We start from the raw sequence: 72089 nt of genomic DNA, 5'->3' as shown, positions 1-72089 counted from the left end.
GCAGGCCAGTGTACCAGTTGCTGTCTAGCTGCTACAGAATGCCAGGTTCCAATGGAAATGGGAGGAGGTGATGTACAGGGTTAGAAGGGAGAGAGAAAGTAAAGGAAGAAAGATAAAAGAAAAAAAAAAATGGTGACAGGGCAGGAGCCAGCAGGTGAGGGCATGGCAGATTTGGGAGACCAACTGCCAGTGGCTCACTAGCCATGGTGGTGCTGTGAAGGCCCGTGGGAAGGGGTAGAGGTGGCATATGTGGCTACATGGGAGGGAGAAAAGAGAAGGAAGAATCAAAAACAAAGAAAAAAATGTGCAGTGGGAGTTGGTGGGTGGGGACTGGGTAGATTCCATGTAGTGGTGACTCTCCAGCCAAGGTGGCACGGCATGGCCTGGTGGAAAGGGGTAGAAGTGGGGTACAAGGCTAGGTGGGAAGGAGAAAGAAAAGGAAGAAAGAAAAAGAAAATGGCACAGTGGGGGCCAGCAGGTGGGGCAGGTCAGACCCAGGGCGGTGGTGGAACAGTGGCACTCTAGCCAAGGAGGTATAGCATGGCCCAATGGGAAGGGGTGAAGGTAGTGTATGGGGCTATGTGGAAGGGAGAAAGAAAAAGAAGAAAGGGAAAAAAATGGCGCAGCAGGAGCAGGCAAGTTGGGACAGGACAGACCCAGGCTGGCGGTGGGTCCCTGACTGTCTAGCTAAGGCAGCATGCATGGCCCAGTGGGACGGGGAAGAGGAAGGGGTGTGGCATATGGGGCAGAAGGGTGAATACCGGAAAAGTGTGTTTCTCTGGTTACTGGGTGCTCTGTCTACTGCTGGGAGCTCTGTGGAGTTGCCTTCCTGTATTCCCTGTCTGGCATCATTGCTGCCTGTGCCCCAAGATGGCGATGCTGTGCTGTGTTAGTTGGCAAAGGACTTCTACTCTGTATCTCTCCTCTACCTCTGTTTTTTTTTTCAGTTTCTTCTTCCATTCAGTGTTTGATTTAGTTCTTTATCCCTTAATTTGGTGCTTAGGGTTCCGGAATTGACATTGGCATCTGTTTTGTTTAGTTTTGCGGGTCTTTGCTGCAGAGGGACAGTATAGTGCATCTGCCTACGGTGCCATGTTGGCACCCCCTTGTATATTTTAAATCTTTATTTTGCTAATATGCATTTCAAAACACTGTATGACCTTGTCCATTTTTTTCATCTGACATGTCTTGTAAGTATCTTCTAAGGTACAGGTTTCCCTCCATGCTTTTATTTTCCTTAGCAATTTGTTGAAGAGCTTAGGTCTTTGATTCTTAATTTCCAACAGTCTGGATTTTGTTGATTTCAGACTCTTGAGATAATTCAACATTTCTGCTGACTTCTGTATTGTATGCAGATGGCAGCAGGATCCAGAGGTTTGATCAGACATATTCGATCCCCATTTGGTAAGATTATAGATGATGTTGTGTTCATTCAACAAAAGGCATAAGTATGTTTCCCTTTCTGATATCAGCAGCTGTTAATGCTTTTTTCTCAAATTTGTCTTTGGTAATTTGAATTCTTCCTTTATCTCTGAGACTTCTTTATGAAGAATCTGTCTGATAGAGAGAGAGGGAGAGACATATAATATTGTATGTGTAATTTCATATTTTTGGTGGTAAATCTCCAGCCAAAATTCCCGAAAGAAAAATTATAGAGTCAAAGACTAATGTACATATAATTTTGTTAGATTTTGCCCAATACTGTTCCATGGGGCTTGAACTATTTTGCCTAGAGAGGGAGAGAGAGGAAGAAAGAGAGAATTTATATTCTAATCCAACCTAATGGGGTTCTTCTTGCCTTCCCCATTCCATATCCATATTTCTTTTCTTCGATGATGAAAATTCTGAGTCCTGACAATATATTTATTCATTTGCTTAATCCTATGATCCACACAAAATTGTTTCAACATTGCAATATTTATACTGCTATAAAAAACAAATCTAATAGGGTCACTATGAGTTGGAATCAATGGCAATGGGTTTGGTTTTTTGGTTTGGTTTAATGCTAAGGTTTAGCAATTATCTTGCAGTACTTATGTTTTTTATATGGATGGTATGTAGTCAAAATATTATGTTCAAAACTTGGTTAGTTGGTTCTTTTTTTTAACTTCAGTTTGGTTGTGCTATTTGAAATATGTTTGCATTCTGTTTTAGGGTCTTTCAAAAACTTATCGTCACTGGCTTAATTTTTATTTTTGAATATGTAAAAGATTAACATCGCTAAAAAGTCAAAATTATGCATAAGGATATTTTAGAGTAATGCCACTTTTTCCTATACCCTTTCCATTGCATTCCCTCCCACTTCTCATAGAATATATGTCATCAGTTTCTGGTGTATCTTTTCTGGGCTTCTTTTTGAAAAAATGAGCCAATTATATTAATCTTTTCTTTCTTACACAAAAGTAGAGTACTGTGCATACTTTTTCACTTCATATTTTTTACTTATGAGATCATTTCAATTCAATTCATAGTTTTTAAGGTTTTTTTAAACAGCTGCATCATGCATATGTTTCATAGCTTACTCAACCTGTATCTCCAATACTTTCACATATATATTGTTTCCAATATTTTTCAATCACAATTATATTGTTTATGTAATTTCATATTTTTGGTGGTATATCTCCAAGGAAATCTTCTAAAAGAAGAATTATAGAGCCAAGCACTAATGCATATGTAGTTTTGCTAGATTTTACCAAATACTCTTCTATGGGCGCTGAACTATTTTGCATTCCCATCAGAGACTAGAGTCTCTCTAAGGGTATATTGTGAAGCTTTTGAATTTTTGCTAATTTGATATGTGACAAATGTTATTGTGATTTTCATTTGCATTGTCCTTATTATAAGTGAGGTAGAGCAATTTTTTATGTTTAAGGAAAATTTTTATATCTATTTTGGAAATTGGTTGTTTTTGGCCATTAAAAAAACTACCTTCTTTCTAGTCTTCCTTTCTCAATTTTAAGTGTTCTTTATATATTTGTATTATTAGTCCTTTATGTGTGACATATGTTGCAAATATTTGCGCTTAATTTATCTTTGTATTTTGAATTTTCATCTTTTTTTTTGTTGGGGATTGCAAGTTTTTTTTATGATTTGGGTAGTCAAATTAATCATTTAAAAAAAAAATGTATCTGAATTTAGTGTCATAGAAGCCTTTCCCTTAGAACCAGAGTTTTTAGGAATTCACCCATATTTTTTCTATTGTTTATATATTTTGATGTCTCACATTATATCTGGGATCTATTTACCATTTATTCCTATGTACGGTGTGAGAAATGGAGTGTATGCACTTATTTAGGAATTTTACATTGAAATTCATGAGTAATATCTGTCTGTAGTCTTTTTGTGGTATCTTTATTAGGCTTAGATACAATGTTGCACTCGTTTCATAAAAAATAATTTGAAAGTATTCCTTCATTTCAATACTTTGAAACAACTTTTGTTGCATCCTTGTTGGTTGCTTTTGAGTGGGCTCTGACTCATGGCAACCTTAGGGATAATAGACTGAAATATTTCTGGTTCTGCACCACGCCATCCTCACAATTGTTGGTATGTTTGAGCCCATTGTCACAGCTATTGTTGCATTAAAAAAAAAAAAAAAGCCATACCTGTTGCTGTTGAGCTGATTCTGACACATAGTGACCCTATAGGACAGAGTAGCACTGCCCCACACGCTTTCCAAGAAGCGCCTGATGGATTCGAAATGCTGACCTTTTGGTTAACAGCCTTAATTATGCCTTAACTACGCCACTAGGGTTTCCAACTACCTAATTTCTAAAGATTTGGTAGCATTCCCCTGTGCGACCATCTGCCTCTGTGTGTGTGTGCTAATTCCCTGATAACTTTCTCTTTTTTTCCTATGGAAAGTGGTCTATTTAAGTTTTGTATCTCTGTTGGAGTCAATTGTACTAAATTGTATTTTCCTGGAAATTTATCCATTTTATTTAGCTTTTCAAATTTATTTGCATAGGTATATACAACATTGTTTTTAATATGTTGATTATAGTTTCTTATTTTTCATTTCTTATTAAATTTTTTGCTTTGTCTTTATTCATGATCAAATTAGCTATTCATTTGTCTACTTCATAGATTCTTTTTTAAAGAACAAGATTTTTGGTTTACTGATTCAGCCTTCTGATTTCAACTCCCTTGTTTCATTAATGGCTACTCTTACCTAGTTTGTTTTCTTCCTGGTACTTTCTTTTAAGTTACTTTTTTCTTTTCGTTTTAACTTTTTGAGTTGGCAATTTAAATCATCTTTAATTCTTTTATTTTTATCAATACATATGTTTGAGGATATGAATTTTCCTCTGATCACTGCTTTAACTATAGCTTATATATTCTGCTGTGTACAGTTTTAATATTTTTCTGAAAATCTTGGTTTTTTTGTTTGTATTTCCCTTTTACCTTAGTGTTATTTAACAGCAGGTTTTTATGTTCCCAGATGGAAGGGTCTTTTGTTTTTCAGTTTCCTTTTTAATTTCTAGTTTTACTGCATTGTTATTAGATAGTGCTTTTTGTAAATTTTCCACTTTGTGAAATGCACTGAGTTTTCTTTGAGAACTAATATATGATCAAATTTGTGAACATTCATTGAATATGCACTAGAGAAGAAAGGTATGTTCTCTGTTATCAGAGTAGTATTAGGGAAATAACCATATTCCAACTATTTTAGCACTTAGTAACAGACATACTCTTTTGGTAGACACTATGACCTCCAGAACTCTTGATTCTTTCCTTGGAACCTCTTATGGCTCCCTACTTCTCTTTGCACCCATAAGCTTGCAGTGGTGGTGGAAGTTCCAAATATAGTAACTCTGTTGGAATTTGTTGTTTATTTCTGTACACAGAGGTATTTAAAATTGTTAGTATTCTCTGTCTCCTAGTAATGCCAGAGCATGGTTATTTGTGGTTTTATTTGTGCTCCTTTTTAATCATGCAGATTTAGATTCAAGTGGCTGCCATTACTCTAGGACCTGTCAGAACTTGAATGTTAGAGAGTTTTGTTTATGACGTTTAATTCCTTAGTTTGACAGGAGTTAATTTTGGTATACAAGTGTATGGTAAAATGCAATTTCATTTTTTTCCATATGCATAACTATTTTTACTATTTCCATTTATTGAGGAGTTACTTCTTTTTCTGCGTGCCATTTTGAAATTTGTTGTAGTTTCACATATGCAATAGTTGGTTTCAGGGCTCTCTATACTATTTCATTAGTCTCTATACTGTCCTTGTTCCCACTGTCTTAATTTCCATAGCTTTATAGTAAGTCCAATTGAAAGACAGGGCAAATTATCTTATACTTTTGCAGAAGCGTTCTGGCTGTTCTTGAGATTTTATTCTTCTATGTACATTCTGTAATTATCTTGGAGCCCTGGTTGTACATAGTTTTAGTGCTACATCTCCTAACCAAAAGGTTGGAAGTTCGAATCCACCAGCTGCTCCTTGGAAACCATCCGGGGCAGTTCTGCTCTGCCTTATAGGTTCGCTATGAGTCAGAATCGACTCGACAGCAACGGGTTTGGTTTTGGTGTTTTATAATCATCTATGTTCCGTGAAAGACCTTGTGATTTTGATTGGATTGCACCAATCTATAAATAACATTGAAGGAAACTGATGTCTTTACAATATCCATGAACTCAGTTTATCTCTATATTTATTTAGGTCTTCTTTGATAGCTTTAAAATATTTGTATCTTACCCTATAGAAATATGTAATATACCTTGTTTAAGTTTTCATTACTTGATATTTTCATTTATATAGTCAGTTGTGTTTTCTTTTATATCAGCTTTCTCATTTTTTACTTTTGCTACCTGATAATGCAACTGTATTTTGCATGTTAGTCTTATATCCAACCACTTTTGCTAACTTCTTCTATTATTTCTAATAATTTACATATAAAACATTTTGGATTTCTTTATAAACAATCATATCATTTACCAGTGTTAATGATTTTATTTACTCCTTACAAATCCCTATATCTCTGGAATTGATTGCATTATCTACTGTTATGGATTGGAGTATGTCCCCCCAAAATATGTGTTGTAAATTCTAACCTCTATGCCTCTGGTTATAATCCCATTTGGAAATGGGTTGTCTTTGTTATGTTAATGAGGCAGGGTTAGTGCAGGGTGTATCTTGAGTCTATCTCTTTTGAGATATAAAAGAGATTAAACAAATGAGGAGAGGAGAGATGGGGTAAGATAAATGCTGTGGTGGTTAAGACTGTGTCACAACTTGGCTGAGCCATGATTTTCAATGATTTGGCAGTTATGTAATGATGTAATTTGGAAGTTATGTAATAATGTAGTCATCCTCCATGATGTGATATAATCCCACCAGCCAATCAGTTGTAAGGGGTGTTTCTTTGGGGGTGTGGGCTGCATTCAATATATGTATGGACGTCCTGGCAGAGCTTGTTTCCTTGCTCTGGATCCTGCATCTGGCTTGACATCATCTGACCTCTGGCTCTTGGGACCTGAGCCAGCTATCTGCTGCATTGCCTGCCAGTCTTGGGGTTTGTCAGCTCCCACAGCCTGTGAGCCAGCAGCCTGCTGTCGTACCTGCCAGTCTTGGATTTGTTGGGCTCTGCAGCTCATGAGCCAGCGGCCTGCTGTCTAACCTGTCAATCTTGGGTTCATCAGCTTCTGCAGTTACATGAATCAGGAGAAACCTTCAGCCTGATATATGACTCACAGTCTTGGGGCTTGCCAGCATCTACCACCATATGAGCCATTTCCTTGAGATAAATCTCTCTTTTCTCTATATATACACGCTTCATCTGTGCCCCTCCAATCCCTTTCTCCCAGAAGCCTTGAAGGTTTGAACTGAGATCTATGATCCATTTGGAGTTAATTTTTGTGTGTGAAGAATGGTGGTTGATTTTTTATCAGCAATAATGGAGGCCAACAGGCAATAGATTGAAAACTTTAAAGTTCTGAAAGAAAAACTGTCATCTACAATTCTAGGTCTAGCAATAATATATTTCAAAAATGAAGGTGACACAAAGACATTTCAGACATAAAAGAATTTCATTGCCAGCAGATCTACTCTAAGAAATAATAAAGGAAGTTCCTTAGGCTAAAGGAAAATGATATGAATTGGAAACTCAAGTCTGAAAGAAGGAATGAAAAGCACCATCCATGGTAAATATGTGGGTGGTCATAGAAGAATATGTATTTTTTCTTTTAATCTCTTTAAAAGATATAACATTGTTTAAAGCAAAAATAATACTTTATTATGGGGTTTATAATGTAGGTACATATAATATATGTGACAAAATATCACAAAGTATGGGATTTAAGGGGAATTATACTGATGTAGTACACTATTAATTTTGAGTAGATTATGGTAGATATTGCAATCTTAAAACAACCACTAAAAAGTTTTATACTGATGTAGTACACTATTAATTTTGAGTAGATTATGGTAGATATTGCAATCTTAAAACAACCACTAAAAAGTTTTATACTGATGTAGTACACTATTAATTTTGAGTAGATTATGGTAGATATTGCAATCTTAAAACAACCACTAAAAAGTCAAAGAGGTATAGCTAATTAAATAGAATAACCAAAATGGAATAATAAACATTTTTATTAATCCAAAAGAAGGGAGGAAAGGAAGAATAAAATTACAGAAATAAGGTGGAATAAATACAATATGAGTAGCAAAATGGTAGACTTATCCCAAAACATATAAATAATTACAATAAATATAAAAGTTAATTATTCCAAGCAAAAAGCAGAGATTTTCAGATTGTATAAAAAACACGGCTGAACTTACTTTCTTTTTCAAAAGACATACTTTAAATACAAAGAAACAGTTGAAAGTAAAAGGATGGAAAAAGATATAATATACATGCTGCTTCCATGGATGTTGATTGTTGACACAAGTAGAATGAAATCATTGACACCTTCAGTTTATTCTTCATTTATCATTCTGTTGTTTACTGGTCCAGTTGTGAGAATTTTCATTTGCTTGATGTTCTTTTTTTTTTTTTTTTTTTTGATGTTCAGGTGTAATCATAGTGAAGGCTGTGATCTTTGATCTTCATCAGTAACTGCTTCAAACTGTCTCCATTTTCAGCAAGCAAGACTGTGTCATTCACATATCACAAATTGTGAATGAGCCTTCCTCCAAGCCTGATACTACATTCTTCTTCATATATTCAGCTTCTCAGATTATTTGTTTAGTATACAGATTGAATAAGCAAGGTGAAAGGATACAGCCCTGCCCCTGGGTGGTGTAGAGAGGCTGTTAACTGAAAGATTGGAGATTCGAGTTCACCCAGAGGCTCCTTTGAAGAAAGGCTTGGCAAGCTACTTCTGAAAGACTAGCCATTGAAAAAACTCCAGGGAGCACAGTCCTACCCTGACATACATCGAGTTGCCGTAAGTCGGAATGAACTTGACAAGAACTGGTAAAACTGAGGTACATTCTATTAAATAATTGTAATCTTCAGAAAAATTAATTTCATAAAAGATAAATTTCATTAATTGTTCTATATTAAAGAAAATCAAGGAGGCATGACAAGTAGAGGCAAAACACAATCCCAGACTGAGTTCTATACAGAAAAACAAACAAACAAACCCCAAACCCAACAATCAATAGAGACATTATAGGGATAATGGGTGAAACTGAAATGTGAATTGTGGATTTGATAATATTATATCACCGGCAATCTTCTAATTTTGACTGTGCCATGATTATGTAAGAGAATGCCATTTTCCTTAAAAAAATACTCATTATAATGTTTATGGGTAAGCGGGCAGAATGCTTCCAAGTTAACTCTCTGATGGTTCCACGTATCTGTATATCTCATTCTGTATCTCTATACGCATATCTATAAAGAGAAAAGAAAATGAACAGGTGGTTAATCTGGGTTTGTGGAGGTCCTTGTATTTTGCTTGCGATTTTTCTGATAGTTTTTATATTAAAAGGTTACAAAAATCAATATCTGTGTTAGCGAGGGTTCTCCAGAGAAACAGAACCCGTAAGCTATCTATCATCTTTTATCTTTCTACACACACACACACACACACGCACACACATACATATATACATATATATTGTGAACTGACTCATGTGATTGTGGGGGCTAGGAAGTCCAAAATCCATTGATCAGGTGACAAGCTGGAAACTCCCAACAGTCTTGCCTTTCAAATCAGCAGGTCAGGTGGGCAGGCTGGAAACTGACAGTATGTCAATGTTAATGTCTTGAGGCAGTGTTCTTCTCCTTTGGGAAATCTGTTTTTTCTCTTAAGGTCTTTAATTGATTGAATGAGGCTCACACACATTGTGGGCAATACTTAAGGTCAACTGGAGCTCTACTTTACCAAGCATGATGTCTTTCTCCAGGGACTGGTCTCTTCTAATAACATGTCCAAAGTGTGTGAGATGAAGTCTTGTCATCCTTATTTCTAAGGAGCATTCTGGCTGTATTTCTTCCAAGATAGATTTGTTTGTTCTTCTGGCAGTCCATGGTATATTCAATATTCTTCACCAACACCATAATTCAAAGGTATCAATTCTTCTTCGGTCTTCTTTATTTAATGTCCTACTTTTGTATGCATTTGAGGCAATTGAAAACACCATGGCTTGGGTCAGGTGCATCTTAATCCTTAAAGTGACATCTTTGCTTTTTAACACTTGAAAGAGGTCGTTTGCAGCAGATTTGCCCAATGCAATGTATCATTTAATTTCTTGATTGCTTCTTTCACATGTATATATCTTCATAGCAACATATAGAGAAGTATTTGACCAAACAATTGGGCATCATAGCCTAGCCAAGTTGACACATACAATTAACCATCACGATATCCTTACTAGAAGCTATTTCTGTTGGACAGATTGAATAATATTAATGAACACAGTGATTTGTATCTTAGCTTTGCTGGAATATATGTTCAGCATTATGAGACTGCTGAAAACTCCTTTCTGAATTAAGAATTGACAAATGCCTTGAGAAAAATATTGCTACAAGGAATCTAACTTTCTTCTCTGAATCTCCCTTCACTTGAAGATCTTGGCTTCTCATGTCCTTGTTGCCTCGGCAACCCTAAACTCTGATTGTTGTCTTCTTAGCCAGATGAGATGGCCAGTAATTGAGAAATGCCCCCTGGGAAAAAATGGTATGCAGGATGTTTTTCTCCTCCCAATGAGCTTTTCTTCCTACAGCATGTTGGTTCCTCAATTCCTAGCTGTTTCTTATGTTTTCGAATATATCTCAGTTTCTTTCTCTGTCTCTCTCTTTTCTGATCTTTTGGTCTGTATTAGATACCTTGCCCTTGTCCAAATTACCTTGATCATCTCAGAACCATTGATAACATAAAAATCGGTAGGTAACGTTATAGGCTCTCACACTTTATATAATGGTATTAAAAAAAAAAATTTAGTATACTTATTAGAAAACTCTCTACATAAAATATGTGTATTTTGTTTTTTGTTTTTGTTAATGGCCTATTTTTAGAATGCTTCTGTGATCCAACAGAATGTGAAAATTATCAAACAATATCATTAATACTACCTGCAGATAAAATTTTGCTGATAATTCAAAAACGGCTGCAGCACTAAATCAGTAGGGAACCGTCAGAAATTCAAGCCAGATTCAGAAGAGGACATGAAACGAGAGTTATCATGGCTGATGTTATATGAATCTTGGCTACTGGCAGAGAATACCGGAAAGATGTTCACCTGTGTTTTATTGACTATGTAAAGGCATTCAACCGTGTGAATCATAACAAATTATGGATAACATTGTGAAGCATGGAAATTCCAGAACATTTAATTGTGCTCATGCAGAAACTGTACATAGACCAAGAGGCAGTCATTTGAACAGAACAAGGGGATACTGCGTGGTTTAAAATCAGAAAAGGTGTGTGTCAGGGTTGTGTCTTTTCCGCATACTTATTCAGTCTGTATGCTGAGCAAATAATCTGAGAAGCTGGACCATATAAAGAAGAACGGGGACTCAGGACTGGAGGAAGACTCCTTAACAACCTGTGATACACAGATAATACAACCTTGCTTGTTCAAAGCGAAGAAGACTTGAAGCACTTACTGATGAAGATCAAAGACTACAGCCTTCAGTATAGATTACATCTCAACATAAAGAAAACAAAAATCCTCACAGCCAGACCAATAAGCAATCGTCACAATAAATGGAGAAAATATTGAAGTTTCCAAGGGTTTCATTTTACTTGAATCCACAATCAAAGCCTGTGGAAGCAGCAGTCAAGAAACCAAACGACGTATTGCATTGGGCAAATCTGCTTCAAAAGACCTCTGTAACATGTTAAAAATCAAAGATGTCACTTTGAGGACAAATGTGCACCTGATGCAAGCCTTGGTATCTTCCGTTGCCTCAAATGCATGCCAAAGCTGGATAACAAATAAGGAAGAACAAAAAAGAATTGATGCCTTCGAATTATGGTATTGGTGAAGCATATTAAATATACAATGGACTGCCAGAAGAATGAACAAACCTGTCCTGGAAGAAATCCAGCCAGAATGCTCTTTAGAAGGGAGGATGGTGAGACTTTGTCTCATGTACTTTGGACATGTTATCAGGAGGGGCCAGTCCCTGAAGAAGGACATAATGCTTGGTAAAGTAGAAAAAAAAAAAAAAGTAGAGGGTCAGTGAAAAAGAGGAAGACCTCAACAAGATGTATTGACATGGTGGTTGCAACAGCCAGTTCAAATATCGCAATGATTGTGAAGATGGAGCAGGACCAGGCAGCATTTTGTTCTGCTGTACACAGGGTTGCTATGAGTTGGACTGACTTGATGGCACCTAACGACGACAACATTTTAGGAGCAGTTTTAGGTTTACAATAATATTGCACAGAAAGTACAGAAAATTCCCATATACCTCTCTTCTGCCTTAATGCTGTTTCTTCTATTACTAATGTCTTATATTTATGTAATACATTTGTTAGAGTTGATGAATCAATATTAATATATTATTATAAACTGTAGTCATTACTTTATGGTAGGGTTCACTCTTTGTGTTTTACATCCCATGGGTATATAATGCCATGTGTCCACCATTATAGTACCATCCAGAATAGTTTCACTGCCCTACACATGCCCTGTGTTCGATCCATTCATCTTTTTCTTCAGCCCCCTATACCTGTGGCAATAACTGATCTTTTTGCTCTCTCTATAGTTTTGGCTCTGTAAGAATGTCATATAGTTGTAGGTAGCATTTTCAGAGTGGCTTCTTTCGCTTAGAAATATGCATTTAAATTTCCTCCATATCTTGATAGCTCATTTTTTTTTTTATCGCTGAATAATGCTACAATGTATGAATGTATTACTATTAGTTTATAAATTCACCTATTGAAGGATATCTTGGTTCCTTCCAATTTTGGCAATTATGAATAAATCAGCTACGAACAATCACGTGCAGGTTTTTGTGAACATAGGTTTCCAATCTTGATTTGTTCTCATAGCTGCTTAGTACTGCATTGTGTATAACTTAGGACAAGTAGTTCCTATTGATGGTCATTTGAGTATTTTTCAGTCTTTTACTAGTAAAAACAATGCTTTATTGAGTAGCCTTGTGCACTGGTAATTTTGTATTTTTGCCAATGTATCTTTGGGATAGTAATGGAACAAGTGGATTGGTAAAAGTTAATACCAAAAAAAAAAAAAAAATACTATTGCTGTCAAGTCAATTCTGACTCACAGCGACCCTATAGGACAGATTAGAACTGCCCCATAGAGTTTCCAAGGAGTGTCTGGTGGATTCAAACTGCTGTAGCTCTTAACCACTATGCCACCAGGGTTTACAAAAGTTAATAGCATGTGAAAATTTGCTAGACATTGCCAAGAGGTTGTGCCATTTTTATTCCTATCAAGAATGCATGAGAGTGTCTCTTTTTCTAGTTTCACCAGCAGATTGTATTTTTAAATTTTGAGAATTTTGCTATTCTGTCAAAAATGATATTTCAGTAAGTTTTACTTTGCATATATCTTAACATGAAAGAGCTTGAACATCTTTTAATGTATTTAAGGCTCATTTGCCTTATGAACTTTTCTATGAACTATAAGTTCATATCTTGTGCCCATTTTTTTCATCAGGTTGTTATTTTTTGTCTAAATTTTTAGAAACTCTTTATATCAGGGCTATTAAACTTTGTAATGTGAGGTGTAATATTTTCTCCTAGCATCTCCTATATCTTCTTTTCTGCAGATTTTGCCATGCATTTAAAAAATTAATTTTATATTATCAGTTTTTACCATATTTATGGACTATAAAGACATTAACTCTTGCTTTCTTTTACTATTTGTATAGTTTTTTTTTTTTTTTTTTTAAGGTTTAGAGCTTTAAATTATTTTATAAAATTTCCTGGCATGTGATGTGAAGAATATATCCAATATATTTTTCCCATATCACTATGCAGTTACTCCACTGTCATATTAATATGTCCTGCCTTTTTGAGTTAAACATAATTTTAATTCCTTATCAAGTGACACTTTGACAAATTGCAATCTTTTTACTTAGAATATTTAATGTTATTTTTTGACTGTCAGTTATTTGCAATGAAGAGAGATTTATCAGAATTACTGGTCAAGCTCTTTTTCAACCTCTATTTCCCTCTACTCCTATCCCAAATTTTTAGCATACTCTCTAGAATGGTAGAGCCCCTAAGACAGTATCACAGATCAGCAGGAAAATGAGGGACATGTTAATATGATAGTAGAGTAACTGGATAGCAATATGGGAAAAAAGATACTGAATCTGTTCTTCACATCATATGGCAGAACAGTTCCTAATGAGTGCATGAGTATGTGCTTGAACATAAACATACATGTGCTCACTTATATCTACAATATTCCAAATGATTATCTGTTAATGATTGTGATGTATCATATTACCCGAGTATGTATGTTGAGGTAAAAAAAAAAAAAAGATTGAGTACTTTTGGCTTTATATTAATATATAGGATTTAAATTATAGCAATAATGATAATACCTATATATTGAGTGCTGAATATATGTCACAAAATATGCTATGTGATTTATATATGTCTCATTATTCCTCATAATAATCACATACAGTAAATATTATTATCTCCTTTCTACAGCTGTGGAAACTGAAGCTTATGAAAGTTAAATAATGTGCTCACAGTCATGACTAACTCAAAAAAAACCACTGCCATCTAGTCGATTCTGACTCATACAGACCATATAGGACAGGGTAGAACTGCCCCATAGAGTTTCCAAGGAGCCCCTGGTGGATTCGAACTGCCAACCTTTTGGTTAACAACTGTAGCACTGATCCACTATGCCACTAGGGTTTCCAGTCATGACTAAAAAAAGGTAAGGAGTAAATAGAGTTGAACCTGACTTTCTCTGATTTCAAAGCTCATGCTCTGAAAGATGACATGGATGGATCCAAATGATATACTTCATGACAGCATGTTGAGATACCTGAATCCTTCTAAATACTTTTCACTGCTTATGAGCAGTTGCTATCACAGAATGTCAGTTGCCTACAAGGCACATTTCACATGCCAGACTCCCTCTTCCCATCACTGTTCATAAAGCACTCCTTAATTATGGATTGTTATATTGATAGGAGGTGAGCTATAAATTGTTAAAATGGGAGGCTTTTTTTTAACCTCTTAAAAATTGACTTACACGTATCCTTATTACTAAACGTATTTTTGGGCTAGGCATTAAGTGGTTGCTTCCTTGATTTTTTTTGTTTTTCCTTGATGTTTTTATGCAAAATGAGTCAAATAAAGTTTTAAAACCATTTATAAGCCAGGCTGGATTTTGTCTTTTGCTCTTTTACCCTCAAGACCACCCAAGAAGGCACAAATACTCTTGTTTTTCTGTGAATTAGGTGAGATAATATTTTGAAAGCATGGTATTTACTTTGCATCTGTATCCAAAAATATGAAGTACAAGGTTATTTGATGATAAATTGAGGCAGTGTATTTGAAAATTGTGTGACATTTGCTACGTGGTAAAGGAAAGGAATATACAATTGTCATGAGCTTTACTAAGTACTTTACCAACTTTACATTATGTTATTATCTCAGACTAGTCTCACAAATATGGAAGATCTAAGATTTTATCCTACAATTCATAGTCCGTTTTCTCAGCCGTCTCATTGCAGCTCTCATGTCTTTGTTCCGCAGTGTATATATTATTGGATTCAAGAGAGGAGTGACTACAGAGTAAAACACAGCAAGGAATTTATCTAATGCCTCGATAGGGAATGGCCAGGCATAAATAAAGATACATGGTCCAAAAAACAAAAGAACTACTGTGATGTGAGCAGTCAAAGTGGACAGAGCCTTGGATGACCTGTCTGAAGGGTGGTGCTGGATAGTTACTAGAATGATAGTGTAGGAGATGATTAGGAGAACAAAAGAACACACAGTGAGCACGCCACTGTTAGCAATGACCATGATATCCAACCTGTAGGTGTCTGTGCAGGCGAGTTTTATGACCCTGGGAAGGTCACAATAGAAGCTGTCCACCTCATTGGGGCCACAAAAGGGTAAGTTCACTGCAAAGGCCAACTGACTCACTGAGTGGAGGAAACCAATTCCCCAAGCAGCAGCAACAATGCCCACACATACATTGCCACACATAACTGTGGTGTAGTGCAGGGGTTTACAGATTGCTACGTATCTGTCAAAAGCCATGGCTATAAGGATCACCAGCTCACCCCCACCAAAGAAGTGAAGGAAAAATATCTGACCAAGGCAGCCCTTGAAAGAGATGACTTTACGCTTACTGAAAAAGTCAGCAGTCATCTTGGGGGCTGTGACTGAAGACAGACATAGATCAATGAGTGAGAGGTTGGCCAGCAGGAAGTACATGGGAGAGTGAAGGTGGGAGTCAAAAGCCACAGTTATGACAATGAGAAGGTTTCCTAACACAATTCCTACATAGAATACAAAGAAGAATACAAATAGGGAAATCTGGAGTTCCTGAGAATTGGAGAGTCCCAGAAAAATAAACTCAGTCACCATGGAGTGATTTGTTTCACTTATTGATTCATTCCAGAAAGTAGCCTCTGCAGTTACCTTGGAGAAGAGGATAAGGAGGAAGTCAGAATTATTGTATGCAGCTTCAAAATCTCATAACATTCTTTTGTATGTATCTCTACCATTTTGTATCACTTTTATGACTTTCTATGGTTTATTGCATAAAAGCTTTCAAAATCACAAAATCTAACTCACCATTTTAACCTTCACTACTGCGCTGTTGAAAACCCTGGTAGCACAGTGGTTAAGAGCTATGGCTACTAACCAAAAGGTCAGCAGTTTGAATCCATCAGGCACTCCTTGGAAACCCTGTGGGGCAGTTCTGCTCTGTCCTATAGGGTTGTTATGAGTCAGAATTGACTTGATGGCAAAGGTTTGGTTTTGATTTTACTGCCCTGTTTGTGCATTAGAGTCCAGTTATCCCAGCCTTCTTAGTGTCAACACTTATGCTGGATTTATTCCTAACAAAATAGCTCTGTTCATGCGGTGCTGTCTGCCATATTAACCATATAAATAACATCAGCCTACATTTATCTCCTTTTTTAATGAATTCCAAAACAATTTATTCTGTAGCACATAACTCTTAAATATATACAAGTATAATCTTGTGTAGGTCCTTCTTACCAAATAGAGAGTAGGTTCTCTAAGGACCAGATGTCAGTAAAACAAAAGCAATTTATGGATGTGTTTTTGAAAAAGTATTCTTAGTAACCTAGTAGTCCATCACAAAAATTTTTGCGTATGGCTGTTGGAAACCCTTTCTCTATCAAACTAAAATGAATCCTTATTTATAATTCTGCTATGTAAGACAATATAGTGCATGAGTTTTGTGTGTAGTCTGTGGACCTTGCATGCTTTAGTCATCCTGTTTAAGGCTTATTTTATCATTTTGTAAATGTGGTTAATAATTATACCCACCTCTTATGATTTTTATGAATTTCAAACAAGATAATGTGTTTGTTACAGAGTATTTTATATTTAGTAAGTGTTCAATAACCCAAACCAATAGATTTAGCTAATTATTAGTAGTAAGATTTATCACCTTCTGATTCATAGATTGTAGTACCCCAATAATCATTAAAAAAAAATTTATTTGCATGCTAGAAATAGCACTCAAAACATGTGATTGAATTTCAGTTCCCTGTATCCCTTTGTTTTCTTGTATTTAAAATGCATGTATTAGATCAGAATTTCCACTACTCTGACACTCTATGGAGGGTGAGAAAGGGTCACACCTCCAAAATAATTGTCATAGTCTTTCAAAAGCTTGGGTAGAAACCCTTCTAAGACACTTCTCTAGAGATTAAGCGTTAGGGAAATTTTAAGTTTATGTGATTCTAAAAGAGAACCTAGGAGTGATAAGGCCTTCTAGAGGATGGAATTTATAATTACCATTGGGTGATATTAAAATGTTTAGGGAAAAAAGATTATGCCAAAATAAAATGAAAGATGAAAAATAGAACAACGAAAAAATAAAATAGCAGAAAAATACAATTCAAAATGTGAGAAAAAGGATAAGATTTGGGAAATTCAAATGTGAAATGAGGAAAATGTAATAAAGGGTTCTTGGGAGAAAGTGTTAGAGGTTTAACAGGAGAGAAATTGGCAAGGGATTCTAGAATGCCTACTAAGGGATTTGTGTTTTATGAAGACTTGAACGATTAAAAAACCATGAGCAATTATTCAATAAATTAACTCTGGCCTCAATTTGACTTGGAAAAGGAGGAGACTGGAAATAAAGTTAAGCCTAACAAGAATTAATAAGCTGTAGGCTGTGGTTGTATGAGTAGGAAAGGGATAAGAGAAGATTTGTGAGGGTCCATCAAGTAAAGCATTGTAATGGTTCAGATGTGAATTTGTGTGCTAGGTGGCCTGGGTTCAAGTCATGGGTATAGATACTTCAGCTGATGGCCTTGGGCAAGTTACTTAACTTCTTTTAGTCTTACTGCCACATCCAATTAAAAAAAAAGGGTAGTAATAGCACTAGTTTATAGGAAAGATGGGAAGATTGAATGTTACTGTGCATATAAAGTTTGAGCACATACAAAGTGGTTAATATATAATAGCAATTATTAAGGCAGTAATAACAGAAAACCAGTTGCCATTGAGTTGAGTCTCCTCTAGGTGGAATCGAACCTCCAACTTGTTGCTTAGCAGCCGAGTACATTAGCAGTTTGCACTGCCCAGGCACCTCAGAGAAAGCCCCGCGGATCTACTTCTGAAAAATCAGTCATTGAGAACCCTGTGGAGCATAGTTCTACTCTGACACACATGGGGTCGCGATGAGTCGGGATAGACTCGATGCTCATGGGTAACTTTTTTTTTAATAACAGTGAATTTGTCAACAGAATATGAGAGATGAATAAAAGTGATTCTAATGTTTTTATTCGGAGTGATTAGGAGCATTGGGATGGATGGCTTTAACTCTGATAGTGATTATAACAAGCAACGCTATAGCAACATGCAATAAAGAGATCACTTTTAGGAGCAGGGATAAATTTGAAAGGAGGTAGAGAATGATGATGGTAATTGTCTAGACATATAGAAGTATTGTTGGGGCATCCTTGTAGGTTGCTGTCTGTTAGGCGAGGACCTGAAATGTGGCTTTTGGGCATGAGTTGAGAAAGCCAATTTCAATTGTGTATTGAGGCAAGAAAATAAGAGTAACTCTTCGAAGAAGTTTGGCAGCAAAATTGAAAATAGAGTGATACCCTTAAGGGGAAGCATGGCCATGAGAATAGAACAGCATAGGAATTAATGGATAAGTAAATGTAAAAGAAAGATGTAGACATTTTTGGATATAATTCCAGGTGAAACATGAATAGAGGTTTACTCTTGCCAAATTTCTTGGAAGAATAGTATTATTTGTTTTCTCTACTTCATAATCACATTGATTCCATGTCCCTTGGAAATTATAGTTTTCTTCTCATTATCCTGAGTCTTATTACTGAGCTCAATTTAGGGATTTCAAGTTTCTTCTCAAGTATAAAGAGAAGTGTAATAATAAATGATGAACACTGGTTTTACTTCTCTTCTGCTTAGCACGGTAATAAATATAATCATACTAATCATTGATTATAAAGAGGATGAGATTCCTATTGCGAGATGATGTTTGGCATGACTGATTCATTGAGCTGTTTCTTTAGAATCAAAGTATGCAATTTAGATTTGGCCTTCAAGATTTCCTGGTGTGATACCATTTCATGTCACTGAGAGAGAAGGACACACTTGACTGTTAGATCTTCACAGGAAATATACCAAGGATGATTGTTGATCCAAGGGTCTGACCTGCACCAAAAAGACTGTCTGACATGGTAGAAAGTAAGAATTTAGGAATGATTTTCTTGAGCAAAAGGAATTTCTTGCTCGATTATGACATTTCATCTCCTGAGCATATGCTGCTAAGGATAGATGAAGAACATGAGATCCTGGACTACAGGGGACCCTTCACCACCATAATCCTTTCAAAGCTCATCTCTGACTTCAAATAATGATTCAAAAAGTTTTAAAAGACTTTTACTGATTCTAAGTTAAGCATAACATTTAGGCTTATTGAAGGAGTTCTACAGAATCTTATTCATTGGTTGTAGTAACCATGAATAAGAAAATCCTTCTCCATGCTTGAAATCCAACCATTAGAATGTTTTATGTTTGCCTTAAACATTTTGTTTTCACCTTTCTTTAAAAATAAAACAAATTAAGTATAAGTCTCACCAAGATAGAAGTTAGGAGACTTGGGTTGTAACATAAATTCACTATGCCATGTTGAGCATGTCATTTAAAATCCTTGGGCTTTAGTGTACCTGTTTTTAAAATGAATTTATTAGATAAAAATATTCCCAAATCCCTGCAGCTCTGACACAATGATTTGCACTTTTATGTGAAAGGAATGTCCCAAATCAGGTTTATTATGGTAGCATAAAGGAGGGAAAGAGGTAAGAAAGAGAATCCTGGTTTAGGGGGAAATGATGCCCAAATGGAGAGGAACCAGTAGTTACCCCAGGAGACTCAGGAGAAGGATCCAACAATTGTTGCTAGTATGACACCTATAGCAAGGGCTATCCTTGGTAACATTATTCATACTAAATTGTCCAAGTATTGAAGTCGCCTTCACGGGGTCTTTCCATTTTTCCTGAAGATAAAACTGCAATTGAATTCTGCAGAATGGATTCCTACTCATAGAAGCATCTCCTTGTCAGTTAAATGCTACAATTTCTTTAGTTCTCCTAGTATATTTCAGTTACATCATTAAACTTACCTCCTTCATAACTGGAATAGAGTATAGCAATTTTCAGAGTAAAGAGGAGTGCAGATATTCTTGTATTTGCACTGTCTCTCCATTCATAATAAATCCAAGGGAAAAATCGGTACTAACCAGCTTCCTTAGTAGACCATTTGGTTAATTAAAAGGCTTTCATGAAAGTGACCAAATGCAGGTGAGGAGATCTGGGAATAGCCAGCCTGAGCTTTGAGTATTGAGACTAACTCTTACAGTCTCAGTAGTTTTCCCGTGGCCATTAAATGAAACACACAGCAACCTCTTAAGGGCTATTGCCTTCATTTTTTTGTCCCACTTAGATATTTTTTCTTTTTTAAAAATTATTTTTATTGTGCTTTAAGTGAAAGTTTACAAATCAAGTCAGTCTCTCACATATAAACTTATATACACCTTATTACATACTCCAATTTACTCTCCCCCTAATGAGTCAGCCCACTCCCTCCTTCCAGTCTTTCCTTTCATGACCCTTTTGCCAGTTTCTAACCCTCTCAACCTTCCCATCTCCTCCCCAGACAGGAGATGCCAACACAGTCTCAAGTGTCCACCTGATACAAGTAGCTCACTCCTCATCAGCATCTCTCTCCAACCCATTGTCCAGTCCCTTCCATGCCTGATGAGTTGTCTTCGGGAATGGTTCCTATCCTAGGCCAACAGAAGGTTGGGGACCATGACCACCGGAATTCCTCTAGTCTCAGTCAGACCATTAAGTCTGGTCTTTTTATGAGAATTTGGGGTCTGCATCCCACTGTTCTCCTGCTCCCTTAGGGGTTCTCTGTCGTGCTCCCTGTCAGGGCAGTCATTGGTTGTGGCCAGGCACCATCTAGTTCTTCTGGTCTCAGGATGTTGTAAGTCTCTAGTTTGTGAGGCCCCTTCTGTCTCTTGGGCTTATAATTATCTTGTGACCTTGGTGTTCTTCATTCTCCTTTGATCCAGGTGGGTTGAGACCAATTGATGCATCTTAGATGGCTGCTTGTTAGCATTTAAGACCCCAGATGCCACACTTCAAAGTGGGATGCAGAATGTTTTCTTAATAGAATTTATTTTGCCAATTGACTTAAAAAAAAAAAAAATTAGAAGTCCCCTTAAACCATAGTACCAAACCCCCGCCCTTGCTCTACTGACCTTGAAAGCATTCATTTTATCCCGGAAACTTCTTTGCTTTTGGTCCAGTCCAGTTGAGCTGACCTTGCCTGTATTGAGTATTGTCCTTCCCTTCACCTAAAGTAGTTCTTATCTAATCAGTAAATAACCCTCTCCCACTCTCCATCCCTCCCCGCCTCATAACCACAAAAGAATGTGTTCTCAGCTTATACTCTTTCTCAAGATCTTATAATAGTGGTCCTATACAATATTTGTCCTTTTGCATCTGACTAATTTCACTCAGCATAATGCCTTCCAGGTTCCTTCATGTTGTGAAATGTTTCACAGATTCCTCACTGTTCTTTATCGATGCGTAGTATTCCATTGTGTGAATATACCATAATTTATTTATCCATTCATCCGTTGATGGACACCTTGGTTGCTTCCAGCTTTTTGCTATCGTAAACAGTGCTGCAATAACCATGGTTGTGCATATATCTGTTCGTGTAAAGGCTCTTATTTCTCTAGGGTATATTCCGAGGAGTGGGATTTCTCAGTTGTATGGTAGTTCTATTTCTAACTTTTTAAGAAAACGCCAGATAGATTTCCAAAGTTGTTGTACCATTTTACACTCCCACCAGCAGTGTATAAGAGTTCCAATCTCTCCACAGCCTCTCCAACATTTATTATTTTGTGTTTTTTGAATTAATGCCAGCCTTGTTGGAGTGAGATGGAATCTCATCATAGTTTTAATGTGCATATCTCTAATGGCTCGAGAGCACTTTCTCATGTATCTGTTAGCTGCCCGAATATCTTCTTTAGTGAAGTGCGTGTTCATATCCTTTGCCCAATTTTTAATTGGGTTATTTGTCTTTTTGTGCTTCAGTTTTAACAGAATCATATAGATTTTAGAGATCAGGCGCTGGTTAGAGTTGTCATAGCTGAAAATTTTTTCCCAATATGTAGGTGGTCTTTTTACTCTTTCGGTGAAGTCTTTAGATGAGCATAGGTGTTTGATTTTTAGGAGCTCCCAGTTATCTAATTTCTCGTCATCATTTTTAATAATGTTTTGTGTTCTGTTTATGCCTTGTATTAGGGCTCCTAACATTGCCTCTATTTTTTCTTCCATGATCTTTATCGTTTTAGTCTTTATGTTTAGGTCTTTGATCCACTTGGAGTTAGTTTTTGTGCATGGTGTGAGGTATGGGTCCTGTTTCAGTTTTTTTGCAAATGGATATCCAGTTATGCCAGCACCATTTGTTAAAAAGACTATCTTTTCCCCAATTAACTGACACTGGGCCTTTGTCAAATATCAGCTGTTCATATGTAGATGGATTTATATCTGGGTTCTCAATTCTGTTCCATTGGTCTATGTGCGTGTTGTTGTACCAGTACCAGGCTGTTTTGACTACTTTGGCTGTATAATATGTTCTAAAATCAGGTAGAGTGAGGCCTCCCACTTTCTTCTTCTTTTTTGGTAATGCTTTACTTATCTGGGTCTTCTTTCCCTTCCCTATGAAGTTGGTGATTTGTTTCTCCATCATATTAAAAAATGTCTTTGGAATTTGGATCGGAAGTGCATTGTATGTATAGATGGCTTTTGGTAGAATAGACATTTTTACTATGTGAAGTCTTCCTATCCATGAGCAAGGTATGTTTTTCCACTTATGTAGGTCCCTTTTAGTTTCTTGCAGTAGTACTTTGTAGTTTTCTTTGTATAGGTCTTTTACATTTTTGATAAGATTTATTCCTAAGTATTTTATCTTCTTGGAGGCTACTGTGAATGGTATTGATTTGGTTATTTCCTCTTCGATGTTCTTTTTGTTGATGTAGAGGAATCCAAGTGATTTTTGTATGTTTATCTTGCAACCAGAAACTCTGCCGAACACTTCTATTAGTTTCAGTAGTCTTCTGGAGGATTCCTTAGAATTTTCTGTGTATAAGATCATGTCATCTGCAAATAGAAATAATTTGACTTCTTCCTTGCCAATCCAGATGCGCTTTATTTCTTTGTCTAGCCTTATTGCTCTGGCTAGGACCTCTAGCACAATGTTGAATAAGAGCGGTGATAAAGGGCATCCTTGTCTGGTGCCTGTTCTCAAGGGAAATGCTTTCAGGCTCTCTCCATTTAGAGTGATGTTGTCTATTGGCTTTGTATAGATGCCCTTTATTATGTTGAGGAATTTTCCTTCAATTCCTATTTTGCTGAGAGTTTTTATCATAAATGGGTGTTGGACTCTGTCAAATGCCTTTTCTGCATCAATTGATGAGATCATATGGTTTTTTTTCTTTTGTTTTATTTATATGGTGGATTACATTAATGGTTTTTCTAATATTAAACCAGTGTTGCATACCTGGTATAAAGCCCACTTGTTCGTGGTGGATTATTTTTTGATATGTTCTTGAATTCTTTTGGCTAGAATTTTGTTGAGGATTTTTTCATCTATGTTCATGAGGGATATAGGTCTGTAATTTTCTTTTTTTGTAATGTCTTCACCTGGTTTTGGTAGCAGGGATATGGTGCCTTCACAGAATGAGTTAGGTAGTATTCCGTCATTTTCTATGCTTTGAAATACCTTTAGTAGTAGTGGTGTTAACTCTTCCCTGAAAGTTTGGTAGAACTCTGCAGTAAAGCCATCTGGGCCAGGGCTTTTTTTTTTTTTTGTAGGGAGTTTTTTGATTACCTTTTCAATCTCTTTGTTTGTTATGGGTCTATTTCGTTGTTCTACTTCTGATTGTGTTAGTTTAGGTAGGTAGTGTTTTTCTAGGAATTCATCCATTTCTTCTAGGTTTGCAAATTTGCTAGAGTACAATTTTTCATAATAATCTGATATGATTCTTTTAATTTCAGTTGGGTCTGTTTTGATGTGGCCCATCTCATTTCTTATTTGGGTTATTTGTTTCCTTTCCTATATTTCTTTAGTCCGTCTGGCCAGTGGTTTATCAATTTTGTTAATGTTTTCAAAAAACCAGCTTTTGGCTTTGTTAATTCTTTCAATTGTTTTTCTGTTCTCTAATTCATTTAGTTCAGCTCTTATTTTTATTATTTATTTTCTTCTGATGCCTGATGGATTCTTTTGCTGCTTGCTTTCTATTTGTTCAAGTGGAAGGGACCTTTCTCTGATTTTGGCTCTTTCTTCTTTATGTATGTGTGCATTTATCGATATAAATTGGCCTCTGAGCACTGCTTTTGCGGAGTCCCAGAGGTTTTGATAGGAAGTGTTTTCATTCTCATTGCAGTCTATGAAATTCTTTATTCCTTCCTTAATGTCTTCTATAACCCAGTCCTTTTTGAGCAGGGTATTGTTCAGTTTCCAAGTATTTGATTTCTTTTCCCTGATTTTTCTGTTATTGATTTCCACTTTTATGGCCTTGTGGTCTGAGAAGATGGTTTGTAATATTTCGATGTTTTAGATTCTGCAAAGGTTTGTTTTATGTCCTAATATGTGGTCTATTCTAGAGACTGTTCCATGTGCACTAGAAAAAAAGTGTACTTTGCAGCTGTTGGGTGGAGTGTTCTTTATAAGTCTATGAGGTCAAGTTGGTTGATTGTAGCAATTAGGTCTTCCGTGTCTCTATTGAGCTTCTTACTGGAAGTCCTGTCCTTCTCCGAAAGTGGTGTGTTGAAGTCTCCTACTATAATTATGGAAGTGTCTGTCTCACTTTTCAGCTCTGTTAAAGTTTGTTTTATGTATCTTGCAGCCCTGTCATTGGGTGCATAAATATTTAATATGGCTATATCTTCCTGGTCAATTGTCCCTTTAATCATTATGTAGTGTCCTTCTTTATCCTTTGTGGTGAATTTAACTTTAAAGTCTATATTGTCAGAAATTAATATTGCTACTCCTGCTCTTTTTTGCTTATTGTTTGCTTGATATATTTTTTTCCATCCTTTGAGTTTTAGTTTGTTTGTGTGTCTAAGTCTAAGGTGTGTCTCTTGTAGGGAGCATATAGACGGATCATGTTTCTTTATCCAGTCTGAGACTCTCTGTCTCTTTATTGGTGCTTTAGTCCATTTGCATTCCGCATAATTGTAGATGAGTATGTGTTTTTAGTGCTGTCGTTTTGATGCCTTTTTGTGTGTGTTGTTGACAGTTTCATTTTTCCACTTACTTTTTTGTGCTGAGATTTTTTTTTGTAAACTGTGTGTTCCTCATTTTCATAATAGTTGAGTTTATGTTTGTTGAGTTGTTATGTTTTTCTTGGTTTTTCTTTTGAGTTATGGAATTGTTAGACCTCTTTGTGGTTACCTTAATATTTACCACTATTTTTCTAAGTAAAAATCTAACTCGTATCATCCCTTATCGCCTTGTTTTCCTCTCCATATGGCAGTTCTATGCCACCTGTATTTAGTCCCTGTTTTTGATTATTGTGACCTTTTACATAATGACTTTTACATAATGATTTCCTTTTTTGAGCATTTTTTTCTTTTTAAAATTAATTTGTTTTTGTGATTTCCCTATTTGAGTTGATATCAGGATGTTCTATGACCTTGTGTTGTTTTGGTATCTGATATTATTGATTTTCTGACCAAACAATTTCCTTTAGTATTTCTTGTAGGTTTGGTTTGGTTTTTGCAAATTCTCTAAGCTTGTGTTTGTCTGTAAATGTTTTAATCTCACCCTCATATTTGAGAGAGAGTTTTGCTGGATATATGATCCTTGGCTGGCAGTTTTTCTCCTTCAGTGCTCTGTATATGTCATCCCATTGCCTTCTTGACTGCATGGTTTCTGCTGAGTAGTCTGAACTTATTCTTATTGATTCTCCTTTGTAGGAGACTTTTTTTTTTTATCCCTGGCTGCTTTTAAAATTTTCTGTTTATCTTTGGTTTTGGCAAGTTTGATGATAATATGTCTTGGTGATTTTCTTTTTGGATTAATCTTATATGGGGTTTGATGAGCATCTTGGATAGATATCCTTTCGTCTTTCATGATGTCCGGGAAGTTTTCTGCCAACATATCTTCAACTCTTCTCTCTGTATTTTCTGTTATCCCTCCCTGTTCTGGAACTCCAATCACATGCAAGTTATTCTTCTTGATAGAGTCCCACATGATTCTTAGGGTTTCTTCATTTTTTAAAATTCTTTTATCTGATTTTTCTTCAACTATATTGGTGTTAATTGCCTTATCCTCCAGCTCCCCCACTCTGCATTCCAATTGCTTGTTTCTGCTCCTCTGACTTGCTAATGGAGTTGTCTAATTCTGTAATTTTACTGTTAATCTTTTGGATTTCTGAATGCTGTCTCTCTATGGATTCTTGCAACTTATTAATTTTTCCACTACGTTCTTGAATAATCTTTTTGAGTTCTTCAACTGCTTTATCAGTGTGTTCCTTGGCTTTTTCTGTAGATTGCCTTATTTCATTTCTGCGGTCAACCTTGATGTCTTGAAGCATTCTTTATATTAGTTTTTTATATTCTGCATCTGGCAATTCCAGGATTGTATCTTCATTTGGGAAATATTTTGATTGTTTAATTTGGGGAGTCGTAGAAGCAATCATGGTCTCTTTCTTTATGTGGTTTGGTATCGATTGCTGTCTCCGAGCCATCTATAAGATATTGTAATGAGTTATTTTATATCTGCTCACTGATATCTTTTTTTTGTTTTCTTTCAGTATACATAGATGGGTTACTAGATTTCGCTGTCTTGATTGTTGTAGCCTTTGAATCACTTATGTCCTATTACCAGCTGGTTTGGGCTGTTACCAGATATATAAGCCTAAGTGTCCATTCACTATTCTTGAATAGAATCTGATTTTGGGTCACCACGTGTGTGGTGTAGACTGTCACCTATTAACTTAGAAGAGTAGTGGTGATAGTTGTGTGCACTAGATTCTAGTAGCAGCAGGGGGTCTCACTCCAGGGAGTCAGGATGCTGACAGCCTTCCCCCAAGTGCCAGTGAGGTAGCTGTGTCTGTATTCCTAAAGCACTTTGGTGGGTGGGCTCTGCAGCAGTACCTTAGGCACCCAATGCATGTACCTCTACAGATTGGTAGGTGTCAACATCCTCAGACCCCTTTGGCAGGAGGGGTCTGCTAAACAATTACAGTCAGATCACTATCAGAATTGCCTTTGCATTATAATAGCCACCTTGTTCCCTGTAGGGATGAAAGCCCAAGACTGTGGATCTCATATGCTTGGCTGGAGCTGGTTCTGTATTTTCATTCCAATTTCAGGAAGTCAGGGAAGGATATTTGGTCCCTGGGTTTTTAGTAGCTGCTTCTTTCTGGCCAGGAGAATGGATTAGGAAAAGACAAAAAAAAAAAAAAAAAAAAAAAAAACCAAAGAGCACTTCACTCCCTGGCCCAAGAAATTCCAATGTTATTGAAGCTGCCTGGGGCAGGGAGGGGAGGGATCAGATAGATAAGAGAGAGTAGCACCCAGCAATATAGACAAAGTTACTTATCTTGCTTGACTGTTTTATCTGAGATTCCCGTGGGGCTTGTAGCCTGTGTTGGCTGGGTTAAGATTGCCCCTGAGGTTCAGACCCACTTCCCATGCTTGTACTGTCTCAGAAGCTGTGGTCAGCTCCTCTGCTCCTAGTCCAATGCCCAGCGCCAAGGTTCCTGGGCTGGGATGCTGCACTCCAGGCTGCAAAACCAGTCGCTGCCTCCCGGTGACTTCTCCTCCTGTCAGCCACATCGTTGCTCTGCCTGCATGCGCTGGCTGGGCTTCACCCGAGGTCACTTCAGGGGGCTAGGGCTGTGTCCCGTGTTTGTGCCATCTCAGGAAGCCATGCTCAGCTCCTCTGCACCCAGTCCAACCCCGGCGCCAAGGTTTTCTGACTGGGACACTGGTTCCAGGGTCCGAAAACAGTCGCTGCTTCCCCATGGTTGCTCATTCTCTAGTTAGCTGTGTCAGTGTGCAGCCTGCTTGCGCTGGCTGAGTCTCTACTGAGGTTACCTCAGGGGGCAAGGGGTTAGGGCTGTGTCCTGTGCCTGCCCCGACTCAGCAAGCCGCAATCAGCCCTGCCACTCAGCACCCGTGACCAGGATGGCTCAAGGCTGTGGAGCAGGATGCCAGTTCCAGAAGCAGTCGCTGCTTCAGCGCGCAGCTTTTCGCTTCCCTGTCACTCACGTCAACTCTTTAGATCTGTGTTTGATGGTCAGGGTTTGTAGATTGTCATGTATGTGATTGATTCACTTGTTTTTCTGAGTCTTTGTTGCAAGAGGAATTCGAGGTAGCTTCTACCTAGTTAGCTATCTTGGCCCCACCCCCACTTAGGTATTTTATATTGCTGAGTCTAAAGGTGAATTTTTAAGTAATGTATTAAAACAAATAAGATAAAGTTGTAAAATAAAATTCAGATAAGTTCAACAAGACAATAAATAATACTGTTTTAGGTTTCATAAGAAGGAACTGGTTTAAAACATTGATGCCAATTTGTGGAGATAATGTTAAGAAAAAACCTTGACCAATAATAAGAAAATATCAGTTCTTATTACTTATTGAGCAGTGTTTATCTCCACGCAGTAGTTAAAACTGAGCTGAGTCACCACAATCAATGTTTTTAAATTAATCATAGAAATACATCCATGTGATCTTTAACTTGTCCTTCTATGCCACCAGGATTTCCAGGATTTATCTGAAAGATGTCATTCAGCTGAGGAGCTTAGGAGCAGACTCATTATACAAGCTTTTGAGATATTAATGGGTTGCCCTCCTCTAGGAAATAAGTCCCTTCAATAATTTTAGAATTGTAGGTGATATTTTATAATTAATCAGCTATTCTTGAGAAAAGCTTCAAGAAATGTTTCGAGGAAGAGTAAAAGGGAAATAGAAACATACTGTTGAAAAAGTGGCACATAGCCAAATTTTGCATAATGCAAATACTAGAGACTTTCTTTACAAAAACGTTGCACAAAATACATTGACAGATCAAAGACCGAAACAATACGTAATTCTTGTAACAGTGTTGAGCTTCCTACTAATCTAACAAAGTACTCTTAGGATGAGAATTGTTTCTTCCTCAATTTTAATGTCTACTGGTTTATATAAACCCATATTTCATCCATTGTATCTACAAAATTTTTATAAGGAATGTTTACCAGTTTCCAAAAACATAAATATAAAGCTAAATCATATGTATGTGTGTGTGTGTATACATATATATACAACCATCTGAAAATTTAAGGTAGTTACTGCTGGTAAACTATAATTTAGGTTTATAGGTTAGATATAAATATGTAACACTTTATTTTTTATGATTAACAAAACTTGTTAGAACATCTGAAAATAAAATTCTTAGAGTAATATCTCCTTTTCTTTAGACCTCTCAGATCTTTAAAGGCAACAATGAAAATTTACACATTCAATAGTGTTCATGGTGATCACAGAGATCTTTATGGTCCGCGGAATTCATTTTTTGCTTTTCCCAACAAAATCCATTATGCCATCTCCCTAGAACTTACAACCTGTTGACTCTGTTTTCTCATTGCCACTTTCATGTCTTTGTTCCTTAAAGTATAGATGGCAGGATTTAAGACAGGGGTGACAACAAAACCCACAATGGCAAAAAAATTATCCAATGACTTAGTAGGGAAAGGCCACACATAGAGAAACATACAAGGAGCAAAAAACAAAACCACTACAGTGATGTGAGCAGACAAAGTGAAGAGTGCTTTGGAGAAATCATTTGAAGAATGTTTTCGAACAGTGAGCAGAATAAATATATATGATGCAGCTAAGAAAAAGAAGGTGGCCATTGATGTGAAGCCACTGTTGGCAGTGACCACAAATTCTAGTTGGTAAGTATCCATGCATGCAAGTTTAATAACCTAAGGAAAATCACAGTAGAAGCTCCCTACATTATTAGGGCCACAGAAGGGTAAGTTTATGACAAAAACAAACTGAGACACAGCATGAATCACCCCAACGACCCAAGCAGCCACTACCAAAAATACGCACATTTTGGGATTCATAATAATTAGATAGTGAAGGGGCTTGCAGATTGCTGTGTATCTGTCATATGCCATTGCTATGAGCAGCACCATCTCAACTCCTCCCATGACGTGGATAAAGAACATTTGTATCATGCAGCTGTGGAAGGAAATGACTTTACAGTCACTGAAAAGATCAGAAATCGTCCTAGGAACTGTGGTAGATGAAAGGCCCAGGTCAATGAGTGATAGGTTGGCCAGCAGAATATACATGGGAGAGTGTAGATGAAGATTGAAAATCACTGTGAACACAATGAAGAGGTTTCCCAGGATAATTCCCACATAGAATAAAAAGAAGACGAAGAAAAGCAAAAACTGCATTCCCAAGGATTGTGCAAGTCCCAGCAATACAAACTCAGTCACCGCAGAGCCATTTACTCGGTCCATTGAATCAGAAAGACAGGAAGACTCTGAAAGGACCTGAAAGAAAAGAAGGAAGAAATCAACTTAGAGGCACTGAAAATAATGTTAAATTTTATCATTTTAAAGTCATTAGCAAAGTTTTTATTTTAATTGATAGGAGACTATTTACAAAATAACGGAAACCCAGGGTGTAAAAGTTAATGTAGTATGGCCAAAGCTGCATGCAAAGCTGCATGCCTTAAATAGTTTAATTCAACTGTATAAATTAATCAAGCAACTCAGAAGTTAGAAAAGTATGTACAAAATAAACTCAAGGAATTCACATGAAAGAAAAGAATAAAGATTAAAAGGAAAGTAAAATCCTAGAAAATTGGTAAATTTTATACAAACATATAAAAAGTTTTTAATTAAAAATAGGCAATGTTTTAAAAAATAGTCAAGAAGGAAAAATAAGTAAAAAGTAGAAGTGAGAACAAAAATGCATAATAACAGTTAAGACACCTCTCAGGTCTGTTTCTTACATGTGCTTAAAAACAATCTACCCCAAGTCAACCAACACATGGATCATACTTGAATTTGAAATGCTATAGAGAGACAAAAGGTCTGTTCATAATATAAAGAGTTCAAGCCCATCAATAAAAAGTTCCAAGATCTAATACACAAATGGCAAATGATATGAAAAGACAATTTAGAAATATAAATCAAACATATAGCTTCCTTAGAGATCAAAGAAACAAAATAAGAAGTATTATTTTCTTGTTAAAAAAAGTTTTAAAATTATTGTCAAAACTGGCAAAGGTTCGGTAAAATGGACACTTTCATATGTTACTGGAGGAAATACAAACCTATACAAACCTTAAAAAGAATTGAAGTCATGTGTCAAGAATCTTGAATCCATAACTTTTGGAACAGTAATACTCCTCCTGGAATTCTGTTTGTACAGAAGCTTTTAGCACAAAAATGTTCATCATGTTTTATTTACAGTGGTAAAACCTTGAAGGAATTTAAATGGCAAACATTAGGTTTATGTATATTGTCATATATGTGCATGATGGACTCCAATACAGTCATTAAAATAAATGTTAATGGCAGCGTTTACAACAGTATTAGAAAGATTTTTCTTATAAATAAATAAAAGTAAAATTGTATAGTGCTAAAATTTTAAGAAGCAGTGGTTGTTTTTGATTTTTAGAACTATTTAATATCCTTTTAGATTTTAAAATATCTTTCAATCTTTCAAAAGTGTTCTTTTCAACCTATAATTATTTTTTAATTATATTAGATTTTTTAAATAAAAATATCAAATTGCATAGAGAGTTGAAGGAATGAATGATTGATAAAATAGGTTTGAAAATCAGAATTGACTCATAATAACTAGAACATAAACCAGCTGAGGAAATAAAGGATTCTAATACTTCCCTCATGTAATAAACCATTTTCATAAACTGCCGGGAATGGATTCATAGGTGAGATTAACAAGGGAAGAATATAGCTAAACAAGTAAAGTCCTGATTAAATCTTGTAATTTGTATAAAACTATCATGAAATTGAAACTTCTTGGAGGCCTTCCATCAAGACAACTGACAAAGCATCTTCCCTACTCCACTTTGACCAAGGTTGGCCACTCTGCATGAATTCTGGTAAGTATGAAATAAATGTAAGGGAAATAGATGTTTTGATAATCTCATCCAGTTCAAAGTGAGCAAGGTTGGTGATGTTGCTGTGGGAAATACTAAGAGAATCAGAATAAATGGCCCAATAAATAGGGGAAAAATAAGGTGCAATAGGATGAGAATAGAGGAAGAATATTAGATGGAGACATACAGGCTTGATTCCTTCCCTATTTCTTTAATATGCAGTTATTTTTGTTGTCTTTCAGTCAGTTTCTGCATTGTTTCCTCCTTTCTTCAACCTAGTTGTTCTCCTAAATATTCTTTCTAGCATTTTTTTGGGTGAATTTCACCCTTTTATATTTTTTACTATTTTTACCATTTTCAATTTATTCACACTCCTATTACTCAACTCCTCACCCATATTTAAATCATCCTGCCCAGGGGCATAAGAACTAAGGGATTTTGGAAGAGGAATTAAATCTGAGAAGATAAGCAATACAGGGTAAACAGGATCATCCTTAGAAAGTTTTATGGCAGTACCCTCTACCCTGCTGAACAAAAAGACTTTGATGACTTCCTAAGCTCATCATTCAATTCTGTGTCTTTGGAGGAAACAAAACAAAACTTGAAGCTGAAGGATCATGTTGACTGCTTAAGATCAAATGTTTATCCTATTAAACTAAGGTAAAACATCTAAATTAAGCACTCCAAGACTCATCAGCATGCTTCATCTTAAAAAGCAGTAATAGAGCAATTAAGCAATTAAAGTCTCTGAATTACTTTGTCAGATTTGGAGATTGCTGTTATTGTTGGGTTAGAACTGCTAAGTGGTGTTTGTCTTGGAGTATAAGTGATAACTAAGTTTTTTTGAAGAGGAAGATCTCACAGTACATGAACCTATTGACTCAAAAATTCCATTGATAGTATGTAGTTTAATTTATTCACAATTGTTAATCATTCTAAAATGACACAATCATAATCCAAAATATGGACCAATGAGTGTAGTCAACATGGTGGAATAATGTCAGAGCCAATGGCATGTCCAAGGAAAAGGCAGGAGAAAAGACCTAAAGGAAGAGAAATGAAGATAGAATGGGAAGGGTGTAGGAGAATAAAAGGAGAGACAGGAGAAGGAACAAGAAAGAATTCTAAAGAGAGAACCAAGGAGGATAAAATGATGATCAAAAGAGGGATTGGTGGAACTTTTTGCATCTTTGCTGAGGCTACCTGTCATGGTTTAGTCAACAAACGATGCATTACGAGCAACAGAGTGTGAATTTACTTGGATTTTCATATACTGTTTTAGGTATACTTTGACAAGAAGGATAGAGATAATAGTAAAGCTGTAGAGAAAGTAGTCATTAATACAGAGAAAAGTTGAGTTCAAACATATGAGTGAATAGATGTGGTAGTGAGGTGTGGGTGGGAGAAGTGGGTAGTTGAGAGATCACTTGTGTGGTTTAGCTGACTGGTAAGTGAGTCACCTAAATAAAAACAGGAAGGAACTATCAAAAGCATGCCTTTAACCTCTCGGCAGTATTTTACTTACTCTAGTTCCAATTTTTAAAGCTTTTCATAAATATAAAATTAAAGTGCGTGAGTGCGGAAACCCTTTCTGCTTTATTCAATTCCGTGTTACCTGCTTAAAACAGTACCTAAACCAAACCCATTGCCATGCAGTGGATTCTGCCTCATGGCACCCCTATAGGACAGAGTAGAACTACCCCATAGAATTTCCAAGGAACAGCTGGTGAAATCAAACTGCTGATCTTTTGTTTAGCAGCCTGAGCTCTTAACCACTGCACCAGGGCTCCTAAAACAGTGCCTAGCACATATGAAAAATCTCAAGAATGATTTAATGAATGAGTAATAGGTACTAAATTGTTCATATCAGAAACAAAATAGTAGCCCCCACAAATACATAGGAAACTTGCACTTAAAAATAATACCTTCTTCACAAGCTTGTACTTCCTGGTATAACCTGGTTATACATAAAAAGTAGTAGAGATGCAAAATAATTACCTCCTTTTCTGTACAAATATCTTGAATTAGAGTGTGTCATTGTTGAAGAAATCGTGACGACCTGAGTTTGTTTGCATAAAGAGACCATTTGTTTTATTCCTCTGCCTTCTTAGGAAACACTGAAGAGCTCCCCGGAGTTCTTCAGAAGCCAGTTCCCCAGTAGAGTTTGTCATCTTTCCCTATTGGTGATTTAAAATTTGTCAGTTATTCAGAGCCTGGGGAGACACATCTTGTAAACAAAATAAAGGATTATTAAAACTGTAGGTTTTTTATAGAAGTGGAAAAGAAGTTTGAGATGAACTTGTTTAATCACTTAATTCTACAGGTAGAGAAACAGTTGGGCTTAAATGGCTAGCCAGTGTATTCACAACAATATATTCACAAAGCCAGAGCCAGAAGTCAGACCTCCTAAATTCCAGTCTAGTGATCTTCCCCAATAATACTCTACACCTGCTAAATAGGAAAGAGTCATAAGAAAAGCTAAAATTCTTTATACTTTGATAGGATTGCTCTAACTTAATTGGAAAAAAAAAAAAAGGGCCCTTTTATTATTTCTTCTAAAATAAAATTGGCCTTCCTGAAACAAGATTTCCTTTCTTTGACTGAACATTGATCTTTCTAGTCCTCTTATTTCTTCCAACAGTCTGGCTCGTTGCTGAACAGCTGCATTTCAGAATTTATAGCCACCAGGTCCTCTGTACTATTCATTGGCATGCAACCATATTCATTTTGAATCTGAACAGAGCCTCACAGTTGAGGCATTGTTGTAACCTTCAAATGTGGAAGAAAGTAATACCCAATAAAGGAAACCACATCAAAATCTGGGAGATCAAGGCTAGAGATTCCTTTCCTCTGGTTTAAAACAGAATCTGGTCTTCAAATAGGGTGAAAATACCTGACAACAGATGTCTGCTTTGCACAATGGAAAATGAAGTTTAAAATGAGTTGGAGAGCACAAAGGTCAGAAACACATGAAATATCTTTGCACTAAGGAGGCGAATTAAAAATATTGGAGAAGGCGTTGTCAAATAATTCTACAGGATACAGCATGATTCAATGGATGAAATTTGAGGATAGGAGAGATGGGAAGAATAAAAGGACAAATATTTCTGAAAGGAGAAAATTCCTGATGAATATTTTATACAAGAGCAGAAATTGGAAGGGAGTTGGATGAGTGGGTAAAGAGGGAAACAGCCATGATGAGGTGTCTTGTAATTGAAAAACATCTCTCCTACCTGCCTGTTCAATCACAAGATGCACATTTTTAAAGGGAAAAATTCAGAGAGCTTAGTCTATTGCTGTAAATCATCATCCAAATGACAAAGCTATATATAAAGGTTCTTCCTAATGGGAAAGAAACAATTAGCTGCCTGGGAGAATGACCCACTGATGCCACTGAGGCAGCCAACACCCAGCCCACTATTAATTTCTCTTGGGGATTAGGTCTTTGAGTTACACTGGTTTCCCCAAGAGAGAAGTATCAAAAGAATTGCCTGGTAATGAAATATGGGGGAAGAGGAAATGTTTTGAGGTAATATGCTGGTTAGTATAAAATAATCCCCATAAAAAGTGGTGGATTTGAAGGTAAGAATTTCTTGGAATGACTGAGAAGGGAGTGAAAATATGTCCCAGATAGACAGACGTCCCTTCAATCATGGTACCAAGAATGATATTGGAAGACATAAAGAACCCTGATATGTAAAGACAATGCCTTAATCAATAACATGAGAATAAACTGTCCTGTCTCCTGTTATCAGTTATAGGGAGTATTTACCTGTGAATGTCTACATGTCCTCCCAAGCATTGAAGTCTTGGGGATGCAAGTCTACTTAAGAGCTTTTGACCTTTATACTTTCTGACAACTGGATACAAGTAAAACATATTTTATTACATCAATTTGCTCAGAAGTGTTGGGGGGGAAAAAAATCTAGCAGGTAATTTTGAGTTGTCTCTAATTGTAAAAAAAATAAGGTCACTAAAATTGGAATCTACTCAACGGCAACAGGTTTTTGGTTTTGGTAACAGGAGCATTTTACCTGAGAGAGAGAGAATCATTCAAAAGGACCTATGATAAGCCATAAAGACTAGTGGATTTTTTTTTTTTTTTTGGGGGGGGGGAAGCTTGGCTTTATCATTGATGTATAGATAGAGAATTTGATCCCCAGGTTATCATGGAGGCCTGAAAGTATCAAGGCTGTCTTTGTTTAGTAGAGCTGTATTTAATTTTCACCTGTTAAGAAACAATAGAAAACATTTTCCCAAGAATAGCAGTAGAATGAAGAGTGTTAGGTTGGTCTCAAATTAATTTTTTTCAAAATATTGACATCCCTAAAATTCATAAGTAAGAATAAAAAGTAGAGAATAATGCAGGCAAAAATATTTTAAAAAAGGACAGGAATGCATGGTCGATTACATGAATCATAGTGTCCATAAGATAATGTAAAAACAAAACAACTCACTTGCTTAGGAGAAGCACACCTACTCTGAAATGTACCACAAATGTTCTCTGTTGCACCACAAAGGGCCCTTCTGAAACACAGTGAACAGTGCACAGTCCTATGGGTCATTCTACCATGCTGTCTTAGTCATGTAGTGCTGCTATAACAAAAATATCACAAATGGATGACTTTAATAAAGAGAAGTTTATTTTCTCACAGTAAAGTTGGATAAAAGTCCAAATTCAGGGCATCAGCTTCAGGGGAAGTCTTTCTGTTGGCTCTCAAGCAAAGTCTTTCTTGGCAATCTTCCCCTAGACTAGGAGCTTCTCTGCGCAGGAATCCCGAGTCTAAAGGATGCGCTCTGCTCCAGGTGCTGCTTTCTTGGTGGTATGAGGTCCCCAAGTCCCTGCTTGCTTTCCTTTCCTTTTTACTTCTTGAGAGATAAAAGGTGGTGCAAGCCACACACCAGGGAAACTCTCTTTACATTGGATCAGGGATGTGATCTGGGTAAGGGTGTTACAATCCCACCCTAATCCTCTTTAACATAAAATTACAATCACAAAATGGAGGACAACCACACAATGCTGGAAAGCCTGGCCCAGCCAAATTGATACACACCTTATCTGGGGGATGTAATTCAATCCATGACACATGCCAAGTACTTCTGTCCTGGATGTGCCTTTGCTCTTAATGGGAGACTGAAGTAGCAGGCAGAAGAGCATATTAAGACGAAGGAGGGAGAATCTAGACAGAAATAAAGCCCTAGGAGTTGGCCGGCTAGGCACAGACCTTGCTGTAATTTGAAGACTATCCCCTGGGGCATGGATCATGAATTTGTTTGGCAGGATAGAAGGTTCCTAGACCAAGAGAGAAACAGGAAATTCTTAATGTAGAGCTCATCAGACCTGGGAGCACCATAGATGGATGAGACCAATGATTTAGAGGCAGCTTTTTGGAAACCCTGGTGGTGTAGTGGCTAAGAGCTACATCTGCTAACAAAAAGGTCAGCAGTTCGAATCCACCAGGCACTCCTTGGAAACTCTATAGGGCAGTTCTACTCTGTCCTATAGGTTTGCCCTATGAGTCTGACTTGATGGGAACGTTTTTTTTTTTTTTTTTTTTTCCAGCTGAGTTTAGTTCAAGATTTGAATTGGCCTAAGCCTGTAAATGGGGCTCATCAGTGGATTTAGCTGCAGGGAATTGAGGAGGATAGAGGCAGAGAAAATTAATAGGGGAAAGAAAAGGGAGAGTATTTTAAATATGTGCCCTTTGATCAAAAGTAAAAAGAAGGCCAGACACTATCCAACAGATTACTCTTATTACAAATTTTTTACTCTTTGTTAGATTTATTTATTTAATGACAAGTATTTGAGCACTTTCTATAATGTTGTTATTGATATTATAGCAGTAAACATGACAAATACAGCCCCGATTACGTGGAACTTGCAGTGTAATGAGGAAGACACAGATTAAATAAGATACAGTATATATATATATATTTTTATATAATTGATGTTACAAAATTGGTGCCAGGAAGTGCTATGGTAATATACAATGAAAGGAGCTCTTGTAGACCGAGGTTCAGGGAAAGCTTTCCTGATAAAATGATGCTGCAACTGAATTCTAAAGAATGTTACTAGGCAAAGCGTGAAGGTCAAATGTTTTAGACAGAATGATTAGCCAGTGTAAAGCCCCAGAGGCTAGAGAGTTTGAAGTTTTCAAGCAAGTGAAAGAAAAAAAAAAAAAATTGACTGTGGTATTGCAGGGAGAGAGCACGTAGTTATCTGAGATTGGATGGGGAAGTCTTGGATAAACCCTGGTAAGGAGTTAGTATTTTCATTTGAGGGCAGTTGTAAGCATGTGAAGGGTCTTAAGCAAGAGAATTACACGCTCAGATTTACGTGTTTAAAAATCTCTGTTACTGAAGTATAGACAATGAGAATTAAGGCAAACAAGATTTGAAATGGAAAGACCACAGAGGTGATTTACTTAATATTCTATCCCAAAGATGTCTTAGCAATGATATTGATGTTTAAGAACAAAGTAAAGGGATTATGTTCAAGAGGTGTTTAAAAGGTAGAATTAATAGGACTTGCTGAATTAGTTAATACTGGGAATCAGAGTGAGGGAGGAGTCCATTATGACTTCCAGATTTTTGGCTGAGAAACTTGAAAATGGTGGTATCATTTACTGAGGCTGCGTACCCTGAAATAATTGCAGTTTGAGGAGGAGATGATGAGTTTAGTTTCCGACTTGATGAATAGAAGGTGCCTATGAAGCATGCAAGTAAGTAAGCAATTAGATCTGAAGTTCAAGAAATAGAACCAGGTTTGTTTTTTGTTCCTTTAGTGTTTAGATGATGATTAAAGCTATGGGAATGGATGGTATTACCTAGTGACAAAACATACATTGAGAACAGGCCAAAAATGAAATTCTGAGGTACACCAGTGTTGGTGGCTGAGCAGATGAGGGAAATTCAACAAAGGCCACTGGGAAGGATTTGCTCAAGATATAGGAGGAAAGTAGGAGAGCAGTGTTTTAGAACTCCAGGAGAATATTTGGTGGAAGGAATGGTTAGCAATGACTAAGAGAAAAAATTCCCATGCAGATGAATAACAAAGCAATAGAAAGCAATAAAATTGATTTATTTACACAGAAGAAGCCAGAGATGTTATTGGAAAGGTTCCTGGAGAACCAGAGCACATTAACATAGGCATTAGTTTCTTTTTATTGAGCTGCTTTGATTTACAGAGCAGTGGGAACAGATATATGAATATGTTATATGTAACTTCAATAAAGCTTTTACTTCCAAATGTAGAAATCCTCAAATTGAATATGCCTCATCATTTTTGGCTCTACACTTACCCAAGACTATCAACTAGAGCTATATACATTCTGGGGGATCTTTTGCCTGACCTGGGAACCATATTCAAAGAAACCAGGATCTCTAAACATACATCCTTGGATGATTAGTCCCCTCTGAAACAGCTATGATTCTTATGCCTTTTTTTTTTTTTTTAGAATAAAAAAAATTTGTGTATTGGGAAGTCCTCATGTTTAGAATTATAGAGAAGCAGGTTCCCAGAGAACCACTGAGCAAAATGACATAGATATTAGTCTGCAAAGGTGCAAACAGCTCTGCTCTGTTTCTGTCTAAAGTATTGATAGTGTTAAAGAAATTTTCTACCTTTGATCACTCAAATTTAAACAAACAAACAAAAAAAATGAAAATAACATCCTGAAGCAACTAAGCTCAAGATAAAATCAAGTCTGAGGTTTTCTCCTAATTTAAGTTGAAATTAAAATAGAATTAAAAAATACTTTATTGATTTATGAATAAGAATTTTTTATTCTTTTAAGCTTATATTGTTTTAATTCTAATTTTATTTTATTTTGAACATTTTATTGTGATTTGGGTAAAAGTTTACAAAGTAAATTAGTTTCCCATTCAACAGTTTATACACATTTTGTTTTGTGACATTATTATCTATCTGCTCAACGTGAGGGCACTCTACCCCCTTCCTCCCTGGGTTCCCCATTTCCATTCGCCCACTTTTCCTGCTTTCTGAACTTTGTTTTCAGGCAAATGCTGCCCTTTTGGTCTCGTACGGTTGATTGCTCTGAGGAGCACACTCCTCTAAGCTTACATTTTATCTACTAGACCCATAAGTTTACTAAGAGAAATATTTACTCACTTTATGAATTATTACCAACTGAGGCTAATTACAATTAGTAAGTCCAGAAAAATACCACCCAGGAACGACATTCAAATATTAGGTTTGTCATTGTTGTTGTTAGGGGCCTGCGAGTCGGTACCGACTCAAAGCGACCCTATGCACAACAGAAGGAAACACTGCCCAGTCCTGAGCCATCCTCACAATCATTGTTATGCTTGAGCTCATTGTTGCAGCCACAGTGTCAATCTACCTCGTTGAGGGTCTTCCTCTTTTCCGCTGACACTGTACTATGCCAAGCATGATGCCTTTCTCCAGAGACTGATCCCTCCTGACAGCATGTCCAAAGTATGTAAGACGCAGTCTCGCCATCCTTGCTTCTAAGGAGCATTCTGGTTGCACTTCCTCCAAGACAGATTTGTTCATTCTTTTGGCAGTCATGGTATATTCAATATTCTTCACCAACACCACAATTCAAAGGTGTCAATTCTCCTTTGGTCTTCCTTATTCATTGTCCAGCTTTCACATGCATATGATGTGATTGAAAATACCATAGCTTGGGTCAGGCGCACCTTAGCCTTCAAGGTGACATCTTTGCTCTTCAAAACTTTAACGAGGCCCTTTGCAGCGGATTTACCCAATACAATGCGTCTTTTGATTTCTTGACTGCTGCTTCCATGGCTATTCATTGTGGATCCAAGTAAAATGAAATCCTTGACAACTTCAGTCTTTTCTTCGTTTATCATGTTGTTGCTCATTGGTCCAGTTGTGAGGATTTTTGATTCCTTTGGTTGAGGTGCAATCCAAACTGAAAGCTGTGGTCTTTGATCTTCATTAGCGCTTCAAGTCTTCTTCACTTTCAGCAAGCAAGGTTGTGTCATCTGCATATTGCAGGTTGTTAATGAGTATTCCTCCCATCCTGATGCCCTGTTCTTCTCCATATAGTCCAGCTTCTTGGATTATTTGCTCAGCATACAGATTGAATAGGAATGGTGAAAGAATACAACCCTGATGCACACCTTTCCTGACTTTAAATCAATCAGTATCCCCTTGTTCTATCGAAATAACCGCTTCTTGATCTATGTAAAGGTTCCTCATGAGCACAGTTAAATGTTCTGGAATTCCTATTCTTCACGATGTATTCCATAGTTTGTTATGATCCACACAGTCAAATGCCTTTGCGTATTCAATAAAACACAGGTAAACATCCTTCTGGTATTCTCTACTTTCAGCCAGGATCCATCTGACATCAGCAATGATATCCCTGGTTCCATGTCCTCTTCTGAAACCAGCCTGAATTTCTGGCAGTTCCCTGTCAATATACTACTGCAGCCATTTTTGAATGATCTTCAGCAAAATTTTGCTTCCATGTGATATTAACGATATTGTTCTATAATTTGCACATTCAGTTGGATCACCTTTCTTGAGAATAGACATAAATATGAATCTCTTCCAGTCAGTTGGCCAGGAAGCTGTCTTCCATGCTTCTTGGCATAGACAAGCGAGCACCTCCAGTGCTGCATTTGTTTGTTGAAATATCTCAATTGATATTCCATCAATTCCTGGAGCCTTGTTTTTTGTCAATGCCTTCAGAGCAGCTTGGACTTCTTCCTTCAGTACCATCGGTTCCTGATCATACGCCACCTCTTGAAATGGTTGAACATCAACTAATTCTTTTTGGTATAATGACTCTGTGTTTTCCTTCCATCTTCTTTTGATGCTTCCTGCGTCATTCAATATTTTCCCCATGGAATCCTTCACTTTTGCAACTCGAAGCTTGAATTTTTTCTTCAGTTCTTTCAACTTGAGAAACCCAGAGAGTGTTCTTCCCTTTTGGTTTCCCATCTCCATCTCTTTGCACATGTCATTATAATACTTTACTTTGTCTTCTCGAGTGGCCCTTTGAAATCTTCTGTTCAGTTCTTTTACTTCATCAATTCTTCCTTTTGTTTTAGCTACTTGAATTTTGAAAGCAAGTTTCAGAGTCTCCTCTGACATCCGTCTTGGTCTTTTCTTTCTTTTCAATGACCTCTTGCTTTCTTCATGTATGACGTCCTTGATGTCATTCCACACTCATCTGGTCTTTGGTCACAAGTGTTGAATGCATCAAATCTGTTCTTCAGATGGTCTCTAAATTCAGGTGGGATATACTCAAGGTCATATTTTGGCTCTTATGGACTTGCTCTGATTTTGTTCAGTTTCAGCTTGAACTTCCATATGAGCACTTGATTGTTCCACAGTCAGCCACTGGCCTTGTTCTGACTGATGATATTGAGCTTTTCCATCATCTCTTTCCACAGATGTAGTCAATTTGATTTCTGTGCATTCCTTCTGGCAAGGGCCATGTGTATAGTCACCGTTTATGTTGGTGAAAGAAGGTATTTGCAATGAAGAAGTTGTTGGTCTTGCAAAATTCTGTCATTCGATCTCCAGCATTGTTTCTATCACCAAGGTCTTATTTTACAACTACTGATCCTTCTGCTTTGTTTCCAACTTTCTCATTCCAATCGCCAGTAATTATCAATGCATCTTGATTACATGTTTGATCAATTGCAGAGTGTAGCAGCTGATAAAAATCTTCTATTTCTTCATCTTTGGCCCTAGTGATTGGTGCGTAAATTTGAATAATTTAGTCATATTAACTGGTCTTACTTGTAGGCATATGGATATTATCGTATCACTGACAGTGTTATACTTCAGGATAGATCTTGAAATGTTCTTTTTGACAATGAATGCAACAGTATTTCTCTTTGAGTTGTCATTCCCGGCGTAATAGACTATATGATTGTCTGATTCAAAATGGGCAGTACCAGTCCATTTCAGGTCACTAATGCCTAGGATATCTATGTTTATGCATTCCATTTCATTTTTGACAATTTTGAATTTTCCTTGATTCATATTTCATAATTTCCAGGTTCTGATTATTAATGGATGTTTGCAGCTGTTTCTTCTCATTTTGAGTTGTGCCACATCAGCAAATGAAGGTCCCAAAAGCTTTGCTCCATCCACGTCATTCAAGTCGACTCTACTTTGAGGAGGCAGCTCTTCCCTAGTCATCTTTTGAGCACCTTCCAACCTGGGGGGCTCATCTTCCAGCACTACATCAGACAATGTTCCACTGCTGTGTGGAAGGTTTTCACTGGCTAATGCTTTTCAGAAGTAGACTGCCAGGTCCTTCTTCCTAGTCTGTCTTAGTCTGGAAACTCAGCTGAAACCTGTCCTCTATGGGTGGCCCTGCTGGCATCTGAATACCAGTGGCATAGTTCCAGCTTCACAGCAACACGCAAACCCCCACAGTATGACAAACTGACAGACACATGGGGGATATCAGGTTTACTACCGGAAATTAGTTCAGTTTTTTATTCTCATCTCTTTTCTCAACGGAAGGAAATGAAATCAACCTGTTCTCTGTGACTGGCAAATTGAATTCACCTCTGATTTGACTCTCAGTTTCTACAGGTACACCTCTGTGGTGCTGTCTACCCAAGTAGTGGTTCTTACATAGTAATGATGACAGTCATGTGACTCTCTGTGTTCTTGGTGAGCCTGAAGTATCTTGTACCCTTGGTCTGCATCATTCATTACGAAATCCCAGTTGAGCCTGCAGTCTCTTTTCCCAGTCTTCTCATGGCCACTTTCATCTTTTTGTCTCTCTCTTTTTTTTTTTGCTTAGAAAATGTTTTATTTTTTGCTGGTTGACAACTAATCAATCATTTATTTGTTTATAACTTTCAGATCGCACCTGAAAATAATACAGATATTCTGCGGGCCAGGAGACAATTGGCTAATTCCATTTTTATCTGTTAAACTTTCTTGGAAAAGAAGACAAACCAAGCCAGTTTTAAATTTAAGAAACAGACGGTGTTGGCACTCGTTATACCAGCACACTTTAATATTCACAACTACTCCCTGGGTATTATCTCCTTTTCACAGACGAGGAAACTGAGGCTCTGAGATTACATAAAATGAGCAAGATCACATATTTAACAAGAGGCACAACCTGGGTTTGAATCCAGATGTTACATTGAAGCCCATGATTTTTAAAGAAAAAAATTATTTCTTCCATTATAAAACCATTATAAAAGTACAAAAACCCTGGTGGCATAGTGGTTAAGTGCTACGGCTGCTAACCAAGAGGTCAGCAGTTCGAATCCACCAGGTGCTCCTTGGAAACTCTATTGGGCAGTTCTACTCCATCCTATAGGGTCTCTATGAGTCAGAATCAACTCGATGGCAGTGGGTGGGATAAAAGTATACCTGCTTACTAGGGAAATTTTAGAAGAGTAGCAAGAAGGAAGAAAGAACTCATGATCCTGAATTCTGCTGGCAACCACATCAAAATTTTGGTGAACTCTTTCCAGCCCTTTTGCAATGTATATATATTTTAACATAAATGTGAGTGAGTGGCATATACAAAGTGTATGTATTAATATTATCAAAATTAACATCTTCTGACTTTAAAAGGACATGTACACGTTATATTTCAGAGAACTTGGAAAATACTGAAATATATAAAGGAAATTAATGTCACCTAGAATCTCATTAACCAAAAATAAACATAGTTAATATTTTCACATATTCCCTTAGTTTTTTCTATCAATTTCCTTTTCTACATAGGTAAGCTCATGTTGAATAAGTATGGTGAGCAAATAATCTGAGAAGCTGGATTATATGAAGAACACCGTGGCATCAGGATTGGAGGAAGACTCATTAACAACATGCAATATGCAGATGACACAACCTTGCTTACTGAAGGGACTTGAAACACTTACTGAGGAAGATCAAAGACTACAGCCTTCAGTATGGATTACACACCAACATAAAGAAAACAAAAATCCTTACAACTGGACCAATAAGCAACATCATGATGAATAGAGAAAAGATTGAAATTGTCAAGGATTTCATTTTACTTGGATCTGCAACCAACAGCCATTGAAGAAGCAGTCAAGAAATCAAAAGACACATTGCATTTGGGTAAATCTGCTGCAAAGGACCTCTTTAAAGTTTTGAAGAGCAAAGATGTCACTTTGAGGACTAAGGTGTACCTGACCCAAGCCGTTGCCTCATATGGATGCAAAAGCTGGACAATTAATAAGGAAGACCAGAGATGAATTGATGCCTTTGGATTATGGTATTGGTGAAGAATATTGAATATACCATGACTGTCAAAAAAATGAACAAATCTGTCTTGGAAGTACAGCCGGAATGCTCCTTGGAAGCAAGGATAGTGAGACTTTGTCTCACATAATTTGGACATGTTATCAGGAGAGAAGAGGACATCATGCTTAGTAAAGCAGAGGATCAGTGAAAAAGAGGAAGACCTTTAAGGAAATGGATTGACACAGTGGCTGTAACAGGACTCGACAGTATTTCATTCTGTTGGACATAGGGTCACTATGAGTTGAAATCAACTCGACAGCAACTAACAACAGCAAAAAGGTTCATATTGAACAGGAATTTTTCAGTGTATTTAACAAAGGTCTACATGACAAAGAGGGAGCTGGTAACAGTATTTACCATTCAGTGGTAACAGAGAGTATTTACCACTGCTTTAAAGAGGCAGAAAAAATCACTTAAATTCCCTGTCCATTCATATACCCAAAAACAAATCTGTTGCCATTGAGTAGATTCCGACTCATAGCTGTCAAAATATCTGTCAGCCTTAAAACTTGTTCTTTTTATATCTAAGGGAGTCTAAATCATGTACATATGAATGTCCTGTATGTTAAAACTTTCAATACCATGTACAAGTCCCTCTGGGAGAAGACAACATCCATCATCTGAGTAAAGTTTTTAGTGTCTTACAATGAAAAATATATAATTCATCTTAATCATTTGCACAAAAGTGAGTTAGCAAGAAAATAAGGCACAATTGACAATGGCTTGTAGAAGCTCTAAATCGTTTAATAGTCCAGATCATATATTATTAAAATTCTAGAGAATTTATTATCAAAACTAAATGGAGGAGGTGGAGCCAAGATGGCGGACTAGGCAGACGCTACCTCGGAGCCCTCTTACAACAAAGACACGGAAAAACAAGTGAATCGATCACATACATAACAATCTACGAACCCTGAACAACGAACACAGATTTAGAGATGGAGAACGAACTAATACGGGGAAGCAGCGATTGTTTTCAGAGCCTGGAGCCAGCATACCAGTCAGGTACGGCACAAGCACAGAGAGCTGCTCCACCCCCCTGAACTAACCCCGGGAGGGGGACCAGTTGGGTCGCGCGGGTGGCGTGGGACGCAGCCGGTAGAAGAAGTCCCCGGGAGGCAGTGAGTGGTCTTGGAACGGGGAGAACAGCATCCCAGCCAGGGAACCATCCTGCCGAGATTTGGACTGGATGCAGGTACGGCATAAACACGGAGAGCTGCTCCACCCCCCTGAACTAACCCCGGGAGGGGGCCCAGTTGGGTCGCGCGGGCGGCGTGGGACGCAGCCGGTAGAAGTCCCTGGGAGGCAGCGACTGGTATTGGAGCGGGGAGAACAGCGTCCCAGCCGGGACACTTGGTCACGGCACAAGCACGGGGAGCTGCTCCACCCACCTGAACTAACCCTGGGAGGCGGCCCAACTGGTTCGCGGGGGCGGCACGGTAATGCGCTGGAGGGACGAGAAGTTCCCGGGAGGCAGCGACTGATTTTGGAGTCGAGAGTGCACCGTCCCCGTAGGGGAGCCTTGACGCTGGGCGTGGGGCTGGAAGCGGAGGATCAGACCTTGACTCCAGCAGGCCAGACCCCCCGGGGGCAATCTCCACACAGCCAGCACACATAGGCAACGCGCCCCATGGGAATCTCAGATATAATAGTCATTCCAAGCAAGACAAGCAACTCTGGCTATATTCTGAGGTGCTACTCTCCTATCTCTCTGTTCCCTCCCCCACCCTCCCCAGGCGGCTTCATTAACATCCGAATAGCCTGAGCCAGAGGAAGAACTCTGATAGGGATCTGACTGCATTTTTTTTTTAGCGGATTTTCTGGAAAAACTAATTTCCCAGTGATGGCTCGGAGACAACAATCCATATCAAACCACTTAAAGAAGCAGACCATGACAGCTTCTCCAACCCCCCAAACAAAAGAATCCAAATCTTTCACAAATGAAGATACAATCCTGGAATTATCAGATACAGAATATAAAAAACTCATTTACAGAATGCTTCAAGACATCACAAATGAAATAAGGCAAACTGCAGAAAAAGCCAAGGAACACACTGATAAAACTGTTGAAGAATTCAAAAAGATTATTCAAGAACATAGTGGAAAAATTAATAAGTTGCAAGAATCCATAGAGAGACAGCATGTAGAAATGCAACAGATTAACAATAAAATTACAGAATTAGACAACGCAATAGGAAGTCAGAGGAGCGGACTCGAGCAATTAGAATGCAGACTGGGAAATCTGGAGGACCAGGGAATCAACACCAACATAGCTGAAAAAAAATCAGATAAAAGAATTTAAAAAAATGAAGAAACCCTAAGAATCATGTGGGACTCTATCAAGAAGGATAACCTGCGGGTGATTGGAGTCCCAGAACAGGGAGGGGGGACAGAAAACACAGAGAAAATAGTTTGAAGAACTCTTGACACAAAACTTCTCTGACATCATGAAAGACGAAAGGATATCTATCCAAGATGCTCATCGAACCCCATTTAAGATTGATCCAAAAAGAAAAACACCAAGACATATTATCATCAAACTCACCAAAACCAAAGATAAACAGAAAATTTTAAAAGCAGCCAGGGAGAAAAGAAAGGTTTCCTTCAAGGGAGAATCAATAAGAATAAGTTCAGACTACTCAGCAGAAACCATGCAGGCAAGAAGGGAATGGGACGACATATACAGAACACTGAAGGAGAAAAACTGCCAGCCAAGGATCATATATCCAGCAAAACTCTCTCTCAAATATGAAGGCGAAATTAAGATATTTACAGATAAACACAAGTTTAGAGAATTTGCAAAAACCAAACCAAAGCTACAAGAAATACTAAAGGATATTGTTTGGTCAGAGAGAGAAGCAATAATATCAGATATCAGCACAACACAAGGTCACAAAACAGAACGTCCTGATATCAACTCAAATAGGGATATCACAAAAACAAATTAAGATTAATTAAAAAAAAATACACATAACAGGGAATCATGGAAGTCAATAGGTAAAAGATCAAAATAATCAAAAAGAGGGACTAAATACAGGAGGCATTGAACTGCCAGATGGAGAGTGATACAAGGCGATATAGAACAATATATGTTAGGTTTTTACTTAGAAAAATAGGGCTAAATAATAAGGTAACCACAAAAAGGTATAACAACTCTATAACTCAAGATAAAAGCCAAGAAAAACGTAACGACTCAACTAACATAAAGTCAAACACTATGAAAATGAGGATCTCACAATTTACTAAGAAAAACGCCTCAGCACAAAAAAGTATGTGGAAAAATGAAATTGTCAACAACACACATAAAAAGGCATCAAAATGACAGCACTAAAAACTTATTTATCTGTAATTACCCTGAATGTAAATGGACTAAATGCACCAATAAAGAGACAGAGAGTCACAGACTGGATAAAGAAACACGATCCATCTATATGCTGCCTGCAAGAGACACACCTTAGACTTAGAGACACAAACAAACTAAAACTCAAAGGATGGGAAAAAAATATATCAAGCAAACAATAAGCAAAAAAGAAGAGGAGTAGCAATATTAATTTCTGACAAAATAGACTTTAGACTTAAATCCACCACAAAGGATAAAGAAGGACACTATATAATGATAAAAGGGACAATTGATCAGGAAGACATAACCATATTAAATATTTATGCACCCAATGACAGGGCTGCAAGATATATAAATCAAATTTTAACAGAATTGAAAAGTGAGATAGATACCTCCACAATTATAGTAGGAGACTTCAACACACCACTTTCGGAGAAGGACAGGACATCCAGTAAGAAGCTCAATAGAGACACGGAAGATCTAATTACAACAATGAACCAACTTGACCTCATTGACTTATACAGAACTCTCCACCCAAATGCTGCAAAATATACTTTTTTTTCTAGTGCACATGGGACATTCTCTAGAATAGACCACATATTAGGTCATAAAACAAACCTTTGCAGAGTCCAAAACATCGAAATATTACAAAGCATCTTCTGAGACCACAAGGCAATAAAACTAGAGATCAATAACAGAAAAACTGGGGAAAAGAAATCAAATACTTGGAAAATGAACAATACCCTCCTGAAAAAAGACTGGGTTATAGGAGACATCAAGGAGGGAATAAGGAAATTCTTAGAAAGCAACGAGAATGGTAATACTTCCTATCAAAACCTCTGGGACACAGCAAAAGCAGTGCTCAGAGGCCAATTTCTATCGATAAATGCACACGTACAAAAAGAAGAAAGAGCCAAAATCAGAGAACTGTCCCTACAACTTGAACAAATAGAAAGTGAGCAACAAAAGAATCCATCAGGCACCAGAAGAAAACAAATAATAAAAATTAGAGCTGAACTAAATGAATTAGAGAACAGAAAAACAATTGAAAGAATTAACAAAGCCAAAAGCTGGTTCTCTGAAAAAATTAACAAAATTGATAAACCATTGGCTAGACTGACTAAAGAAATACAGGAAAGGAAACAAATAACCCGAATAAGAAACGAGAAGGACCACATCACAACAGAACCAAATGAAATTAAAAGAATCATTTCAGATTATTATGAAAAATTGTACTCTAACAAATTTGCAAACCTAGAAGAAATGGATGAATTCCTGGAAAAACACTACCTACCTAAACTAACACATTCAGAAGTAGAACAACTAAATAGACCCATAACAAAAAAAGAGATTGAAACGGTAATCAAAAAACTTCCAACAAAAAAAAGCCCTGGCCCGGACGGCTTCACTGCAGAGTTCTACCAAACTTTCAGAGAAGAGTTAACACCACTACTTCTGAAGGTATTCTAAAGCATAGAAAATGACGGAATACTACCCAACTCATTCTATGAAGCCACCATCTCCCTGATACCAAAACCAGGTAAAGACATTACAAAAAAAGAAAATTATAGACCTATATCCCTCATGAACATTGATGCAAAAATCCTCAACAAAATTCTAGCCAATAGAATCCAACAGCACATCAAAAAAATAATTCACCATGATCAAGTGGGATTTATACCAGGTATGCAAGGCTGGTTTAATATCAGAAAAACCATTAATGGAATCCATCACATAAATAAAACAAAAGACAAAAACCACATGATCTTATCAATTGATGCAGAAAAGGCATTTGACAAAGTCCAACACCCATTTATGATAAAAACTCTTACCAAAATAGGAATTGAAGGAAAATTCCTCAACATAATAAAGGGCATCTATTTAAAAAAAAAAAAAATGCAAAGCCAACAGCCAATATCACTCTAAATGGAGAGAACCTGAAAGCATTTCCCTTGAGAACGGGAACCAGACAAGGATGCCTTTTATCACCGCTCTTATTCAACATCGTGCTGGAAGTCCTAGCCAGGGCAATTAGGCTAGACAAAGAAATAAAAGGTATCCGGATTGGCAAGGAAGAAGTAAAGTTATCACTATTTGCAGATGACATGATCTTAGACACAGAGAACCCTAAGGAATCCTCCAGAAAACTACTGAAACTAATAGAAGAGTTTGGCAGAGTCTCAGGTTATAACATAAACATACAAAAATCACTTGGATTCCTCTACATCAACAAAAAGAACACCGAAGAGGAAATCACTAAATCAATCCCATTCACAGTAGCCCCCAAGAAGATAAGATACTTAGGAATAAATCTTACCAAGGATTTAAAAGACCTATACAAAGAAAACTACAAAGCTCTACTACAAGAAATTCAAAAGGACCTACTTAAGTGGAAAAACATACCTTGCTCATGGATAGGAAGACTTAACATAGTAAAAATGTCTATACTACCAAAAGCCATCTATACATTTAACGCACTTCCGATCCAAATTCCAATGTCATATTTTAAGGGGATAGAGAAACAAATCACCAATTTCATACGGAAGGGAAAGAAGCCTTGGATAAGCAAAGCACTACTGAAAAAGAAGAAGAAAGTGGGAGGCCTCACTTTACCTGATTTCAGAACCTATTATACAGCCACAGTAGTCAAAACAGCCTGGTACTGGTACAACAACAGGCACATAGACCAATGGAACAGAATTTAGAACCCAGACATAGATCCATCCACGTATGAGCAGCTGATATTTGACAAAGGACCAGTGTCAATTAATTGGGGAAAAGAAAGCCTTTTTAACAAATGGTGCTGGCATAACTGGATATTCATTTGCAAAAAAATGAAACAGGACCCATACCTCACACCATGCACAAAAACTAACTCCAAGTGGATCAAAGACCTAAACATAAAGACTAAAACGATAAAGATCATGGAAGACAAAATTGGGACAATGCTAGGAGCCCTAATACAAGGCATAAACAGAATACAAAACATTACCAAAAATGATGAAGAGAAAACTGATAACTGGGAGCTCCTAAAAATCAAACACCTATGCTCATCTAAAGACTTCACCAAAAGAGTAAAAAGACCACCTACAGACTGGGAAAGAATTTTCAGCTATGACATCTCCGACCAGTGCCTGATCTCTACAATCTACCTGATTCTGTCAAAACTCAACCACAAAAAGACAAACAACCCAATCAAGAAGTGGGCAAAGGATATGAACACACATTTCACTAAAGAAGATATTCAGGCAGCCAACAGATACATGAGAAAATGCTCACGATCATTAGCCATTAAAGAAATGCAAATTAAAACTACGATGAGATTCCATCTCACACCGGCAAGGCTGGCATTAATCCAAAAAACACAAAATAATAAATGTTGGAGAGGCTGCGGAGAGATTGGAACTCTTATACACTGCTAGTGGGAATGTAAAATGGTACAACCACTTTGGAAATCTATCTGGCGTTATCTTAAACAGTTAGAAATAGAACTACCATACAACCCTGAAATCCCACTCCTGGGAATATACCCTAGAGATACAAGAGCCTTCATACAAACAGATATATGCACACCCATGTTTATTGCAGCTCTGTTTACAATAGCAAAAAGTTGGAAGCAACCAAGGTGTCCATCAACGGATGAATGGGTAAATAAATTGTGGTATATTCACACAATGGAATACTACGCATCGATAAAGAACAGTGACGAATCTCTGAAACATTTCATAACATGGAGGAACCTGGAAGGCATTATGCTGAGCGAAATTAGTCAGAGGCAAAAGGACAAATATTGTATAAGACCACTATTATAAGATCTTGAGTAATAGTAAACCTGAGATGAACACATACTTTTGTGGTTACGAGGCGGGGAGGGAGGGAGGGTGGGAGAGGGCTTTTTATTGAATAATCAGTCGATAAGAACTGCTTTAGGTGAAGGGAAAGACAACACTCAATACATGGAAGGTCAGCTCAATTGGACTGGACCAAAAGCAAAGAAGTTTCCGGGATAAAATGAATGCTTCAAAGGTCAGCGGAGCAAGGGCGGGGGTCTGGGGAACATGGTTTGCGGGGACTTCTAAGTCAATTGGCAAAATAATTCTATTATGAAATCATTCTGCATCCCACTTTGGAATGTGGCGTCTGGGGTCTTAAATGCTAACAAGCGGCCATCTAAGATGCATTAATTGGTCTCAACCCACCTGGAGCAAAGGAAAATGAAGAACACCAAGGCCACACGACAACTAAGAGCCCAAGAGACAGAAAGGGCCACATGAACCAGAGACCTACATCATCCTGAGACCAGAAAAACTAGTTGGTGCCCGGCCACAATCGATGACTGCCCTGACAGGGAGCACAGCAGAGGACCCCTGAGGGAGCAGGAGATCAGTGGAATACAGACGCCAAATTCTCATAAAAAGACCAAACTTAATGGTCTGACTGAGACTAGAGGAATCCCGGCAGCCATGGTCCCCAGACCTTCTGTTGGCACAGGACAGGAACCATCCCCGAAGACAACTCATCAGACATGAAAGGGACTGGTCAGCGGGTGGGAGAGAGACGCTGATGAAGAGTGAGCTAATTATATCAGGTGGACACTTGAGAGTGTGTTGGTAACTCTTGTCTGGAGGGGGGATGGGAGGATAGAGAGAGAGAGAAGCCGGCAAAATTATCACGAAAGGAGAGACTGAAAGGGCTGACTCAAGAAGGGGAGAGCAAGTGGGAGTAGGGAGTGAGATGTATGTAAACTTATATGTGACAGACTGATTGGATTTGTAAACGTTCACTTGAAGCTTAATAAAAATTAATAAAAAAAAAAAACTAAATGGAAAACTTTAGCTGTACATAAAGTAATAAGCATTTACGACAAGCTGTTAAGGGTAAGTGGCAATGTAGTTTACACACAGTACTGAAGGCAGAGTAGGAGCAGAGAACCCAAGGAGGAATGCCAATTATGTTCACATAGCTTCCTCTTGATTTAAACATTCATGACACAATAAATGAAATCATCATATGGGAAGTTCACAACACCTAACTGACCAGTATCTATCTTCGAAAGCTGTCTGTGAGAGACCTCAGTTTGATGCAGCAGGCGATGCAATCATCAAAGGTGATCTTTCCATTGGTGCTGTACCTCTTTGCAATTGAATTCAAAGCCTGAGGACTCAACCTAAATCCCATAGTGGTAAGGGCCTTCTGTAATTTTTGAAGACCCACTGTTCCACTTCTGTAGCTGTCAAAACTGATGAAATGCTGTCTCCAGCCGTTCAGTACAGCCCAGGGTCCTTTAAATTCATTGAAACCCGTTGTGCCAGACATGCTGCTATCCAGCATTGAAATGATAAGCTGACAAGTCTCCAGGTTAAAATGTTTGTACCCTTCGACAATCCCTGACTGTCAGACATCTCTGCAGCTCATCGGCATCTATTTGCCTATCCTGCCTAGCTACAGGAGCAAAGTAACCATGCAGTGGATCCTGAGTTTGGGAAGGGCAGGCCCTCCGGGAGTCCCTCACCTGGGTAGGAGCCGCCTCTGGAGTTAGGGTACCCCAGGGAGGCCGTGGTGCTGACCTCAAGTCTTTGTTTCTTAACATATAGATGGCAGAATTCAAAACAGGAGTGAAAGCAAAGTCAACAATGAGTACATAGTTATCCAATGATGTTGTAGGGAAAGGCCAAAGGTAAAGAAACGTGGCATAAAAAACAAAATCACCACCACAGTGATGTGAGTTGATAACATGAGAAATGCTTTGAATAAGTCCCCTGATGAACATTTCCCGTGGTAACCAAAACGAAAATATGTGATTAAAAAGAAGAAGGTGGCCATGGATATAAGACTTCTTTTAGCAATGATTAGAAACTTTAGCTTGTTTCTACACAAGCCAGTTTCATGACCTGAGAAAAATCACAATAAAAACTATCTACATTATTAGGGCCACAAAAAACACAAATTTATGACAAAAACAAACTGAGATACAGCATGGATTACCCCCAGAATACAGGTGGCCGCTACAAAGGAAACACACATTTTGAGGCTCATGACGGTCATGAAACCAGACCAACACGTCTGTGCTGTGCATGCAAAAGTCAAACGTTCAGAAGCTGGTTTTGTGAGGATGAAAGAGTGTACTTCCCAGGCTAGCAAGTGGGAACTCAGAGGTATCAACCTCAGGTTGATGTCTCTGCTCTGCGTGAGCAATGTACAATTTATACATATTCATTTAGGGGTGGAGGGAAACTGTAGGCAGGGTCAGAGGTTTCACCTATTCACAGTTTCTACAGAAGTGGCCGACGGACCAAACGCTTTCAAAATGGGCTTGACTGCTGTCGATGATGCATTTCTGGTGATTTTGGTTCCTTGGCATGAGTCTTTTGGTTCCTTGACGTAAGTTCTCTTGCATTATCAAGCATGCGTGGCAGCCCGGGGTTGTTTGTTGATCATGGTCATGGTGGTCTTCTCTGCCCATGTCAGGCTACTCTGAGTTGGTTAGATCTGGATTTTTCCAGGGCTCTCAGGAGGGTCTGAAAAACAACTCAGAGGAAGTGAGTGACGTGGTGGGGAGGTGACTGCGAGTGTCCTGATACCTGGTTGAGTACTAATTAATTAGGTGTCTTCAGTGTGTTCAGCCTCCAGAGTACCCTAACAGAGAGTACAGAAGCTTACAGATTGCAGTGTGTCTGTCATATGCCATGGCTATGAACAGCACCATCTCAATTCCACCCATGACAGGAATAAATATATCTGTATTATACATTTTGGAAAAGAAATGGCATAATCAATGAGAAGTTCAGAGATCGTTTTGGGGACTATAGTGAGGAAAAAACCAGATCAAGAAGAGAGAGGTTGGCCTGTAGGAAGTGCATGGGGGAGCGTAAATGAGAGTCAATAATTACTGTGAACACAAGAAAGAGGTTTTCCAGGATAATTTCCACATAGAACACAGAGAAGAACCAAAAGAGGGAAAGCTGCATCTCCCGTGACACTGAAAAGCCAATCAGTATGAATTCAGATACCACAGAGTCATTTCCTTCATCCATTGAGTCAATCAGTGGAGAAGCTAAAGTATGCTGAAGGCAGAAAATAAACAAGAATTTAGAAATATAGACACTAAACATTGTTTGCTCATTAATGGTTTTGTGTGGAATAAGTTACAAGAGCTGAAATGTGAAGTTAGAAAACACAGAGAGATGGAAGGTGAAAGAAAGATAAATGAATAGTAGAAATTGGATAATCAGAAGGTAGAAAAGAGAGACAATGAAAGAATACACATGGAAATATATCAGGTAGTGAGAAGGAATTACGGCACAAAGGGGCTTATATCACAGAACGTTCCCCCAGCAGTGTGTTTCCTTACTATGCTTATTGGTCAGCCATACTTAGAATGTTCATATTCTTAGCCATATGTGCGAGCATATACTCTTAGAGTGCATACTCTCCAATCATTTTTTACTTCACACCTGAGAAATCTCAGGCACTGATCATACTTAGAGTAGGTTTATTATTCTGATATTTTCTAATGCTTATAATCCCAACCAGTCACATGTTGGAGAATTAAGACTCGTTTTAAATCAAGTGAAACCCTATACCCCAAAGAAAGAGTATCAGAAAGCTCAGAAAGAGGGCTTTTCAGAACTTTGCTAAGAGTTTTGGTGCTGTTGAGAGCTCTGTTCTAGCATTAGTGACTTTTTGTAATTCAAACATGAAACTGAGAAATAATGGTGTGTTCACCGAAACAAAACATTTAATCATGATTCACTAAGAGCATGTAAAAATTGCTGGTCTCAAGAAATCTGTAAAGCTAAAGGTCATGATAACTAGTCTTCAAATATTTGAAGCTTAAGGTAGAAAATTGCTGTTTGAAGATGAGTAAAATTGCTATAACCAAATTTTAGAGAGCACATTTTTTATTACCACTGTATGTAAGGAGAAAGGATGAAGAAGTCTATAACATGTATTTAAATCCATTCATGTCTAATCTAAAATGAAAAATTAAAGTATATTTAAGAGAGATGTATTTATCTAATAAGCTGTATCTAATTTTTTCCTTTTTGCATTATTTATTGATTTTCTCAGATCTTACAATCTGGTAGATACCCTGGTGGCACAGTGTTTAAGAGCTATAGCTGCTAACCAAAAGGTCAGCAGTTCAAATCTACCAGGTGCTCCCTGGAAACCCTATGGGACAGTTCAACTCTGTCCTATAGGATCGCTATGAGTTGGAATCAACTCTATGGCAACACATTTGGATAGATGCATAAAGGGGAAAATTAAGATCCATACGAAAACAATGTGGTCATTATAGATTATGCAAATTTAGATTTGTTGACATGCCTACTATAAGTTATTGACAAAAATTGATTACATAGAAGTATGTCTTATATGTTTGTTAGGTGTATACACTGTTCTAGATCTTAAGTATATACATCAATATCTCAAGAAAATTACTTTAGTTAATTACATTTTAGGTAATTTTTAAAATTAAAAAAGGTTACCATCTATATTTGTCTATCAGTTATTCTATATTGACCATGTGTTATATTTTTAATAAAAATGGTGAAAAGGAAATGTACAGGAAGCAACAGGAAAGAAAGGGGGCAAGGAAAGGGAAAAGTATACTGTGTGGCTTATAGAGGAGTGGAATACCCATATAAGAGGTAGATAAAGATGGACTATTTCTTTTTGGCATCAGTCGCATAGTTTTTTTTTTTGTTGTTGTTAGGTGCTGTGGAGTTGGTTCTGACTCATAGCCACCGGTGTCCTGTGCTATCCTCAGTTTCCTTGCCACGTTTGAGCCCATTGTTGCAGCCACTGTGTCGGTCCATGTCCTTGAGGGTCTTCCTCTTTTTTGCTGACCCTCTACCAAGCATGATATCCTTCTCCAGGGACTGGTCTCTCCTTATAACATGCCCAAAGTACGTGAGACGAAGTCTCAACACCCTCGCTTCTAAGGAGCATTCCAGCTGTTCTTCTTCCAAGACAGATTTGTTCATTCTTCTGGCAGTCCATTGTATACTCAATATTCTTTACCAACACCATAATTCAAAGGCATCAATTCTTCTTCAGTCTTCCTTATTCATTGTCCAGTTTTCACATGCATTTGAGGTGGTTGAAAATACCATGACTTGGGTCAGGCGCACCTTAGTCCTCAAGGTGACATCTTTGTTTTTTAAAATTTAAAGAGGACTTTTGCAGCAGATTTGCCCAATGCATTATGTCGTTTGATTTTTTTGACTGTTGTTTCCATGGGCATTGATTGTGAATCCAAGTAAAACAAAATCCTTGACAACTTCAATTTTTTCTCTATTGTGATGATGATTATTGGTCTAGTTGTGAGGATTTTTGTTATCTTTATGTTGATCTGTAATCCATACAGAAGGCTGTAGTGTTTGATCTTCATTAGTAAAATGTTTCAAGTTTCTTCTTTTTCTTCAAGCAAGGTTGTGTCACCTGCATATTGCGTATTGTTAATGAGTCTTTATCTATTCCTGATGATGTTGTGTTCTTCCTCATGTAGTCCAGTTTCTGGGATTTGTTCAATATATAGATTGAGTAAGTATGGTGAAAAGATAGAACCCTGATGCACACCTTTCCTGATTTTAAGCCATGTAGCATCTCCTTGTTCTGTTGGAACAACTGCATCTTGGTCTACGTACAGGTTCCTCGTGAGCACAATTAAGTGTTCTGGAATTCACATTCTTTGCAAAGTTATCCATAATTTGTTATGATCCACACAGTTGAATGCCTTTGCATAGTCAGTAAAACACAGGTGAATATCTTCATGGTATTATCTGCTTTCAGCCAGGATTCCTCTGACGTCAGCAATGATACCTCTTCTTCCATGTCCTCTTCTGAATTTGTCTTGAATTCTGGCAGTTTGCTGTTGAAGTACTGCTGCAACCATTTTTAAATTATATTCAGGATAATTTTACTTGTGTGTGATATTAATGATATTGTTCAATAATTTCCACAATCTGTTGCATAACCTCTCATTGGAATGCGTACAAATACGGACCTTTTCCAGGAGGTTGGCCAGGTAGCTGTTTTCCAAATTTCTTGGCATAGATGAGTGAGTGCTTCCAGCATTGCATCCATTTGTTGAAACATCTCCATTGGTATTCTGTCAATTCCTGGAGCCCTGTTTTTCACCAATGCCTTCAGTGGAGCTTGGGCTTCTTCCTTCAATACCATCAGTTTTGATCATATGCTACCTCCCGAAATGGTTGAATGTTGACCAATTCTTTTTGGTACAGTGTGTATTCTTTCCGTCTTCTTTTGACGCTTCCTGAGTCTTTGAATATTTTGTCCATAGAATATTTTAATATTGCAACAAAAGACTTGAATTTTTCTTCAGTTCTTTCAGCTTGAGAAATGTCAAGTGTGCCCTTCCCTTTTGGTTTCCTAACTCCAGGGCTTTGCACATTTTATTATAATACTTTCTTTGTCTTCATAATCCGCCCTTCTGTTCAGCTCTTTTACTTAATCTTTTATTCCATTTGCTTTAGCTTACTCTACATTCAAGAGCAACTTTCAGTCTTTCCTGACATCCATTTTGGCCTTTTCTTTCTTTCTTGTCTTTTTAATGATCTCTTGCTTTCTTCATGTATAATGTCCTTGATGTCATCTCACAACTTGTCTGGTCTTTGGTCATTTTTGTTCAACGCATCAAATTTATTCTTGAGCTAGCCTCTAAATTCAAGTGGGATATACTCAAGCTCATACATTGGCTCTCCTGGACTTGTTTCAATTTTCTACAGCTTCAGCTTGACCTTGCAAATGAGAAACTGATGGTCTGTTCCAAAGTCAGCCCCTAGCTGTGTTCTGACTGGTGATATTGAGCTCCTCCATGATCTCTTTCCACAGATGTAGTCGATTTGATTCCTGTGTATTCCATCTGGTAAGGTGCACATGTAGAGTCACCGTTTATGTTGTTGGAAAACTATTTGCAATGAATAGCTCCTTAATCTTGCAAAATTCTATCATGTGATCTCCAGCGTTGTTTCTGTCACCATGGTCATATTTTACAACTACTGATCCTTCTTTGTTTCCAACTTTCTCATTCTAATCACCAGTAATTATCAATGCCTCTTGATCACATGTTTGATCAATTTCAGGCTGCAGAATTTGGTATAAATCTTCAATTTTTTCATCTTTGGCATTAGTGGTTGGTGCATACACTTGAAAAATAGTCCTCTTAACTGGTCTTCCTTGTAAGCATATGGATATTTTCCTATCACTGACAATGTTGTACTTCAGAATAGATTTTGAAATGTTCTTTTTGACAATGAATGCAACACCATTCCTTTTCAATTTGTCATTCCCGGCATAGTACAGCACATGACTGTCCAATTCAAAATGACCAATACCAGTTCATTTCAGCTCGCTGATGCCTAGAATATCTATCTTCAAGCATTCAATTTAATTTTTGTCAACTTCCAATTTTTCCAGATTCATACTTTGCACTTTCCACATTCCGATTAGTAATGGAGGTTTACAGCTGTTCCTTCTTATTTTGAGTCATGCCACATCAGCAGATGAAGGTCCCAAAAGCTTGACTCCATCCACATCATTAAGGTTGACTCTACTTTGAGGAGGCAGCTCTTCCCCATTTGTATTTTGAGTGCTTTCCAACCTATGGGTTTCATTTTCTGGCACTATATCAGACAGTGTTCCACTGCTATTTATAAGGTTTTCACTGGCCAATTTTTTACAAGAAGGTTACCAGGTCCTTATTCGTAGCCTGTGTTGCTCTGGAAGCTCTTCTGAAACCTGTCCACCATGGTTGACCCTGTTGGTATTTGAAATACATGGTGGCATAGCTTCCAGAATCACAGCAACATGAAAGCCATCGCAGTATGACAAACTGACAGATGAGTGGTGGACCAGGCCTATAGAAACTGGGAAAGATAAGGATTGAATTTTCTCCTAGAGCTTCCAGATGGAATGTAGCCCTGCCAATGCATTTTGGGCTGTGATTCCAGAAATGTAAGATAATAAATCTGTGTTGTTCTAAACCATTAATTTTTTTGATAATTTATTTTAGCAACAATCAAAAAATAGAGAGCTAATATACCAGGTATATACTAGAATCTGTTAAAGGCCACAATGGATCTCTCACTCTCTGCCTCTCTTTGTTAAATTTCTGGTTAGTCTGCCGGTCTGTTTTTTTGTGTCTATCAGAATCACAACTGCAGGCTGGCTTTGATGTTGGCCTTCATATTTTGGCCTCAGAGATTAATATTATTTCCAATAGCACCCAGAGACTAATTTTTTTCTACACTCCAAACCAAGTCAACCCCTTTGGCAGTGACAGTGAAGCTTCTGGTTTTTAATGATGTGTCTTGCCCTGTTAAAACTACCTACCACACCAATAAAGCTGGGGTGGGGGGGAGGTATATTGGGAGCAGCCCCAGGCTACAACTCCACAGACTTCCACTGTTTTAATCCAAGGTTCAGTAGTTTTACGTGGGTAAATACGTCTCAATTTGTTGTGTTCTTTAGTCAATTTTCAGAGTCCTGAAATGGTTATTTTGTGCAATTGTTCACGTTTATCGTTTTTAAGGGAGAGGATTTGCTCCTTACTCTGCTATTCTGACTCATCTGGAATTTTAATACCCCAAATTATTTGATGTTAATATGGAAAAACTTTTTTTTTTTTTTTAATCAGAGTATGTTCATGGATTGAAAATACTAAGATGGTGTTTTCCAGTAACCACTGATTTAGGCAATAATATTGGAGTCATTATTCCTTGTCTATGAGCATAGAGAATGTGACCCAGCTGGAGCTGGACTTACAGGGACTCACAAGGACACATCAACTGGGCCCTGAGACATAAAGACAAGAGCTAAGACAATCTTGGAAAATATTTTAGGGAACTTTTTACAAAAACCAATCAAACAGAACCGCAAAAGACTTTTCACTCTTATCTTTCTCTATTAGCATTTAGTGAATAGAAAATTTGTTAGACCAATGAAGACCCTCCTGATTGTCCTTACTTAAACTTGTACCAATGATTATTAAGAAAGATGATCCAAAATGTAGAATCATGTTGATCTAGTAGTTTTTAGCCAATTGGTGAAAAGGTGAAACTTTCAATGATTTTACCCATTTGTGATGTTAATATATACTGATGATTCTCTGGCAGCATGCTTGTCTGCCTCTCACTTTTGCCTTTTTGAATATATGCTGAATAGAATTTTCTTTTTGCTTTACTAAACTTTGTGATGTATTTTCCCTCTACAACACTGCGAACCAATGAACAAACAGAGTGAACAACCTAGGTCTTCAGTATAGATCTGCATTGAATTCCATCTGTGTAGCTATTGCTTTTTGATTCTTTAGTGAGAGAAACTGTTCAATTTTTCTTGAAAGAAAAGAGAAACTACTTTATTAAATATTATCATAATTATTCCACTCAGAAATGCCAAACAAAAGAAAAAGTGCCACTATGTGGACATGCTGCTATATGATGTATTACCAATACCAAAAACAAAACAAACAATCAAAAAGAACAGTTGCCGTTGAGTTGATTCTGACTTATGGTGACTCTATGTGTGTCAGAGTAGAACTGTGCTCCATAAGATTTTCAATGGCAGATTTTTCAGACGTAGATTTCCAGGCCTTTCTTCTGAGGTGCCTCTGGCTTGAATCAAACCTCCAACCTTTCAGTAAGCAGCAAAGCACGTTAATCATTTGCACCACCAAGGGACTCCTTATTATCTATACTTGACCAAAATCATAGGAAGAAGCAATTGGTTCTTAGTGCCTGATTAGTTCAGAAACATGGAAGCTTGGACTTATACATTTGTGCTGAATCGAAAAATCCTATACTTTTTGTTCCCATTTTATAGCATTAACTTATTCTGGAGCACAATAAGTTCATACTTCTAATTCCTTCCATCACTACATCATTATAATATGAGGGTTGTGTGCTAAGTACTGTTCTGAGGAGGTAGGGTGTGCTATAGGAGCCTGTGGGAGAGGCAATTAACTCATACATGAAAAATTGCTTCTGAAGAATATCCATTTTATTTATCACTTTCAATATGTATTCCTTTTATTTAGTTTTCTTTCCTTATTTTACTTGTTAGGTCCTTCATTAAAATGTAAAATAGAAGTAGTTATGGGGAGACTGTAGACTTATTTCTGACCTTAGGGAAATCTCTCAATATTTCACATTACCTACAATGTGTCTTGCCTGAATGAGTTTCCTTCTGTATTAGTTTCTAGGGCTACTATAAGAAATTACCACAAACTTGGTGTCTTAAAACAACAGGAATTTATTCTCTCACACTTCTAGAGCCCAGAAATTTGAAATGAGGGGTTCATAAGACTACACATCCTTCTAAGACACTAGGGGAGAATCTTTCCTTACCTCTTCCAGCTCCTCATGACTACTAGCATAACTCCAATCTCTGCCTCCCTCTTCACATGGCCTTCTTCTGTGGGTCTCTGCATATCCTCTTGTGTCTCTTGTACGGACACTATCAAGGATTTAGGGCCCACTCTAATCCAGTATGATCTTACCTTGATCCTTACCTAAATTACATCTGCAATGACCCTATTTCCAAACGAGACCACATTCTGAGATTCTGGGTGGACATGAGTTTTTTTTTTTTTTGACAGGGGGGCATTATTCAACTCACCGCACCTTTTATGCCTGGTTTGCTAAGAGATGTATTGTGAGTGAATTTGGATTCTATCAGACACTTTTTCTGTGTCTATCAAGATGTTTATGTGATTTTTATTCCTCGTGTCCTTAACATGGTAAATTTCATTGACTGATTTCCAAATGTTAAAACAACCTTGGATCCCAGGAATAAAACCAATGTATCATGATGTGTCACCCTCCTTATATATCGCCATATTTGGTTTGTTATTATTATTTTTTTTTAAGATTTTTTTTATCTGTTTTCAAGAGAAAAATTGGCTTGCAATTTTTATTTTTTATAATATTCTTGTCTTTTTTAAAAAAATATTCTGGTTGTTGGAAGGAAAGGATTCGTGACTGGTTTGTAACCCAACTTCTGTTCCATGGTAATCCAGAGAGAGAGAGAGAGAGAGAGAAGGAGAATAACAGGAAGGAATGACCTATTCAAATCTCCATGAAAACATGCAAATTGGACCACCTCCTAATAGTATTTATGAAAAGATAGGTAATGGAGAGCCCTTAACTATGGGACATTGTTAGTAGGATATGCATGGTTGTCCTAGTTTGCTTATGTTAAACGAACCCAGAGTTTATGCTATATGAGGCACAACCCACAGGGAAGTATCAGTGTATGTTCTGTAACATTGGAGTATAAAAATGGAGGAATTTTATGATAAAATAGCTCCCTTTTTGTAAGTGATATCCTCGTGCATCATTACAGCCCTCATGTTATATCTGAGCCAGAGAGCATCATAATGCAACAAGGAAGGATCTGGCAGTCTTAGAATAACAGAATTAGTTTCCTAACAGAATTACGTTGGCGTTCTTAGACTTCTGCTTTACTTGTGTGCTGTAGTAACCTGTATCCTTTAAATTATAAAAGTATGAACTAAGAACTCTTGATTCTTGTATTTGATTTGGCACTTAGGCCCTTTATTTTTTAAAAATGTTTTTCTGTAATTTTTTTTTAAAGCATTATATCAGTATTACAATTCAAGAATCTAATTTAAATGTTAAACACTTGACACCTGAGTATGGAATGGAAAAAGTTTTCCAAAAAAAACCATGAAATATATTATCTCCAAATACCCAAATAATGAATCATTTTTGCAGGCCTTTTGTTGAGTGGAATCATAAACAAAGAGGTGAATTATTGCTGTGAAGAGAAATCCGTAATACAATAGTATGAATCCTGGTACTAAGCGTAATCAGTTCAATCAAGTTAAGAAGTTGAACATATAATAAGAAATGTGGGTGTAAGTCTGTAACTCAATTGACTCAAGAGCAACTGAGATATCTAACTTGTTCAGCTGAGAACAGACACTATGTTAAATCTTAATTTTTAGAAGGCTATTAAAAATTAAAATTTCAGACACCAGATAAAATAAAAAAATCATTGAAAGAAATTAAATTGATATTCAAAGAGCCATTTTTAGCTCAATTATAATACCAAAAGGGAAACAAAACAAACAAAAATCATTCATGACTATCACAGATGAAAACAAAATATCACCGAAATCAGTTATTTTTCAAAACTGAGTTTAAAAATCTACATAGAAATATGATAAAATACTGTAACAACTTGTACTTCTCATTGTTCTGATTTAATTTTCTTTAAATCATGTTTAAAATAGTTTTTTTTCAATTTTTATTGCACTTTAAGTGAAAGCTTAAAAATCAAGTCAGTCTCTCACACAAAAACTTATATACACCTTGCTACATACTCCCAATTGCTCTCCCCCTAATGAGACAACATGCTCCCTCCCTCCACTCTCTCTTTTCATGTCAATTTCTTCAGCTTCTAACGCCCTTTACCCTCTCATCTCCCCTCCAGGGAGGAGGTGCCAACATAGTCTCAGGTGTCCACCTGATCCAAGAAGCTCACTCCTCACCAGCATCCCTCTCCAGCCCATTGTCCAGTCCAATCCCTGTCTGAAGAGTTGGCTTTGGGAATGGTTCCTGCCCTAGGCCAACAGAAGGTCTGGGGGCCATGACCACCAGGGTCCTTCTAGTCTCAGTAGACCATTAAGTCTGGTCTTTTATGAGAAATTGGGGTCTGCATCCCACTGCTCTCCTGCTCTCCCTCAGGGGTTCTCTGTGCGTTCCCTGTCAGGGCAGTCAAAGGTTGTACAGGCACCATCTAGATCTTCTGGTCTCAGGCTGATGTAGTCTCTGATTTACGTGCCCCTTTCTGTCTCTTGGGCTTGTAATTACCTTGTGTCCTTGGTGTTCTTCATTTTCCTTTGATCCAGGTGGGTTGAGACCAATTGATGTATCTTAGATGGCCGCTTGCTAGCGTTTAAGACCCCAGACGCATTTTTCCAAGGTGGGATGCAGAATGTTTTCTTAATAGATTTTATTATGCCAGTTGACTTAGATGTCCCCTGAAACCATGGTCCCCAAACCTCTGCTCATGCTACGCTGGCCTTTGAATAATTCAGTTTATTCAGGCAACTTCTTTGCTTTTTGTTTAGTCCAGTTTTGCTGACCTCGTATGTATTGTGTATTGTCTTTCTTGTCACCTAAAGTAGTTCTTATCTACTATCTAATTAGTGGATACCCCCTCACACCCACCCTCCCTTCCTCCTCTCGTAACCATCAAAGAATATTTTCTTCTCTGTTTAAACCATTTCGTGAGTTCTTATAATAGTGGTCCTATACAATATTTCTCTTTTTGCAACTGACTAATTTCACTCAGCATAATACCTTTCAGATTCCTCCCTGTTATGAAATGTTTCACAGATTCCTCACTGTTCTTTATCGACGCATAGTATTCCATTGTGTGAATATACAATTATTTATCCGTTCATCTGTTGAAGCGCACCTCGGTTGTTGTTGTTCTTGTTAGGTGCCGTCGACTTGGTTCCGACTCATAGTGACCCTATACACAACAGAACGAAACACTGTCCGATCCTGAGACATCCTTACAATCGTTGTTATGCTTGAGCTCATTGTTGAAGCCACTGTGTCAGTCCACCTTGTTGAGGGTCTTCCTCTTTTCCACTGACCCCATACTCTGCCAAACATGATGTCCTTCTCCAGGGACCGATCCCTCCTGACAACATGTCCAAAGCATGTAAGATGCAGTCTCGCAATCCTTGCCTCTAAGGAGCATTCTGACCGCACTTCTTCCAAGATAGATTTGTTCGTTCTTTTGGCAGTCCATGGTATATTCAATATTCTTCGCCAACACCACAATTCAAAGGCATCAACTCTTCTTCGGTCTTCCTCATTCATTGTCCAGCTTTCACATGCATATGATGCGATTGAAAATACCATGGCTTGGGTCAGGCACACCTTGGTCCTCAGGGTGACATGTTTCCTCTTCAACACTTTGAAGAGGTCCTTTTAAGCAGATTTGACCAATGCAATGCGTCTTTTGATTCTTGACTTCTGCTTCCATGGCTATTGATTGTGGATCCAAGTAAAGTGAAATCCTTCACAACTTCAGTCTTTTCTCTTTTTATCACGATGTTGCTCACTGGTCCAGTTGTGAGGATTTTTGTTTTCTTTATGTTGAGGTGTAATCCATACTGAAGGCTATGGTCTTTGATCTTCATTGGTAAGTGCTTCAAGTCCTCTTCACTTTCAACAAGCAAGGTTGTGTCATCTGCATAACGCAGGTTGTTAATGAGTCTTCCTCCAATCCTGATGCCCTGTTCTTCATATAGTCCAGCTTCTCGGATTATTTGCTCAACATACAGATTAAATAGGTATGGTGAAAGAATACAACCCGGACACACACCTTTCCTGACTTTAAACCAATCAGTATCCCCTAGTTCTGTCCGAACAACTGCCTCTGGATCTATGTAAAGGTTCCTCATGAGCACAATTAAGTGTTCTGGAATTCCCATTCTTCTCAGTGTTATCCATAGTTTGTTAGGATCCACACAGTTGAATGCCTTTGCATAGTCAATAAAACACAGGTAAACATCCTTCCAGTATTCTCTGCTTTCAGGCAGGATCCATCTGACATCAGCAATGATATCCCTGGTTCCACATCCTCTTCTGAAACCAGCCTGAATTTTTGGCAGTTCCATGTCGATATACTGCTGCAGTCATTTTTGAATGATCTTCAGCAAAATTTTGCTTCCGTGTCATATTAACGATATTTTTCTATAATTTCCACATTTGGTTGGATCAACTTTCTTTGGAATAGGCATAAATATGGATCTCTTGCAGTCAGTTGGCCAGGAAGCTGACTTCCATATTTCTTGGCATAGACAAGTGAGCACCTCCAGCACTGCATCTGTTTGTTGAAACATCTCAATTGATTTTCCATCAATTTCTGGAGCCATGTTTTTCGCCAATGCCTTCAGAGCAGCTTGGACTTCTTCCTTCAGTACCATCGGTTCCTGATCATATGCCACCTCTTAAAATGGCTGAACACCGACTCATTCTTTTTAGTGTAATGACTCTGTATTCCTTCCATCTTCTTTTGATGCTTCCTGCATCATTTAATATTTTCCCCATGGAATCCTTCACTGTTACAACTCGAGGCTTGAAATTTTTCTTCAGTTCTTTCAGCTTGAAAAATGCCAAGCGTGTTCTTCCCTTTTGGTTTTCTATCTCCAGCTCTTTGTACATGTCATTGTAATACTTTACTTTGTCTTCTCGAGAGGCCCTTTGAAATCTTCTGTTCAGTTCTTTTACTTCATCAATTCTTCCTTTTGCTTTAGCTGCTCGATGCTCAAGAGCAAGTTTCTGAGTCTCCTCTGACATCCATCTTGGTCTTTTCTTTCTTTCCTGTCTTTTCAGTGACATCTTGCTTTCTTCATGTATGATGTCCTTGATGTCACTCCACAACTCGTCTCGTCTGTGGACACTGGTGTTCAATGTGTCAAATCTATTCTTCAGATGGTCTCTAAATTCAGGTGGGATATACTCAAGGTCATATTTTGGCTCTCGTGGACTTGCTCTGATTTTCTTCGGTTTCAAGCCCCTGGCCTTGTTCTGACTATGATATTGAGCTTTTCTATCGTCTCTTTCCACAGATGTAGTCAGTTTGATTTCTGTGAGTTCCATCTGGTGAGGTCCATGTGTGTAGTCGCCACTAATGTTGGTGAAAGAAGTATTTGCAAAGATGAAGTCGTTGGTCTTGCAAAATTCTATCATTCGACCTCCGGCATTGTTTCTATCACCAAGGCCATATTTTCCAACTATTGATCCTTCTTCTTTGTTTCCAACTTTTGCATTCCAATCGCAAGTAATTATCAATACATCTTGATTTCAGGTTCGATCAATTTCAGACTGCAGCAGCTGAAAAAATCTTCTATTTCTTCATCTTTGGCCCTAGTGGTTGGTGTGTAAATTTGAATAATGGTTGTATTAACTGGTCTTCCTTGTAGGCGTATGGATATTAGCCTATCACTGACAACATTGTACTTCAGGATAGATTTTGAAATGTTCTTTTTGAAGATGAGTGCAACACCATTCCTCTTCAAGTTGTCACTCCTAGCATAGTAGACTATATGATTGTCCAATTCAAAATGGCCAGTAAGGTCCATTTCAGCTTACTAATGCCTAGGATATTGATGTTTATGCATTCCATTTCATTTTTGACGATTTCCAATTTTCCCAGATTCATACTTCATACATTCCAGGTTCCGATTATTAATGGGTGTTTGCAGCTGTTTCTTTCATTTTGAGTCGTGCCACATCAGCAAATGAAGGTCCCGAAAGTTTACTCCATCCACATCATTAAGGTCGACTCTACTTTGAGGAGGTAGCTCTTCCCTAGTCATCTTTTCAGTGCCTTCAAACCTGGGGGGCGGTTATCGCCCAGCACTGTATCAGACAATGTTCCACTGCTATTCATAAGGTTTTCACTGGCTAATGCTTTTCAGAAGTAGATTGCTGGGTCCTTCTTCCTGGCCTGTCTTAGTCTGGAAGCTCAGATGAAACCTGTCCTCCATGGGTGACCCTGCTCGTATCTGAATACCAGTGGCATAGCTTCTAGCATCACAGCAACACACAAGCCCCCACAGTACAACAAACTGACAGAAACGTGGGGATGCACCTTGGTTGCTTCCATTTTTTTGCTATTGAAAACTGCTGCAATTAACATGGGTGTGCATATATCTGTTTGTGTAAAGGCTCTTATTTCTCTAGGATATATTCCAAGGAGTGGGATTGCTGGAACCTATGGTAGTTCTATTCCTAGCTTTTAAGGAAGCGCCAAATCAATTTCCAAAATGGTCGTATCATTTTACATCACCAGCAGCGTGTAAGTGTTCCAATCTCTCCACGGCCTCTCCAACATTTATTATTTTGTGATTTTTGGATTAATACCAGCCTTGTTGGAGTGAGAAGGAATCTCGTTGTAGTTTTGACTTGTATTTCTCTAATGGCTAATGATCGTGAGCATTTCCTCATATACCTGTTAGCTACCTGAATGTCTTCTTTAGTGAAGTGTCTATTCATATCTTTTGCCCAGTTTTTAATTGGGTCATTTGTCTTTATGCAGTTGAGTTTTTGCATTATATGTAGGTTTTAGAGATCAGGTGCTGGTCGGAAATGTCATAGCTAAAAACTTTTTCCACTCTGTAGGTAATCTCTTTACTCTTTGGTGAAGTCTTCGGATGAGCATATTAGGAGCTCCCAATTATCTAGTTTTTCTTCTGAACTCTTAATAATGTTTGTATACTGTTTATGACACGTATTAGGGCTCCTAATGTTGTCCCTATTTTTTCTTCCATGATCTTTACTGTTTTAGATTTTATATTTAGGTCTTTGATCCATTTTGAGCTCGTTTTTGTTCATGGAGTGAGGTATCAGTCTTATTTCATTTTTTTGCAGATGGATATCCAGTTATGCTGGCACCATTTGTTAAAAAGACTGTCTTTTCCCCAATTAACTGTTTTGGGGTCTTTGTCAAATATCAACTGCTCATATGTGGATGCATGTATGTCTGGAATCTCAATTCTGTCCCGTTGGTCTATGTGTCTGTTGTTGTACCAGTACCAGGCTCTTTTGACTACTGTGCCGGTATAATAGGTTCTAAAATCAGGTAGAGTAAGGCCTCCCACTTTGTTCTTCTTTTTCAGTAATGCTTTACTTGTCTGGGGCCTCTTTCCCTTCCATATGAAGTTGATTTGTGTCTACATCTCATTAGAGAATGTTATTGGAATTTGAATCGGAATTGCATTAAATGTATAGATCGCTTTCGGTAGAATAGACATTTTTATAATGTTAAGTCTTCCTATCCATGAGCAAGGTATGTTTTTCCACTTATGTAGGTCTCTTTTGATTTCTTGAAGAAGCGTATTGTGGTTTTCTTTGTATGTGTTTTACATCTCTGGTAAGAGTTGTTCCTAAGCATTTTATCTTCTTGAGAACTACAGTAAATGGTATTGATTTGGTGAATTCCTCTTTGATGTTCTTTTTGTTGGTGTAGAGAAATCCAACTGATTTTTGTATGTTTATCTTGTATCCCGATACTCTGCTGAACTCTTCTATTAGTTTCAGTAGTTTTCTGGAGGATACCCTAGGGTTTTTTGTGTATAAGATCATGTCATCTGCAAATAGAGATATTTTTACTTCTTCCTTATCTGTTCAGTTTCCAAGTGTTTGATTTCTTTTCCCTGCTTTTCCTGTTGTTGATTTTCACTTTTATGGCCTTATGGTCAGAGAAGATGCTTTGTAATATTTCAATAGTTTGGATTCTGCTAAGGCTTGCTTTATAACCTAATATGTGTTCTATTCTAGAGAATGTTCCATGTGCACTAGAAAAGAAAGTGTAGTTGGTTGCTGTTGGGTGGAGTGTTCTGTATATGTCTATGAGGTCAAGTTGGTTGATTGTGGCATTTAGATCTTCCATGTCTTTATTGAGATTCTTTCTGTATGTCCTGTCCTTCACTGAAAGTGGTGTGTTGAAGTCTCCTACTATTATTGTGGAGCTGTCTATCTCACTTTTCAATGCTGATAGTTTGTTTTATGTATCTTGCAGCCCTGTCATTGGGTGCATAAATATTTAATATGGTTATATCTTCTTGGTATATTGTTCCCTTAATCATTATATAGTGTCTTTCCTTATCCTTTATGATGGATTTAACTTTAAAGTCTATTTTGTCAGAAATAAATATTGCTATTCTTGCTTTTTTGATTGTTGTTTGCTTGATATATTTTTTTTCATCCTTTGAGTTTTAGTTTGTTTGTGTCTCTAAGACTAAGGTGTGTCTGTTGCATACAGCATATAGACGGATCGTGTTTTTTAATCCATTTTGCCACTCTCTATTTATTGGTGCATTTAGTCCATTTACATTCAGTGTAATTATGAATAGATATGAATTTAGTGCTGTCATTTTGATGTCTTTTTTTGTGTGTTGTTGACAGTTTCTTCTTCCCATTTAATTTTATGGCTGAGTAGATTATCTTTATATATTGTCCTTTCCTCATATTCATTGTTGTTGATTTTGTTTCTGCTGAGTCTCTGTTTTTTTCTTGTGTTTTTATTTTGATGAGTAGGATAGTTTATCTCCTTTGTGGTTACCTTATTATTTTTACCCCTATTTTTCTAAATTTAAAC

General features: G+C 37.5%; 1 protein-coding gene and 2 pseudogenes across 1 annotated transcript; all 3 read right to left on the bottom strand.

Moving 5' to 3' along the window:
* Positions 1-15078: 15078 nt before the first annotated feature.
* LOC135232574 (olfactory receptor 4F4) lies at positions 15079-16250 on the bottom strand. Its single transcript, XM_064291978.1, has one exon. The coding sequence runs from the start codon at positions 15994-15996 to the stop codon at positions 15079-15081; it is 918 nt and encodes a 305-aa protein (XP_064148048.1). The 5' UTR covers positions 15997-16250.
* Positions 16251-29587: 13337 nt separating this feature from the next.
* On the bottom strand, positions 29588-31292 carry LOC100659467 (olfactory receptor 4F17-like; annotated as a pseudogene).
* A 22266-nt stretch (positions 31293-53558) lies between these two features.
* LOC135232528 (sorcin-like) lies at positions 53559-54619 on the bottom strand (annotated as a pseudogene).
* Positions 54620-72089: the final 17470 nt, after the last annotated feature.

This window comes from Loxodonta africana, chromosome 10 (assembly GCF_030014295.1).
Source record: "Loxodonta africana isolate mLoxAfr1 chromosome 10, mLoxAfr1.hap2, whole genome shotgun sequence".
Classification (NCBI taxonomy): Eukaryota; Metazoa; Chordata; class Mammalia; order Proboscidea; family Elephantidae; genus Loxodonta; species Loxodonta africana.
This window is presented reverse-complemented; position numbering and strand designations above follow the sequence as displayed.

Bases quoted from the DNA above. Each gene is read 5' to 3' on its own strand.
- LOC135232574 (XM_064291978.1), bottom strand. From the start codon at position 15,996: ATGGTGACTGAGTTTATTTTTCTGGGACTCTCCAATTCTCAGGAACTC.